We start from the raw sequence: 72,089 nt of genomic DNA on the forward strand, positions 1-72,089 counted from the left end.
CTATCCTCAAGCATGATTACCTAAGTCAAATATTGAAATATTTTAAAATAGAAAACATTTATGCTGCTATTTCAATATTTACTTTGATGAATAGCATTTGTTTAGAAGAGTAAATTTCAAGCAACTAGTGTAGTGTAGTAGTGGAGGTTTCCGATAAAATATTCTGTGACTAAAAGATTATGTGGTAGGGCAGTGAAGTTAATGAATTTGGCTGGGTCGAGAGGCGTAAATATATTGAGGAAATATACTGACCACTGAATGATGACATGGAGTTTTATTGCGTGTTCATTAAAATTATACAATTAGAAAATTTATTATAATAATATAATAAACATAATTTTGACTTTATAGGAATTATTTTGGAAACATATTCTGCCTCTTTTTTTTCCTACCTATTCTAATAGCCTTGAGAGACTATTTCAGCTTCTCCTTGACATGTAGGTGAGCTCACGGGGCTCTAACCGGGAGTGTTGCTAGCACTGGCCCTAGCAAGAGCAGTGCTTTGCAGAATCTACCACCGGATAGGAAACGCGATCTACTGAGAAGATCCGGCGATAAACTCAGTGGGCTGTGTCTATGGGTTAATTTACTCGTCGAGATCTTCGTCGCAAGCGACGGGTTCGGCGTGAATGGTGGCCGGTGCTTGTGGTACCTAAAATCACCGTTAATGGATCGGGAGGATCCGTAATGACGTATTGTGCCTCTACTATTATATTAGAAACAGTCTTCCGTTTTATTTGGTATTAGTATCAACAATTCGATGCTTTTAATTGAACTTCAGTTAAGTTTGACCCATTCAAATAGCTGAAGAAGTTTTTCGTTATGACATTTTTTCCAAATTTTAATCTTTAAATGACTCCTGTAGAGTTGCAAAAATGTCGCTTAAACCAAATAACCTTTCACTGCTCGATATAATACTTATTTTATATACAGACTAACTGACCTGGCATACTTCGTAGTGCCTCAATCGATAAATAAAAGACCTAAACTTTTGTATAAAATAAACTTACAACAAACTTACAAAAAGGAATCCGTCCGACGAGGGGGACATTAAAGGAAAAAAAATTGTTACTTTTATTTAATTCCGAGCATTTTCATATTTATCTACCTTTTAAACCTTCTCTGGACTTTCACAAATAATTCAAGACCAAAATTAGCCAAATCGGTCCAGCCGGATATTGTATAATTTGTCACAACTAGAACGTTTCAACCGCTTATTTGTTAGTCAGCAGTTGACAAAAGATTTTCCAATTAATGACTACAGACTATATTTGCTTACAGGTATATTGGTTAGTAAAATCGTCTTCAAATGACTTTCAACACTAATTCAGGTCAACTCGATCGGCCGACTATTCACCGCGCAACCCTTCTATAATTTTTCCATCATCTCCACTTTGTGTTCCCCACAATTTATTTGGGCCCTTTGCCTGTATAGAATTTGCGATCCATAAATTTTAAAAGCTTATTTGCGAATTCGTAAATCACGCAAATGATTTTATGCTTCTGGATATTTCGATTTTCGCCCGAGGCCGTTTGTGATCTTTTGATTTTATAGGTAGCATGGATATACTTTTTTTTGTTACGTTAATGATAACCAGGATTATAGGCACGCAAGCTTCTTGGTTGTTGGGTGCGATGATTCGTTTCTGGATTCGGGACGTCTGAATTATTGTAAGTATACACACTTAGGGGCAGGGTTTTGGGTTTACATTAAAAAAAAATAGTCGCTGACTTTTGGCTTTGCTGTTAAGCATCACTAAAAATACTAGATTAATTCAAATAAATCATTATGCTATTCAAAGCTAAAACACTATGATAGTTAAAAATCTACTACTAAGAAGACGAACTGTTTCGATATATTGACGGACACCGAATTTATATATAATACTAGTTGTACCCGTTCACTACTCTGGGCATTTAAAATTAACATTATTATTTCTCACCCGCACAAAGGTTCTCATCATTAACGCCCCCGCAACTGGTGTAACGAGTCCAACACTCTTATAAATATTAGCCTATCCATTAAGTACATGGATTTCCTGCATGGATACCAAGTTTCAAGTCAATCGGATGCATGGTTCAGTAGTTATAACAGAGCATCTGTAAAAACCACTGTAGATTTATATATTAGTATAGATATCTAATTAAATAACAGTTTTGAAGAGAGCAGCATCCATTTCAAAAACCTTGTAAATATTCATTCTATATTCAGTTGTTTCATTTAATATTAGGATAATACTTGGGGTGACATTTAGGGTAACAGGTATCTCCATCACTTCCTTAACATTTCGAGGATTTGAGCTTAATACTTAGAACTTATGTCTCAAGGTGGGTGGCAGCATTTACTTTGTAGATGTCTATGAGCTTCAGTAACCACTTAACACCAGGTGGGCCGTGAGCTCGTCCACCTATCTAAGCAATAAAACCAATTGTTTTTATATAGTAATGAGTGCTACCCACTGTAATATTATTCGAAGTACCTATTATCTACTACTGTTCTATATGATATGACTGTTAGCAGTTGGGACAATTTCTCTTTAGTGATAGTTCTGAATTGTTTGAACACATCAGAGCTGTGCCCATACCAAGGTATTCACTTTCCATTGTACACGTAGCTTAAAGCTCTCTCGTGTATAATGTAATACTTGTGATCATGTAGACATTAGTAACAACTAATTATTTGTTACGAATATTCAGTATGGTAATTTCGTTGAAATGTACTCACCTACCACCATAATTTCATGCGTCTTATTACTTCGTCCAAAATTAGAATTTCTTAAAAGACCATAAATTTCTTTTGATTTTTTGGCCAGAGCGCAAAAAGCGAAGTTGTGTGAATTGTTTTATTTCGTTAATTTAGTATTTATTCAGGATTAAATGTGTACCTAAATAACATTTGGGTATTAACTGATTAGCATCAAAATGAAACAAAGGCGTAAGCAGTCGGATCAAAGCAATAAAAAAAAACGTAGTTTCCTACGCAAAAGTCCACTGAAAAAGTCTCTTTAAGTAACTACCATTTTCAATTTCATCTATTTCCATTTCATATTTACTTTATTTCATTCCATCGCAGTTCGTATGATTTTTTTTTATATTGCATAGATGGGTGGACGAGCTCACAGCCCACCTGGTGTTTAGTTGTTACTGGAGCCCATGGACATCTACAACGTAAATGCGCCACCCACCTTAAGATATAAGTTCTAAGGTTTCAGTATGGGTACAACGGCTGCCCCACCCTTCAAACCGAAACGCATTACTGCTTCACGGCAGAAATAGGCAGGGTCGTACCTACCTGTGCGGACTCACAAGAGGTCCTACTATCAGTAACTAGTTTACATCCCATTTGATTATAGTCACATATTACTGAACCTCATCTCAATTCTTCTCATATTCATAACACAGATTTTGTAAGCATTTCATTAATTTAATATTTTTATAAACTCAACATTGGTAACAATGGCGTTACAAGAAGACAGTTGCCAACTTAAAAAACAGCAAGAATAAATGTTGATTCTGTGTTTTTTTTGGGTAGAATGACAAAAAACATGAAAAAATAAAACATCATTGCTTAGAATTTTCAAAACTTTTTATTACATTATTTTGGCAGAGGGAAGCGCGGACTTCCCTTAACTAAAACTATAATTACATTTTTTTTTAATACTTTTTGGTACTTACACATTGATCATGAAAATCACATATTACATTTTATAAAATTTACATACATTCGTAATTTATTTTTCACTATTGAAGGTTCTAGCACCAAGATCGTCATACGTATTTACAAAAAAAAAAGAAGGAAAACCAACTGTGGGTGTCTTCCTCTTTTCCTGAAGGCGATAAGAATTGTCAACATTGCAATAATGAAGGATTACATTAACTACAAAATTTGTACGCGAGATTACTAGTTTTTGAAAGCCGATTGTTTTTTACCCAAAGTCAATATCTCTGGTCTTGTAAATAACATGACGTTTGATTAATAATAAATCACTATCACAATTTATAAGATTAAAATACATTATTTTTGTTTTTGTTTCGTATGGTGCAATAAAATAATTTGACACAGCAAATGTTTCAGGAAAAACAACGCATAGACCGGCAATTTTTTTTTTTTTTTTATTGCCTTTGTAGGCAGACGAGCATACGGCTCACCTGATGGTGAGTGGTTACCGTCGCCCATGGACTTCAGCAATGCCAGGGGCAGAGCCAAGCCGCTGCCTACCGCTTAATACTCTCCACAAGCATCGTTTGAAGAAGGACATGTCATAGCGCTCGGGAAACACCGTGGAGGGGAGCTCATTCCATAGCCGGGTGGTACGTGGCAAAAAAGATCTCTGGAAACGCACTGTGGATGACCGCAGTGGCTCCAGATAGTATCGATATAAATATAGTATAAATATATAGTATAAATCGATAAAATGATCTTAAATTAAACGACTTACGAGGTAAGTTTTATTATTACAAATACAACATTATATTGTTAACGTTAACATTACAATTTTTTTTTTTAAATATTTTGTACACATTCGCTATTTACATTTATTGCACAATTATTACTATGGAATGCATTAAAAGTACGTAATTATGTAAATAAAACAAGACGAAAGTACATCTAAAACATTAAAATATCATAACAGTATCTTTATACATGATCCTACTGCAAGAGAGGGAATTCAAAATTTTACATTAAGTCTAGCCAGACTAAAACTTTATCTGATCATTAAAGTAATTCATTGATGGGATTAGTTGACATGCGTGAAGTACGTTGATAAGATGAAAAAATAAATTTACTGTTTCAACTAAGAATACCTATTTACATATGTAAATTTCGAAACCATAACGATATATGGCATAGAAATTGAAGACATTATTTAGGACTATATTAATTTATTTTAATCGAAGCTATATTAAATATGATCACAAATGCACTGAAGATATCACTCTACATCAAATATGTTTTTAACTCGACCAGATCACGAAGGACTCAGGGGCATCCTCAAGCTTTGTCTTCGGGAGACATGAGACTCGTAGTGAATGTTTCTTTTCGTTCTAGAAAAGAAAGCAGAGTTGCAGCCGGGAAGAGAACAGCGGTGCAACGACTGGGAGTGCACCGTCTCACAATGCTGCTTCAACGAAGACAGATCCTTGAAGTTATCTCTACAACCGCGGCAAGGATACGTTCCGTCTTTACTCAACTGAGGCGCTTCATCTTCAACGCAGTAGTTCAATCTGCGACTCAGAGACGAGGAGTAGCTTTGACAGTTAAAAGCATTCAAGCTCGGAGGTAAGAATCCTAGAGGCACCGGAGGGAAGCTCGGGAACATACCGAACGGCGAAAAGAGAAATGGGTGATGGGTAAGGACATCACGATTGTTAAAATACTCAGGCAGTTGCATAGGCGGGTAGGGATTGCAAAATTGTATTTGATTTATTTGCATTTTGTACTTCTCGGTCTCCTTTGCTTTGTAGTAGACTTGTGATTCTACGAACGGCACAGCCCGTTCTTCTTCTTTGAAAGACGCAATCAGCTCCATTTGATCTCGGATTTTGTCAAGAAGCTTGGAACTGTCGTCCGTCACTCTGAAATCGTCTGAAGACAATTTCCTGTGTAATGTTACGTTTCCGCTGTGCTGATCCCGACCTTTTCTCGAGGAGTATGCCGCTCTGCAACCGTCGAAGCTACATTTATACCTGAGCTTCAAATGAGAGGTCTGGTAGTGTGTTTTTAAGACGTACGCATTCTGAAATAGCCTTCCGCAGGCGGTACATTTCTTTGGATTGTCGTTGTCAAATGGGATATCGGTTATGCTCACAAAGAAACCATCGTCGAAATGTCCGTAAATTTGACCTTGTGCTTCTTCGGAAGGACAATCGTAACTGGAGACTGAGGACGATGGGGATCGATCAGAGAAGTCGATTGAATCGTTTGTTGTCAGATTACAAGGTCCTAATGCATTAATGTCATTTTTTTTCGGGATTTCCGGAAATTCGCCTTTAGACAGGCTCTCCAGTCTCTTCAGAGAATTTTCTGAAGAATAATGTTCGTTAGTTGGAGTGCTACTTTTTATTGTCTCAGGCCTTTCAATCTGTTCTTCTTTAACTCGAAGATTTTGAACATTATACGTCATGTCGGCGGGTTCTTCTTCGACGATTGTAGGCTCCTGTTTAATATGTGTTTTATTGGTTATAGAAGTCTCAGCTTCCTCGGTTCTTCTTTCGTAATGGTGAGGTTCTTTTTTTATCCTTTTCAAATCCAAAACTTTTTCTCCTTCGCTCGGCACTCGATTTTGAGCCAGGTAATCATTTTCTCCGGCGTTGTTTTGTAAGCGTAATGGGTTTAAATTTTTGCGTTTTCGCTTTAGAACTTCGGAATGGCTATCGTCTTTCTTGAAATCCGTACTTTCATTATTGTCACTGTTACTGCGTTGGTCGCAATCTGTTTCAGAATCTTCCATACAGTAGGATTTATTCAAATTGGAATAATATCCATTCATGTCGACATGGTCACTCTCTTCATCGTCATCATCACCAGCAACGACCACGATTCCGTCGTCTTCATCAGATTCGCCTTGGCCTTCCTGGTCTTTGTTCTCGATAGAGTTCATATCACGTCTGACTGTGTGTGATTGGTCAAAGTGTGAGAACCCAACATTCATACTGTTCTTATAGTCCATGGGAATATTTGATGCAAACTGTCTTAGGCCCTGTGGTGGGTTTAAAAGTGTGTATGAACCAAACGGATTCATATGGTTCATCACAGGTGGGACATTCAAACCAGCTGCGTGAGGTGAAATGAGTACGGAATGAGTTTGTGCGCTTCTGCCGTCGTGAGGAGAAATTTTTCGTCGCAAATGCGGAGAATGCAGTTTTGGATTTGGATTAGCACTGTGTCGATTTCTGGATCTCCTAGAGCTGAACATCATACTGCAACCTTCTACTGTGCATTTATGCATTTCTCTGAGATGCACGGCAGAAAAATGTATTTTCAACGCTCCCTTGTCGCAGAATGTTTTTAAGCATACGTTGCATTGAACTCTCTTCTTACCTGTCGCGGGATTTATGAAGTGGGTTCCTAAATTTAAAGGCATTTGTGTTGCGCCCCATTGGCGTTTCGGTGGACCTAGTAGCACGTTTCTCGGATTCTGATTGCTTTCAACATAGGTGGTGTCTTTGCTTAAATTAAGTACACTCTCCTCTTCGGTTCTTGTGTCGTCAGGTTTGGATTGGCTAAAGCTGTTTACAGATTTATCTGGTATCTCCACTGGTTTCGTTGAAATTTGAGGTAAAAGGGCTTGTAGTGAAGCGAGTCCCATAGGATTTTGGCTTAGGGCAGCTACCATAGCTGCCGGGTGACTGAATGCGGAAGGCATCGCCATAGGGGGACAAGGTAAATTCGCTTGTAGCGGAAAGTTGAAAAATTGACTTCTCATCAAATCTATTGCTCTGTCAGTAGCATTGACATCGTTCAGTTTTCTTGCTTCCTTTTCATTATCTGCCTTTTTACGAAAATCGTATGGTTGCATATTTTGTAAATGATTTAAAGGAGATGTGTTCATCTGACTAGAACTGGAAACTGGACTTGATGATGTGGATAGTTGAACGCTATGGCTGGGAGATACTTCTGCTGAAGATACTTTTTGAGCAGGAGACCGACTTTCGCGAGGAGATGTCCTATTTGGTGCAGGAGATATTCTTTCCTTTTTCACATTTACCGTGTCCTCGAGCGTCGTTCTCCGCGATTCTCTTTCTTGAATGCTTTTGAGGTACTTGTAATGGTGATTCACCTCCATCATGTGTTGTAAATACTTCAGAGAATCATCATTGCAAAGGTCCCTTCCTTGCTGTTCCATCAGCCTTCTGAATTCTGCTTCGAGCTTCAACTGTTCGCTGGGATCAGCGTATTCTGGCTTTCGATCCCTTATTTTGTCGTGAGCTTCGTTCGGGGTTGATGCCAGGCCATTCTTCTTGTAGATTGGTAAGAGCGATGTTTTGTGAAGCGCTCTTGCCTCTTGAAGCTTGAGAATTTGCTGTAGAGCCATGCTGTGTTCTGGACCGTGTCCACTCCATCTTTCCGCACTGGTCGATTGCGTTTCCTGTAACAAAAGAAAAGCACTCTTAAAAAAAGTTGTTTTTTTAATTATTAACTACTAACGGTTTTAACTTATACTTCAAGCCCTGGATAAGCTGTAAAAACATATTTATTTGTTGTTTGCAGTCATAGGTATACTGTAAAACACTTATCTCGTTGGCAAATATTTGATTTTTAATTGAACGTAAGTATTAAAATAATATTAGTCATGCTTGTTACGAGTTATTTGCCTTTTCAATGGACACTTAAAGTAATTATTTACGCGTATTTCCACAGCGATTACATCTCTATGGCTGGTTGAACCCATACTTATTTATTGGATGATCGATGTACCAAAGAATGAAGGGGACTGTATTTTAAAATCACAAATGAAATTCCTAATCCCGACATTATACGGTCTAGAATATAACCCTAACCACCGGTTTCATAAATACCTCTTCAAAATAACTATCGGGGCAACACAAAACCACACCTTGCGTTTTCAAAGGCTAATATCAAATTAATTCCAAGAACAGAGAGCAATTGGGTAAAATTGTGTAAAATGACGGTTTCGAGTCGACTCGAGAATAGAAAAGTGGTTCTGTGTCGCGTGTTTGAAACGATTTAATCCGAAAACTAAATTACTATTCATTTGGTAAGCATTCGGGGCGGGCGAGCTGTGTCAAAGTTAAACTCCGGTTAATTCGACCACTCCTCGACCGTCACGTAATATTCCTACCATTACGAAGAGCACGACGGAGACGTGACACGAAAGAATCGGAAATTAAACGTTTTGAAATGTACAATTAATGTATCTAATACCGTTTGTGATGGAAGTTCAGTGGCTGGTGTGTAATTTGTTATCATTCCGCCGCGGGGCAGAAGTCGCTAGAAAGTCATGGCTGAATGTTATGTTGCGTCGCACGGCTTTAAATCTAGATATATTTACAGTTTCGTTTAAACTTAGTACAAAATTAAGTAAATTTATTGAACTAACCCACCCTTAGCCTATGTTTGATCGTTAGATTGATTTGTAGCTTATAGAAAAAAAAAACAATACAAGTCATTGTTATACGACTTGTAATACTGGTGGTAAGACCTCTTGAGAGTCCCGGGTACCGCCACCCTGCCTATTTCTGCGGTAAAGCAGTGATGCGTTTCGGTTTGAAGAGTGGGGCAGCCGTTGTAACTATACTGAGATTTTAGAACTTATATCTCAATGTGGGTGGCGCATTTATGTTGTAGGTGTCTGTGAGCTCTAGTAACCACTTAACACCAGGTGGACTGTGAGCTTGTCGACTCATATAAGCAATAAAAACAATTAAAAAATTAAATTTGCTATTTCGTGAAACCCGGCTCAATAAGTGAGGCGACAAACTCAATATACGCTATCAAAACAGTTTGTCACTCGATTATAGCGTGTAAGCGACGGGGTTGCCATATCATTTCTATTTCTGGGGAAAATTAAATTGTCGTTTGCCGACCGCCGCGTCAGGGGCAATTTTACTTTAAACACGTCAATTATAAAAAAAAAGGAATTTTAACATTTCTAACGAAACAAAATGGATAAACACAGGGATGATAAAGTGTCGTTTAACCAAAATATACGTCTGGGACACGAGATTGTTGAGAAATTATTACGAAACGTTTTAAATGTAATTTTGTTGAGTATGAGATAATGTTTTATGAGGTTGAATTAGGATTATTTATTTGAAATCTGGTGTCTTTGTTTTTTTTTAATATAATGACTGTTGTAATATGATTATATTTCATTTCTAGTAAATAAGATACCATTGCGTGTAATCAAAATTAATTCTTTGTTTGTCTTTGTTGCAAAGATGTGTTTAGCTTATACTAGCAAATACCAAATAATTACAATCTTGCGATCTAATCTTTCAGACCAAATACATAATTACTTTAAAGTAGATATAAGCAGAACGGTTGTTCCAGCCTGTGCCCTAATGCCCCACCATTTTGATTACCTTTTACTTTAATGTAACTTGTTTTCATTTATCACTAATAGCCTTGTACAACACAACTCATACAATAACCATAAAGAGGCCAAAATACATATTTTAACATGATCCCAGAACATGAGCGCACATTTACGCCTTAATTTTGCCGAAATTGTGGGAAAAATTCAATTTTGTCGAAAATTATTTCTCATTACAGACAGAGGCACGGCGCTGTGGCTGGCACAACCTGCAATTACTCCATCACATCAGTACACCATAGGTAATTTTTTGGGGTTAGTAAAATAAATCATTTTCGTGGTCACCGTGAGTAAGTACATGCGAGCGTTAAAGTGTTTTATTGCTTCAATTAATTTGTTTTTATTTTATTTAATTTACATTAATTTTTTTCCTAGGCTTATGATGGCCATAACAATTCCGGTAACTAAGCATAAAGAATTCGAATAATGGTTCCGCAGAAAGTAAAATTAAACACGTTCGCTAGCTTTCATATTTCAAACGTTAAGCTGCGGTGAAACCGCATAACTGTCACTAAATACTGAAGAAAATCAATTACGCTGGCTCAAGAATACATTTCTTTAAATTTAAGTGATGTTTTTTTTTTAGTCACGTCCAATCAATGTTTTCTTACGACTGTGGGAATTTCGCATGTAATTGTCATCGGTTAGCAAAAAAAAGTCGCAAAAACAAGTCGCGACGTCGCGGGTCAGCGACCTCTATATCTCCGCATGTACACTTTTGCTTCGTTACAATAAAGACCGTTTTCGTGTAACACACGAGAAAAAGTTGGTGAACAAGTCCCACGCCTACTGACTGGACCAAACGGACATATTTCATGCTGTTTTGTCCGAAAAAAACATCAAAATGAGTTGTAATTAGACCGGCTAAGGTCGAGTATTGTGTAGCAGTTTAATTATTTTAAAAAAATGTTGCATTTTGCATTTATCGTTTTTCTCCGACGTGCCATACTGTCCGGGGCATGATACATGGAGCAAACTGGTTTGTACAGTCAGTCGTACAAGTGTTACAGCTTATAAATTAACTTTTTTTTTTTGACATTTTTTTAATAATTTAGTTAGGTAAGTACTGCAATCAGTATTTTTTGTATAGTTATATTTGAACAAACAACTATTCATTAAGATAAACAATAAAACTGCAAACCGACAAAGATTATAGGTAATAAATTATGTAGCAAAAAAGAGTTGTGATGTCAAGTGATTTATGAGTTTTTTCATAAATTATGTCCAGATGTACAAGCCTGTAATTGAACCTCATTGTTAGCGTAGATACGGAGCTCTAGGGCTGCTGTTAGGCAGACAAGGAAACCAAAACTTAAAAATAGAACAATGGTAAAGTGAACAATAGAATTTATTATACGTCAGAGGCGGTGCACCCTACTAATAAAGTCTTCAAATTTTGGTTGCTTTTACGCTTGGCAGAATTTTTAATCAAGACTTTTATAACTAACACCTACATACATATTTGCTTCGTATTCATAAATTAAGTTGACATTTACTATAGAAAATATTTGGAATACATTATGATAGTATCATTACATATTTCGTAATAGAAAAATGAATAAAATGTGATGTTTTTATCGTTTTAAAATTTTAAATTTTCGCCTAAATGTTTCTAGAATGAAACAAAATGAAAATCATTGAGCGAAAAAACGGATGATAGCAAAATAAGTACTAAGTTGAAGGCTTCGTGGCCTAAAGGATAAGTCGTCCGGTGCATTCGTATCTAGCGATGCACCGGTGTACGAATCCCGCAGGCGGGTACCAATTTTTGTAATGCAATACGTACCTACTTAACAAATGTTCACCATTGACTTCCACAGTGAAGGAATAATCGTGCAATAAAAATCAAACACACAAAATTGTAATTTGCGTAATTACTACTAGTAGTATGTCTTGTGAGAGCCGTCTAAAGTGTAAAATTTGGAAAAATATTATACCAAAAAAACTTCTTCACCTATAATTAAATGAAGAAGTTAAGTAAGAACTTAATTAAATGGAGTAAAACTAATTGAACTGGTGGTAGGATCTCTTGCGACTCCGCACGGGTAGGTACAACTACCCTGCCTATTTCTGCCGTGAAGCAGTAATGCGTTTCGGTTTGAAGGGTGAAGCAGCCGTTGTAACTATACTGAGACCTTAGAACTTATATCTCAAGGTGGGTGGCGCATTTACGTTGTAAATGTCTATAGGCTCCAGTAACCACTTAACATCAGGTGGGCTGTGAGCTCGTCCACCCATATAAGCAATAAAAAAAGTTCAATTAAAAACATTGAACTGTTGATGATAATACCAAATGAAATGAACCTTTAATTACAAAGATAAATGTCACGTATTAAGCATAATTTCGCTTAACCCAAATAAACTTTCACCCCTCGATATGTTATATTATACATAAGGGTAACAAAAGTAAATTTTCCAAAAAAAAAAAAAAACAATCAAAAGGATCACTGCGTGATTTTAATTTAAATGAATATAACTGAACATTTTTGTACGCGAGCGTCCGAATTACTACAGTATCATCAATGTATCAAAGTTGGAAACGTCTCACCTTAATAATAACCGGCCTAGGTTGATTCCTATGTGTTATTAGTGCTTATTATCGAACGTAAACTAAGTGCGCTTAATTATACTGATTATTAATTGTGTCACAATGTAACAAGTAAATAGCCAACTTCAAAAATTAAAAGGTGTTCTCAATTCGTCTTTAACTACCTGGCTATTGCCTGTGGTTAGTTAAAATATCATTGCGGTTTTGTTACTATTCCAATATACTAACAATGAAGAGAATTTTTTTATCTGTTTTTTTTTTTTTTTTTATTGCTTATATGGGTGGACGAACTCACAGCCCACCTGGTGTTAAGTGGTTACTGGAGCCCATGGACATCTACAACGTAAATGCGCCACCCACCTTGAGATATAAGTTCTAAGATCTCAGTGTAGTTACAACGGCTGCCCCACCCTTCAAGCCGAAACGCATTACTGCTTCACGGCAGAAATAGGCAGGGTGGTGGTACCTACCCGCGCGGACCCACAAGAAGTCCTACCACCAGTAAACAAGTTTCTTTGAACAAATGATACGAGAATTGAAATCCTTAAAGTTTGACAAGTTTGTTCCAGGATTTAGATCGGTGTTACTATATTCACAAACTCAATCAGCGAATTTCGTTAATTAATAAATGAGTACCTGAGTGAATTAAAAACATTTGATGCCACTTCTAAAGCATCGCTCATCAATCAAGCGAACAAACATAACTTGCATTTGGATATTAATAATAAAAAAAACAATACGACATACACAAACACGAGGAATACGTACAATGTCGATGTCAAATAAAGCGTTTGTCAATATTTGTCATTTGGTTAACAATGGCGGCTCGTGTGGGTGGCCAGTGTAATGTCTATTAATTCAATTACCATCCAGATACATGAATCATTGTTCTGGAGAAAGCGCTTATTTGTGCCGGGGTTCGAGATTTGATGTGCTCCCGGACTCTATCCCGGTCTATTTGATGGTCGCGTCAACAGTGACATTAGCGAAAATTGACTCTTAGGCGATTCACACACTGCTCCGCGCTCCGTCGCCTGGCGCGGAGTGGCAGATTTTAATATTGTATGCAAGTACATCGATTAGTATAGAAAGCACGCCAGGTCCAACATCTGCTAGCGGGACGTGCTCCCGTGGTGCGTTTTCGGTGTGTTGGTCGACGGTGCATTCCCGATCACCGTCCCGGTCAGCGAATAACTCATAGACACAGCCCACTGAGTTTCTCGCCGAATATTCTCAGTGGGTCGCGTTTCCGATCCGGTGGTAGATTCTGCGAAGCACTGCTCTTGCTCGGGCCAGTGTTAGTAACACTCCCTTTTGAGCCCCGTGAGCTCACCTAAATTTTAGGGCGAAGCTGAAATAGCCTCTCAAGGCTATCAACATAGGTCGAAAAAAAAAGCGGAGCAGTGTGTGAATCGCCTTAGCTTATGAAAATGAAATAAGCTCATGTCACAGCTCTAAAAGACTAAGGGGTGAACTTAAATAAGGACAGAAAACTTACTGAAGCTCTTGTATCCGTGATTAGAAGATGACACAAACATTTCCTATTTGCAAATTTCATCTACCTGTAACTCAACGCTATATAGTATCTACTGTATCTAAGAGAACTTGATTATTAAAGATAAACGCTATATAGTATCTATTGTATCTAAGAGAACTTGATTATTAAAGATAAACGCTATATAGTATCTACTGTATCTAAGAGAACTTGATTATTAAAGATAAACGCTATATAGTATCTACTGTATCTAAGAGAACTTGATTATTAAAGATAAACGCTATATAGTATCTACTGTATCTAAGAGAACTTGATTATTAAAGATAAACGCTATATAGTATCTATTGTATCTAAGAGAACTTGATTATTAAAGATAAACGCTATATAGTATCTAGTGTATCTAAGAGAACTTGATTATTAAAGATAAACGCTATATAGTATCTACTGTATCTAAGAGAACTTGATTGTTAAGGATAAATGATATGAAATAAAATAGAATTCCCGTAGAATTTTATATGTTTGAGCACATACACTTTGATAACGTAGCGAACGGATGCATAGTTTAAATTTTAGAATCATCTAAGTACATATGTGTAAAAATAGAATTTCGTAATTACGAAAATAAATTATTAAAGAACCGTGCAAAAAATTTAAATTTTAAAAACTGTTTATATAATATATCTTTATACATATATCCGAAACTAATCGGCTTCGAATGTCAATTAAACAAAAACAAAAGAAAAACCCGTATTTTCATCAAACTCATCAATACATGTAGATAGATTGCGGTCCGTCTATATTTTGACGATCTTACCAAATTAGACGCTAAGCTAAAACAGGTTACGAAAATACTATTACGGGGAGACCTTTCGAGATTCGAAGTCCGGTAATGATATAGCGTGGACAGTCGCAGCTTAAGTTAATCTTGCTGTAATCTGGCTTACGGCGCGTTATAGGTATTAAATCATAATTGGATGAGGAACAGGTCAAGTGACGACCGGAGCTTTAGACGCGTTCCTTATGACGTCAAAGAGGTTTTCGGTTGACACGTTAACTGGATATAAATTGGATTAACGATACCGGAGTTGAAATTGAATACAAATTTGTCACTTATGTTAGAGAACTGATTAGTTTAGGCATTAATCGATAGGAGGTTGTTTATATTGGGTTTTTATTTATTGGGGCCAAATTGACAGAGTGAATTAAACGAGAATAATTACACTTACTTTGAATTTTTGTATAGATACTTAGGTTTTTTTTTATTGCTTAGATTGGTGGACGAGCTCACAGCCCACCTAGTGTTAAGTGGTTACTGGAGCCCATAGACATCTACAACGTAAACGAAACGCAATACTGCTTCACGGCAGAAATAGGCAGGGTGGTGGTACCTACCCGCGCGGTCTCACAAGAGGTCCTACCGCCAGTAAATGGTAGGTGAAATGCTTTTTAAAATGCCCTTAAAGAATCGCTTTAAACTATGAAGGTTTGAACGAACCTCATTATTCTTATCTTCCCACCAACGCTTAACGAACTGAGTTAGCTTGTTCAAATGATTGTCACTGTCACACATCTCGGACGGTTCACACATCGCGTTATTGGTTATCTAACACAAACATTTCTAAGTACGTTCAGAGATCGACACGAAACGGTCACGCAATAATCCGGAGTCTTCGTTGATCACGATAATATACACTGGCGTTCCAACGAACTGTCGTGCACCGAAATGCTGTTCGCAAATGTACTAAATCAGATTTTCAGATGACAAACTTTATATGCAAAAAGGTAGCCCTTATTGGGAGGGATGATAAAAGGCCCTAACAAGGAATCTACCTGCGCGTTGAAACAATAGAAGAATAGTTTCGAACAATCATTTTGAAGGACATTGTTTTCTCTACCGCCTGCTCATTGGTTGTCATTGTTTATGACTTTTATTTTAATTTAAAATGTGGGCGGCGCATCATGGATAATTATCTCAAGCAAAAAAGTTAATTTTGGAATGATATCAACCAAATAAATATTTTTTAATATATTAAATTATTTTTAAAATAATTCTTAAATATATTTCGTTGAAAATAATTAAACAGAAGTTAATTTTAACATTCTTCAAAGTCAATGGTATGTAAAGTCTGCAATAATTTGTGGATGGTTAATTTATAAAAGTTTATAGTGGAGCCAAATACAAGTTGTTACAAGCAGACGGGTTACATCAGGTGGGCCGTATGCCAGTCTGCCTACAAAGGCAATAAAAAAAAATAAAAAAAAAAGAATAAGGCCCACCTGATCGCAATATAGTCACCGTGATGGGAATGCTACTAAGTGGCTGCATAAACTGCATATTGCTGCGTACCCTCCTCAGACCTCGTTCTAAGATAGGCTAGGTAAGTTATATATCGTCAAAAACTATAATATTTGATACCCTATTTCCTTTTTCAACTATTTTATTGAAACAGCCACATACATAAACATATTTTACTTTTTATTTGTCTACTTAATCGTTAGCAGCCTAAGTAGCTATTCCAACTTTGCGCCAGATCCCTAGGTGAGTTCATAGGCTCAACCTAAAATAATTGCTAACACTGACCCTAGCAAAAGCAGTGCTTCGCAGAATCTACTACCGGATCGGAATCGCAACCCACAGAGAAGGTCCGGCGCGAGATTCAGTGAGTACCTATATTCACAACGTATGTTGAGTAAAAAGGCCCTCCGAATACCACTTCGAGCATCCCACTCCCTAATAGGCGCGCAAACACCTCCGCCGTTAGCCCCATCACTCTCTTTGGCCAGCCCATACCGTGGGCCTCGCAGGTCAAATACCTAGGCGTCACCCTCGACAGAGGGATGACATTCCGTCCCCATATTAAAACGGTACGCGACCGTGCCGCCTTCATATTAGGACGTCTCTACCCTATGCTTTGCAAGCGAAGCAAACTGTCCCTCCGTAATAAGGTAACTCTCTACAAAACTTGCATACGTCCCATTATGACGTATGCAAGCGTAGTGTTCGCTCACGCAGCCCGCACAAACTTGAAGCCCCTTCAGGTTATTCAATCCCGATTCTGCAGGATAGCCGTCGGAGCACCATGGTTCCTGAGGAACGTGGATCTCCACGATGACCTGGAGCTCGACTCTGTCAGTAAGTATCTACAGTCGGCATCATTGCGCCATTTCGAGAAGGCGGCACGACATGAGAACCCTCTTGTCGTGGCCGCTGGAAACTACATACCCGATCCTGTAGACCGAATGGTAAACAGTCGACGTCGCCCAAAGCACGTCATTACGGATCCTCCCGATCCATTAACGGTGCTTTTACGCACCACAAGCACCGGTCACCGTCCTCGTCGAACCCGTCGCTGGCGACGAAGGGCTCGACGAGCGAATTAACCCCTAGACACAGCCCACTGAGTTTCTCGCCGGATCTTCTCAATGGGTCGCGTTTCCGATCCGGTGGTAGATTCTGCGAAGCACTGCTCTTGCTAGGGTCAGAGTTAGCAACTCTCCGGTTTGAGCCCCGTGAGCTCACCTACACACGTTAGGGTGAAGCTGAAATAGCCTCTCAAGGCTATCAGCATAGGTAGGAAAAAGAAAGTAAAAAGTATGAGTACCTAATGAAATGGTAATTTTTTTTAAATACATACCTAATATTGTACAAGTTTTTGAACTAAAATTTTTGCAATGAATTTTGCAATTTATAGGATTTATGTTTCGAAGCGTTTGATGTTAGATTCTATATTCTTATTCATAGTGAATCAGTGGTTTTTAACATAACCTATATTTTGTTTGAATAGTAAAATCTATTTCTAGTTACCGTCCATTGGGTGACTACTATGTATGAGTGATCACGTATTAAGATATAACACATGTTTGTATGTTTGTTTTATACACGCTTTCATAGTTTCAAGGTATTTGATGTTAGGGATAATTTTTTTTCAGTTGTTAGTTAATAGTTTGTTATAAGATAAATACAACATAAATCAGAAAATTGATGTAGTGTGTTCCACGAAAACTATAGAATAGGAAAGAACTTGAATATTAAAAATAGGAAATCTAAAAGAAAAATTGCGAACACAAACTGCTCACCAAATGTTTGACCAAAATGAATAGGCTCATATATATGTCATTCATTGACGAGCCAACACGGAAATGAATGCACTGTATATTATTAAAACAATGACAGCGTTCGCGGAAAGTGAAGCGTCTGCGAGATAAAAGGAGCCGCCGCCTTTGAAAAACGCCGAGAATGAGACAAATTAATAATAGACAAATACGTATTGCAACCGAACACATAATAGAGAGCAGCCCACCTCACTGATAACATTGTTTTCAAGGAAGCTGTTATTTTTGCAAAACTTAAAAAATCTTTTAGCGTGCTTTTTGTAATTTCACAATAGAGATGTGAATGTTTTGTTGAGTATGTAGGTAAAGGGTAGCTTTGTTTGCTGTCTCGGAAATTCGTGTAGGTGTTTATTGTGTGAAATTAGCTTAAAACTTGTATATTATTGAAACATTATTTCGTTAAATAATTCCAATTGTATCTGTAGTTATTGAAGTTAACCACACAATTACAGGGAAAAAATTAATTGAAAAAAGAAAAAGATTCTGCATAAAAAATACACTCTTTTACAAAACGACACTCTTAGATGAAATATGTATCTATTGAAATAAAAACAAATTAATTACAGTTTAAACTATATGGAATAAAAGGAATCAATAAAATGGCAGTGTGAAATGTTGGTTTATTTATCATATTCGAAGCCACACACTGAATCGATGAATACGAATAGCCACTATGAATATAAACATGGAGAGGAGACAGAAAGGGAGGAAGTAAATTACATATTTATTTATTTATTTATTTATGTGTTTAATTGAGTATCGCTTCAAACTAGTCTGTGAAGCTACTGAGAGAGATAGAATGCTTAGAGAATAATTGTATACCAAAACAATTTACATTAATAATTGGGTAGATTTAGGGTAGCACCACTCTTGCTAGAACAGATTCTAGGAAATTCTCTGAGGTCGAATGCCGTAAACTCGCCCCAAAGTTAAATCTACTAGCAGATAGTTTGGTTATAAAAACTGATAGTTAGTCAATAAGAGATCACATCGCTAAGAACGATATCTTCTAGAAAAAGGTACAGCGCGTAAATTGTGCTATGTCTAACACTATTCTAATGGGTCAATCAAAACATTTATTTATGAATAAACATGCAATTCGTTTTGTTTTATTTGTAGAGCTAGCTTTTGCCCGCGACTCCGTCCGCGTGGAATAGTTACTTTGGCATAACGTTAAATTTTATCCCCCACTTCATTTACGTAGAAAGTGAATATATTTTTGAATTATAGAATGTTAAGGAGCTATTTAAACCCCTATTTTGAAAAAAAAATTATTGGTGGCTCCACTTACCGTGTCCGACGATACCGTGATGTTATATAGCCTATAGCCTTCATCAATAAATGAAAGAATTTTTCAAATCGGACCTGAGATTAGCGCGTTCAAACAAACAAACAAACAAACTCTTCAGCTTTATAATATTAGTATAGACAGTTCCGCCTCCGGCTCCGCTCGGGTCCTTAATAAAAATTTCAACGATATTTGACGTTGTTTTATTTTTTTTAAACAAAAGAACATTTATTGCGGCTTAACTATAATACTCAGATATATGCTGTCGCGACACTTTTTGTAAATTATAATGTGTTCTACAAAGTCGTAGTACATTATTTTATTCTATAATCAATATTTTTCGCAGGGCACTGGATGTAAAGAATATTTTAGGTATTTTTTTTACACTTTGGGTTACATTATTGGAGTTTTAGTTATGATCCCTAATTTTTTATCAAAATAGATTATGTCACTCGGGAATAGTGTAGCTTCCAAACAGTGAAAGAATTTTTCAAATCGGTTCAGTAGTTTCGGAACCTATTCAATATAAACAAACATACAAATCTTTCCTCTTTAGAATATTAGTATAGAATAGATATACCACAGAACCAGTCGAACAGAACATCTACATCGACTAAAACGTATAATTATTGTGCAAAATAGCAAAATGTTGTGCCGTGGTCGAGCCAAGCACTAGCGGGCGCTATCTGATGCGCCATGATATAGTACGCGATGCGTTAACCGATACAGCGGGCTACATTTTGAATTATTAAAGCTAGTGTAGTTTTCGTTTGGAACATGAATAACGCTTTCGCGGTCGTAATCTCGTTTTGTAGCCTTTGTTTAACCCATAGACACAGCCCACTCAGTTTCTCGTCGGATCTTCTCAGTGGGTCGCGATTCCGATCCGGTGGTAGATTCTGCGAAGCACTGCTCTTGCTAGGGTCAGTGTTAGAAACACTCCAGTTTGAGCCCCATGAGCTCACCTACACACGTTAGGGCCAAGCTGAAATAGCCTCTCAAGGCTATCAGCATAGGTAAGAAAACGAAAGCCTTTGTAATTGGTCATTCAATAGTGAAATGTCCTAATTTTAACTTCTAATTCGTATTCAAAGTCATTGACGTGCGCTGAATATTTTTTTTTATTTTTTTTTGTATTGCCGTTGTAGGCACACGAGCATAAGGCACACCTAATGGAAAGTAGTTACCGTCGCTATTGGATGTCAGCAATGCCAGGGGCAGAGAAAAGCCGCCGTCTACCATTGAGTACTCTCCGCAAGCCTCGTTTGAAGAAGGACATGTCATAGCGCTCGGGAAACACCGTGGAGGGGAGCTCATTCCAAAGCCGGATGGTACGCGGCAGAAAAGATCTTTGGAAACGCACTGGCCGTATCGTGCCCGTTTTTGCCGCAAAGCAGTTGACTCCGGATTGAAGGAAAGAGGTTTGTTTAGTATAAAAATATTGAGATAAATTGCGAGTCAATTTTGTACTCGGAAAATGGTTTACGCTTTTTTTTTGTAGTTGTATTGGACAAGTGTCGGTTTTTTGTTTACTTCCTAGACAAAGTTTATTCAGAATTTTTTCACCTAAACTCAGGTTTTAGCTACTTACAAGAATAGTTAACAAGTTCACATTAGATTGGTGGTGGGATCGTATACCGATCTAGCGCCAACAAAACTCCCTATTTATCCTGCGAGAAAATTATGTAAAGGACTTCAAGTGTTCTTTACACAGAATTTACACGGCTCAGGTAATATTCAGTGCATATACTCATACATACAGTCATATACAGTAAAAGTTCCTTATTCGCGCTTTCTTCATTCGCGTTTTCATTATTCGCGATCATAAAAAATGCGAGCCAATTTCTATATTGGCGGATCTAATCGGTACATCGATACATACATACACATTGTTAAAAAGGATTTCAATGTGTAGGTATCCATCGAATAGGTATCCTTTCTACAAGCGTTGTCTAACTAATAAAAGACTAATAAAAGAATACTATAGAACTTAATACAACTATGCCAAAGTATATGGTCAAAAACTTCAATTAAATTATTTTCTTTTGTATACCTACATCTTTTTTTTGTCGCCTAGGAACATATCTCCTATTAATCAATAAAAATTACCATTCCATATTCGCGGTATATTGACACAACATATAACCAGAGAATAAAAAGCTTTTACTGTATGTCATACATAAAACAAACAGATAACATTCTTATTTTATCCATTACGTAAACACAACTTAATATTACGCATAAGCAAAATAATAAATAAATCTCTTGTGTGTTCTAATTCTGAATGCGGAATCGGCGGCCATATTAGAATCGTTCACAAGACTTAGAAACGAATAGAAAAAAAGCGGGAAGATATGTTATTAATATCTGTCAATCAATCATCATTTTTGTATTGTCAGCTTAACATAATGATTGGAACATATTGCTGTTTGTCTGTAAGCAGGTATTCACGTGTTTTTCCCTAAAGAATCAATGGTTACTGTTCAAAGTTTTAAATTGTGTTTTTTTTTTCGTTCTAATGCAAACGTTGCTATTCCCAGAACGCGTATCTCCCTCCATGTTGCGGAGAAATACTAATCTAACATGATTATATTTGATTTTGGCATGCTGTAAACATTATTTAAACTACTTATAACATCTATAAGCCGATTAAATAGTAAAAGTGGTTTTAGTTTAGTCGAATATAATTATATAGAGCAGAGGTGTTATTTGGATTATATTTAAAAAAATATAAAGTTGTCGCGTCAGTGTTGTATTGAGGCGCCACGTGGAAGGAGGTAGTTCACACGGAACAAGACTTAATGCTGTATTAGTGAGAATCCACTATCTTTTGTGAGATGATATTGACTTCGAATACAGACGCGTGTATCGCTCGGCCGGCACTAAGCCCGACAATTAGAAATGACGTCATTAATCGCGTTATCAACATTGCTTTAGACGGCAAACGAGATGACGGCCCAACTTGAGTTAAGCGGTTACCGGAGATCTTACTTTTTTTATTGCTTAGATAGGTGGACGAGTTCACAGCTCATCTAGTGTTAAGTGGTTACTGGAGCCTATAGACATCTACAACGTAAATACGCCACCCACCTTGAGATATAAGTTAGCAAATTGAGATATAAGCAATAGTCTCAAATATAGTTACAACGGATGCCCCAACCTTCAAACCGAAACGCATTACTGCTTCACGGCAGTAATAGGCAGGGTGGTGGTACCTACCCGTGCAGACTCACAAGAGGTCCTACCACCAGTAATTACGCAAATTATACTTTTGCGGGTTTGATTTTTATTACACGATGTTATTATTCCTTCACCGTGGAAGTCAATCGTGAACGTTTGTCAAGTACGTATTTCATTAGAATAATTGGTACCCGCCTGCGGGATTCGAACATCGGTGCATCGCTCAACACGAATGCACCGGACGTCTTATCCTTTAGGCCACGACGACTTCACATCTACCTACGCCTACATAAAGGATGACGAAAAACAACCAAAATATTCTATATCAACTCCTGCCCAGTTAAATGCTTTGTTATTTAACCATTAGAACAATTTATGTTTCACTGTGGGTAATAAATAAAACAATTAATTCTATAGTTATATGTATAAGCCACTACGTTATATTTGATGCGAATTGTGTCCTTTGCAACTCTGCCCAGAAAGTTTGGAGTTTAAAACAAAACAAAACAATGTTATCAGTACAGCGGTGTTTGAAATCACGGTATCCATTAATTACGCCCATAAATTCGATATGAAGGAATGCCTTAAATAACTACTTTAGTAGACTTTGATATTATCACGAACAGCTGTCTCTATTTAGATCAGTATTATTTTCCTATTAAAAACCTTAAAGAACATAATAATTCAGCTATTTCTTCTGTTTTCGATAGGGCAATAGATTTCTTACGATTAAAACTATCAAAATTCAAAGAAACGCTAAATATACAATCATAAAACATCACTTTTTGTGTTCAAGAACTGATTTGCGGAAAAATATAACAGATGGCGCTAGTAGTGCCTACTAGCGTACTTAAAAATCTTAGAAAACTGAAATATTTTATTCTAAATTTATTAATGAAGATACTAAATATCATTATGGTCTAGCTTTGAAATAATAGTCACGATTTCCGATTTTCAATTTATCAGATTAAAATAGTGATAAACTAAGTTGATTAAATGTTTAATTAAGAATTTCTAAAAGCCGTCGTTTGACTTCTGTTAAAAAAAGGACGAAAATTAATTAAATCTTCACAATTCAAAACCTTAATTAATGAACAAAAAAGCGTTAAAAATAGAAAATTATATCTAAAATTTATATTAAAAAGAAATGTATTAAAATACACAAATTCACTCGTCTCGTTTTTCAAACCTTAATTGCTTTTAATTTTGGACATTACTGCGAGACGCGTTGCTTACATTTTATTATTCGTAAGACGAGCTCACGCTCTAAGAAGTATTAGGTGGCGTGGTTAAGGACATCACTACGAAAATATAGCTACCTATCCCGATATATTCGATTGAATGACCAATGGTTTGCTCAAGTTGAATTGTTTTCGAGATATTTACGTGACCACTTTCAAATTCTTCCAGAATGTCATTGACCTTTAAGTCTCTTTTAGTAATAAATAGATTGACAAGAGCCTTAGATGAGTAAGTATTTGTAATATTATCTTTTAAAACATTCTGTTTTATGAAGTTAATGATCAAAGAACAGCTTATTGTTCGTCATAGCGTTTTATTTTGAATCACGCTGCTTCTAGTAACTAATGTCGCCATCTTTATTTGAAATACCATGGATCCTACTTCTATAGAATATTCACTATAGAGCTGTTAGATACGAGAGGTTATCTCAAGAACGCCTGTCGAATCCAAATCCAGTTGTGGTCTAATTTTCATTTTCATTACAGACCTGTACGTTATATACGAAGCTCACGAAAAGTACGCCTTCGCGGCTGACGTGAAAGCTTTTAGCCTTGAACTTCAAGTATCGATTACGGAGTTGTAAAAGTAAGTAAACAGAGTTATCGATAAGAAGAATCGAAAGATGCGACAATTTAAAGCGTTATGTAACCTAAGTAGTTTGAATATTCTTTTGCTTTTGCTCACGGCTTACTTGGTGCTTAATGGTCACTGAACCTCTTTAGAGACACTGTCAGGGTCAATTGTACAAAGTATAATACAGCAGCAGTACCTTCCGGTATGAAGGAACACATTAAACTTGATCATAGACAATATCAGTCGACAGCTTCTTCTCAGTGGGTCGCGATTCCGACCCGGTGGTAGATTCTGAGAAGCACTGCTCTTGCTAGGGCTATTGTTAGCAAATTCTCTCAGGTTGAGCCCATGAGCTCACCTCCCCATCTGGGCGTGGCTGAAATAGCCTCTTAGGCTACCAGCGAATAAGTGGGGAAAAACAAACTTGTCATATAATTGTGATTAACTTGATTAACTTAAAAATTATTATTTTTAAATTTCCAGAAATTAGTTGAAGCATCGTAATATTTCTAACTAGTACATTTCGAGGAAGGCATTTTTGTGTCAACACCGAAATTGATACCTATATTTAGATCAATAAAACTGATATTCCAAGAGTCACTCAAGCCTGTACCGCTCCACGTTGACCTTGAACTCCAACAATTTAATTATAAGGTAACTTTGATGTGTGTGTTTTACGAAGAACAGGTAGGTCTGGTGTTTTTTGCACAGCAATTACTATAATTATGATTCGAATACACACTTACATGCAAAAATGCTGAATTTAAATTGCAATTAGATTTCAAGCGCGTCCAAGTTTAATTTTAATGATTAACGGTTAACTAATGTTTGTACGTACGTATAATAATAGAATCCAAAAAAATTGTGGGTAATATTAGTCTTTATTTGCAAACGCATACGGCTTAAGGCATGTTAAAGTAAAGAAGACAAGATCTAAAGAGTGAATGTATAGTTTCTTCAAACAAAGATTCTGGCGGGAAACGAATCTAGCATCGCTAACAATTAGACCAACAGTAAACTTATAATTGTATCTAAATATATTAACAATGTGTAAATTTTATATATAGAGATTATAAAATGTATGTACGGCGTTGTGTGTTATGTCTATGTAGTTATGTTTGTGTACTGTGTTTGTATATGTATATAATATTATCATTATTTCCCTTATTTTTCAAGAATTTTTTTTATAGCTTAGATGGGTGGACGAGCTCACAGCCCATCTGGTGTTAAGTGGTTACTGGAGACCTTAGACATCCACATCGGTAAATGCGCCACCCACCTTGAGATATAAGTTCTAAGGTCTCAAGTATAGTTACAACCCTTCAAACCGAAGCGCATTACTGCTTCACGGCAGAAATAGTCAGGATGGTGGTACCCACCCGCGCGGACTCACGAGAGGTCCTACCACCAGTAAAAAATTAATTGGAATTAATCTATCACAGGACTCTCTATACCACATTCAATTGGCTGGTAGAGAATGTCATAGACATTCAGTCCGCCATTATACTTTTGTGCATGAAGCTAAATAAATAATGTTGAAATACATTATAAATAGTTACGGAACTCTTTGAAGACAAATCCTGCATTCACACTGCAATCAGACGCTTGACTGCGCTGTTCCGTTAATCAATAGCCTATCGAATAATCAGCGCTGTAAGTATCAAAATCGCTTAAATAGTTTCTAAAGCTTTTCGACGTTGGATTTGAAGCGTTGCACCAACATCGGAGAGTCAATCAGGCTAATGGACGTTTCGCTCAAACTGTGTATTTCGCTGATGGGCCACGATTTATTTCAATAATCCACAACGAACCATAATGGTCGCATAGTTGCCTCTAGCATGCTTGATCTTTTTTTTTATTTTTATGAATGAATGAAAGATTACTGGTGGTCCGGAGGCCTTTCCAGTTTCACCAGGACAGGTGGGTGAGCAAAGGCTCAGCCAGGAGGGGTGAGATTTGCTAACAGCCGTGTGAGCGCCTCCGAAGGAGACCTAACAACTCAAGAGCAGCTGCTTCGCGAATGAATATACTACCGGATCGGAATCGCGACCCGCTGACAAGGTCCGGCGAGAAACTCAGCGGGCTGATGCATGGGTTAGGTTGCACGTCGACCTCTTTGTCGAGCTCGACGAGTACGGTTACCGGGGCTCCTCAGCCCGCTCCTAGTGCTAGAGCTGAAGGTATCTAATGCAAGAGTTATTGTATCTGATGGATCTGTAAGGACGTGTCTAGGGCGACGACGGTGACTTGCTTTTGCGTGATTAGGATTTGATGTCAAAATCACATGGCTTCGTACTGACAGTCTCAATGTGTGTTAGTTTTTTTTATTACCCTTGTAGGCAGACGAGCATACGGCCCTCCTGATGGTAAGTAGTTACCGTCGCCCATGGACTTCAGCAATCAGGAGCAGAGCCAAACCGCTGCCTACCGTTAAGTACCCTCCACAAGCCTCGTACGAAGAAGGATATGTCATAGCGCTCAGGAAACACCGTGGAGGGAAGCTCATTCCAAAACCGGGTGGTACGTGGCAAAAAAGATCTCTGGAAGCGCACTGTGGTCTTTGAACGTACTGGTATAGTAAGGTTGATATGCGACTTAAAGACATTATCAGGCCGTTGCCCATTTTTGTCGGAAAATTTTTAGGTTGGGTTGCAAACCAACCACACCATGTAGCACGATCTTTATTAACTATAATAAAGATTCACGGCACTTAGAACTTTATATTGTAGTAAAATATGAAAAGGTTATTTAGAGATTTCTTAAAAGTTTCATTAATGTTCATAGGCAAATATGAAAGCTACATTATTAATAGGTGTATTACTTTTCGTGACTATATTTAATAGCAATCAATTTATAACATTGAAATCGATTTTGTTTATATTTATATTGCTAGCGAATGTGCTTCTTATATTATTAAAGTTTTCAACAATACAATGGTCAAAATTGACAAAACATCCAATCGATTTCTAGGCTAAGCGGTTACCATAACTTGAATAAAATCGCTATCGATCATTAAGATGGTCTTAAGTTAAAGTTATTCGTATGTCTGCGAGCAGGTTGTCAGCTAAAGCTTCAGTAAGTCTGATGCTCGCGGCAGTCGGTGGCAAGAATTCCAAAGAATGACTTTAAAAGCGCCGCTATTAACATCGCTGACATTCCACAATATATTCTAAACAGTTTTCTGTGAATTACACTGTTTGTTATGGCTTAGACGGCTGAAAGAGTTTCAAGCAGTAAACATAAACATCACTAGCGTTGTTACCGCTATTTATCTTGAGGTTTGAGTTCGAAATTCCAAATGTATTGTAAAATTGCTATGTTCCTTTTCAAAATGAAACGCATGGCAGGTTCGCGGCAGATATAGTCAGGATTGTGGTACGCGTCCGGGGCTCACAATAAGCGCTCTACCGCTATATAAGCTCTTTTATATATTTAATAAGTCTTGTTTAATGTAAAACGATTTAATAAATAAATCTTCTTCTTTTTCTCCACCTTATCCCACTAGGTGGGGTCGGCACAGCTATTTTTTCTCTTCCATTCTCTTCTATCAGCCGTCATCTCAACACTCACTCCTCTCTCTCTCATATCGTCATTCACACACTCCATCCATGTCTTCTTCGGTCGACCTCTTCCCCCTCTACCTTGCACTACCATTTCCATACATCTCCTATTTAATAAATAAATAAATGTCAAATATTAAATTTTATTTAACCAATATTTACGATAATAATAAACTAATATTTAAAACGAACTTGAAATTGTAGCCCAAATGTACCTACCTAATCTAGTGGAAAGGATGTCATTCTAGTTCAAAAACTTTAGCAAGCTTAAAATGTTGCTTAAAATGGAATCCGCTGGATTATGATTTATGGTCAGTTTTAGAGAGTACGGCTTGCTCTAAACGCCATGATAATTTGGAGTCCCTAAAGCAATCCGTACGATTGGCAGTGAAAATTTTCCCATGGAAAGAGTATGTGCTTCTATTGATAACTGGCCTCAACGTTTAAAGGACTGTATTGCAGCCAATGGAGACCACTTCGAATAAGATTTTTATACTTTAAATTGTTTTATATTTATGTATTAAACTAATATACTGTAAAAGTAATAAATGTTATTTGCAATAGATTTTTTTATATTTTTTATTGTAACAGTATTTATGGCTAGACTAAGTATGTGTACATAGGTAGGTACACGGGTTGATGAAACGGATAGAATGAGACACCATCTTCAAATAATAATAAAAATTTAAGAACATATTTAGAAAACGCAAAAGAGGTTGACAAAATGTAGATATGTATGTACCTAATGACTGTCTTATTTGTTGTAAACTAATTGGCAATGAGATATATAATTAAATTTTATTCAAACGTGTAATATATTAATGGTTTTTATTTATTTACTATTAATTTTAGACCAAGCGAAATATTAGGCCTCATCTCAACGTAGACCGCGTTCACCGCGGTTTCGCTTTTTCATGCATCTTGTGTAATATTTAGTAGATACAAATATGTCATTATCATAACATACTCAATTCAACCATAACTGCTATATGCTACAAATATATTAACAGCCGTAACCCTTATATACAGCCCACTGAGTTTCTCGCCGGTTCTTCCCAGTGGGTCGTGTTTCCGATCCGGTGGTAGATTCAAGCACTGCTCTTACTAGGGCCAGTGTTAGCGGATTGAGCCCCGAGAGCTCACCTACACGCTAGAGTAACGCTGATGTAGCCTCTCAAGGCTATCAGCATAGGTAGGAAAAGAAACAGTCATAATTTAAAATTCCTTTTGTTTCGCGGTTAGAAGCAGAAGAGTCTACGGCTTACAATGAGCAATCACCGTCACTCATGGACCTCAGCTATACCAGAACTACATCCAAGCCACTACTGCTCTTAGATAGTTTACGATTAGTTTTTTACAATACTAGAAAAAATCCATTAACTATTCTTAACATTAACTATTCTTCATTTTCTGAATGTAAATTTATTTTCTTATTATAAAAAAAAGAACATAATATTCCTAAATAACCTAAAGGTACATGTTATTATCCACAACACGCTTCGTCAGATTACAGAAATAGAGTTATCAGCAACATGCTTCGTCAAAAATTCTATTCTTCATTAGTTTTATTAATTGAGAAAATAGGTAAATACTCTTAGGAAAAATACTTGGTAATGACGTTTCGGTAAAGGAGTGGGAAAATTTACAATTATCTAATTACCAACTGTCACGGCTTGTCATCTTCTGTTTAATAAGTTCAGATAATAATTCACTGAAAGGAACAGCTGAAGCCGTCTTCATATATAAAAAAGTTAGGGAAAGAGCTTCCTGTACTACATAATATAAAGCCTGGAAGCTTTTCGGAACGAAAGCATTTTAAAGACTAGAAGACCCACTAAGGTAATTTAAATAATGTACTATGTAAAAATATCAATGTTATTCAGTTATGCATGTTGCATTACTCATTTCTATTCTCTTCTCGATTTCTCTATTTCTATTCTCTTCTATATACTCATTTCTAGCTAAATACAAAATTTAGAATTTAAATCGGCACTGAATTGCCAGCGAACACATTCACACATTATACAATGAATAGTTAACTCGTTCGATAATTTCGTCACCAAAACGTCGTACTTATGTAAATTAATGAAACGAAATTAATTAAATCATTATCGGACAGCTTTCGCAACACATAATTCTTTTGTACGTGTAATTAAATTACATCTCAATTGGCCACTTAGACGCCCACACCTCTCTCGGCTAACAATGAATTGTATAGCCAATTGCAGTTTCATAATCGATCCAACAATTAATTCAAACGATTGTTTGGTTTATTTTTAAATAAAAAAAACTATTTTTGAATCCGAAATAAACATTTCAATGTTTTTTTGCTAAGTAAAGAAATCGCGACAAGTTAGGACACTATTGTTTTCATGTTATCAGCGGGGCAGGTGTTGTATTAAGCTTTTCCTTTCAACAGAGGGCTCCGAGCAAAGCACGCCGACGTGCCGCTTCTAATTTTAGCAGTCACGTTCCTATTGTTTGTTTTATTATGTTCCGGGACGCCCGTGTAACTGTCGATAGAGCTGCATAAATTTGGCGAACTGACCTGAATCATGAGTGCGGCTCGTTTCTTCCCCACAAACAAACATCAAACGACACACCCGGTCACTTCACAGTGCATTTCACATCGGATCCACTCTGTGCATGCGAGTGCGTACGTAACACAAATATATTCGTGTGATTATACCTCGATATACAAGCTGCGGCGCTAACACGACCGTCTAACAGTCTGTGAGACCGGACACTGGGCTTCAGGCGCCGCAGAGCGGGATGAAAGATACGCGGGGGACATGCATGCTGAAGGATGCCAAAGGAACCGGCCAGATGCGACAGGACTCCGGAGAAAAGAGACGACTACACTGCGTGACATTTGAAAAGAGTGTCTTTACACCACCTTTCGTGCTGCCTTACCGAACTAACCACTAGCTCCGCGCCGTAAAGCTCAATATCGTAGCGTGGCGTAGAAGTTACGCCTTTGTCGCACCGAGTTTCAAATGTCCTCTAATGTGTCGCACAATCCGGAGCGTCGTTCTTAAAACACAGTCGGATAGAGGCTAGAATTGTGTGTTATTCTTTTGTCGGTTGTGTCGTCTGGCGGCGGGAATCGGTGTCGCGCTGTGTCGCAGAAGCGCGCTGTGCGAGCAAGACGGAAGTATGTGGGCTGTGGGGTGGGAGGAAGACGGGGAGGTGTCACCACGAGCGCTTTTTAGGGACTTTAAGCCGGATAAACGCAAACAGAGGTAGCTGCGGATTTTATGACTTGGCGGTTTTGCGTGGGCAGATGTGACCTTTCAGTGAGGAGATGAGCTACTGAAATGTGAAATACGGTAAGTTTAGATAGAGATATAACAATTACCTATGAACTGTGCACGTGCATAAGACGTTAAACAATCACGTAACTAATCGAATATTGCTTTGGTAAACAAAACAAAAAAAACTGCATATATTTTTTTTAAATACAAATAGGATTCCCATTATACCGATGTCAACAAAAACTCAGAAGTCATAGTAGCCCAGTCGTCTCGTTGACTGACAAAAAGTGACTTCCCGACAAAGGTCCGTTCGTATTCGGTACAATGCAGTAGCGCCGCCGTAACAATTACCGTACAATAGAAATGTGACAGTTCGGTTTGTCATCCCAAAGGCCACAGGAATGGCGTTAGTGACGTGCCAGTGGCCCCAGACGGATTATGTGCCGGTCCTATTCGTCGCGTGTAGCCCACCCACAAACAATGACGGGTAGGTACACACAATGACATTGTATAGCAATCATTACGGTGCATCAAGAAATTTACGGTATTTTAATTTTTGAAACAAGATTATTTTGGATCTTTTTTTTGAATTTTTTTTTATCGCTTGGATTGGTGGACGAGCTCACAGTCCACCTAGTGTTAAGTGGTTATCGGAGCCCATAGATATCTACAACCGCCACCCACCTTGAGATATTGGTTCTAAGGTCTCAGTAAAGTTGCAACGGTTTCCCTACCTGTCAAACCGAAACGCATTACTGCTTCACGACAGAAATAACAAGGTGGTGTTACCTACCCGTGCGGACTCACAAGAGGACCTACCATCAGTAATCTTTGAATGTATTTATATTGTGTTTCCAATTGTATATTTGATTTGTTGGCGGATTTTTCAGGATAAGTCTCTTCTTAATTCTTCCTCAACCCTGAACTTCCTTCTAAAGCTACTTCCGCCTTGCAAGTCCACACTAAAGTCTTTAACTCTAATCTTAAAATGGTAGAGCGTATTCTTAGCAAATATATTTGTATCAATGCTGCGAAGCGTCGACTTTATTCACTCATTAATTATGATAATTTCCATATTTTGTCTCAAGGTTATTTATTTTGTCTCAACGTTATTTACATTATTTGCCTGCAGACCGCCAACAACTTGACATCAGGTAAGATATGATCTCTTATGCCGGCAAAAAAAGAGGTTATTAGTATTTTTATTACACCAAATGGCGAGATAATTTCTAGGCTCTACTTAAACAGTCATGAGACCGAAGTCTCAATTGCTTTGCGGCTGCCTCATCTCTCAAACTGTCGTCAGGTTTGAGCCCCGTGAGCTCACCTACTAAATAAGGTTACGCTGAAATAGCCTCTCAAGGTACTCAGTTAGGTAGGGAAAAAAAAACTGAAGCCTACCAGATCGTGGACGGCCATCTTTTATCGTCAGTATTTACGAAATCATATTCGACGTTCATCACGTTATAAATAGCAAATTAGAATGACATCAAAATTGAATACACGAACATTGACTTATCGTCGTGTAGCTTGAATAACATTAGCATAACATTAAATGAACAGTTATAATACCAGTTCGAAATATAATTCAACAATTTAAACAAATATAATGTTAGGAACGAGGATCCGGTTGTTGATACTGGCGATTCAAACAATCAGCGTGCAATCGGCAATAAAAATATATTATGTAAAAAAAAAATCGTGTGATCATTTTGAGTTTACGGCGATTTTTAATTTTAATAGACAATAGAGCAATAGCTTAGCGATAATTTCAAACATATCCGTCACCGGTATCTTCGGATTTATAAAACAAATTACCAGATTTCAATCGCGTTTCAAACAAGGGTGATTTGATAACGCTCGATTTTAAAAATTCAACAAATTTTTTGGGGCTTACTATAAAAAAAACAACGCCGCTTTTTAGCTTCTATTACATTACTTATCTCTGTGTAATGTTGTTTTAATAGCGACTAAAGTTCTTGAGGCATAAACAAGTGCTTTATGTTAAGGAGACTGCACACAGACGAGAAATCGCGGCGTGAAAATTAATGCGACTCGCGTTATTTATTTCGTTCGTGTTGTAATTTTAATAGACTTTAATTATATTGAACGACGAATACAACGTTATTGATTTGAAACTAATAACCTTCAAAGTTACGATTAAGATTTCCTTGGAGTAATTTTTTAAATCACTACATAGTATAAAACAGAGTCGCTTTGTCTAATGCTTAAATTTTAAAACTACCCAACGGATGTTGATGCGGTTTTTTTTAGTAGATAGAGTGATAGAAGAGAAAGGTTTATATGTATAATAACATTCATTAAATAGTAGAGAAATACTGTTATTTTGAGGATTCTAATGTGATGTCGTAAATAATCAATAATAAAATTTGATGTTTCCGAAGCGAAGCGAGGGCGGTTCGCTAGTACTGAATAAATGATTACAAAACTAGAATATAATATTTTTTTATTCCGTCTTCCATTTTTACGAGTCGGTGTTTAAGATGACCTTTATGGCTTAGTTTCGCGTTTATTATCATCGTTGTTTCCGATAATTCGAATACTTTACATTATTCGTGATCATAGACGACTGTCGTTGTCCAAAAGTAGTGAATATATAATGATTAATTATATAATTTATTTGTTTATGATACAAACGAGATTTCTTTTTGTCGCGATAAACGCGCAAAAAAAACATTTCTCGGGTTTTTCTTGACGAATCACTTTCCTTCTATTGTATATTGTCAATGAAATTACACAATGCCACTAATAAAATCATGACCTCTAAAACAAAAAATCATCAACATCGCGTTTATTTTAAAGAGCGTTAAATTAAACGCGGCGTCTTTGCGGCCTCGTGAAAACTGACCTCCACGCGTTCATAGTACTTTATAACGATGATTACCATTGTTCGGAGGGTTTTGAGTGATGTCTGCTAATGGCGGTAGATTATCGGGTGTCATTTATTTAAATTCATTTAAACTATCGTTTTGTGAAATCTAATTTGGGGCCACTTGATTGAGAAATGTTACTGGAAACTTAACGAATTTGTAATGTATGTGTATGTGCCTTTATGTGGGATTCAGTATTTGCTTCAAAATGAGTTAAAATATTGTTTAAAGGGGGATTTTTTTGGGTTAGCAGTCGCAAGCGTGTCGCTTTGTAATCTTAATTCATTTATTACATACATGAAATTTTATAGGTGTTATAGAGATACCTACTACTTATTGAATTGCTTCAAGCGTATATTGACGTGTCTATATCATGTTTGTAAAGCTGGAAATGTGTTCAAGATTGCTCACCATCATTTACGATAGATAAAATAAATAAAAATGTACTATATTGCTGACGACTCATCTGATATTAAGTTACGGAGCCCATATACAGATTGTATGTTGCTTCCTACCGCGAGTCATGAGGTCAGTCTCATGTTATTGCATAACGGTTGTTCAAACTGAAACGCGTGGCTGCTTTGCGCCAAAAATAAGCGGGATGGTCGTACTTACCCGCGTGGGGTCACAACGCCTCACCATTTATTATACAAAATCATAGTTGCACTGATGCGGCCAAAGTCCCTAATTCTCATTTCTGTAATGTCAACACGCCAATAAAAATAAAAAAAAATAAAAAAATTTTTTTATTGAAACGAAACAATACAAATATACAACGTATCCACGCCGTCATCTGTTGCCGGCGACCAGCAAATTAGTTTCACGATACCCCCAGATCAAGCGATAGAACGACACGCAATAAAACGCACAACAATTCCCTTCGACAGAACGAAAAAAAAAAAAAAACTCGTCACCTGTCGTGTCATTTGGTTCCAATAAACGAGCCGCCAAAGAAAACAATGTATTAGAAAGAAAAAAACGTAACATAGATAACTTAGACTTCATCGGGGCTCCCCAGATTTTGTAAAATAATTTTGATCCTTATGCCTCCTAGAATAGCAACAAAACTCCTTTGGGTGGCACTGTTTTTTTTTTGTTTCGGGACATTTTTTTTCTTTGTAATCGTTTTGACTGACGAAAATTTACGACCTGGACGCTCTCAGCGAAATTAAATTGCGGACCGACTTCATTAGCCGATGTTTTCGTAACAATAGCTCCGGTTTGTTGTATCATATTAGGAATATTACTATTGATTGTCTTGAATTTCAATTGTTCTTTACATTCACACTTCATATCGGTAACAAAACAATTATGATAAAAATATTTAAAATTAAAGGTCATATTTTCGATACCAATGAGGAGGAAGCTTAAAACAAGTAAACTTTTTTCAGTAGTGGCATTGCTTAATTAATCACGGGCAGATAATTAATTAGGATTTACATCAGATCTAGTTTTCAGACCAGTAATGAAAAAAAAAATTACTGGTTAAAATAAATTAAATTGAATTAATCTGGATTAAATTAAAATTCATTCACAAGATATTTTGTCATCATGAATTCGTTGGTCATAAAACATAGAAAATGTAATAAATGAAAAACGATTTTAGTTTCAACTATATTCAACCTTGTACGTGCGTAAGCTTCATATTTTTATTAAATAATGTAGGTATACCTACATAGTGTAAAAAAGACACTCGTTCAAGTCTCCACAGAAGCTGTCATCGAGTTTTTTTTTTTTATGGAATTTTATGGCCTGGTAACTGAGACCTTTAGGTCAAGTCTTGTTTTAATTTTTATGAAAAATGATATTATGGAGTGAAATGAAATGAAGATGATTAATTTGGGACATTAATCAACTAGGATGAAATGGGTTGAGATGATATGGGATGAAATAAAATCTCAGTAAAATGGTGGTTATTTACTGAGATTTTTTCAGTGGACTTGTTGGAGGATCTCGAGAAATTATGTCCAACGGCTTTGTTTCATTTTCCCACATTTGTGCACTTTCACAGATATTAAACAGTTAATAAACCACCGTTATAAAATTTTAAACCTGAAGAAACACTAACTAGACAAAATAAAACAAATCATACAACTTCACTCCTCGCGTTCCCGCCAAAAAGTTCCGAGAAAATAAAGAAATCGAAATAGTATGATACAAGAATTAGATATATACTCATTTGTTTATATCAATTTATAATAGCTAGTATTTATAGCAACTAATCAAATGCCTATTCTTTTCACAATACACTCGAAGGTCTCAGAACCATATCACGAGTTACTATTATCTCTGAAAGCTTTTAACTTAATTAATTGCTATTAAGCGGATCGCTATTAAATTGATACGTCACAGTACAATGCAATTGTTTTATCTTTGTACTCAATTGATGTTTCGGTAACGCGAGGCCGAGATGAATTCGAAACGTGTTGAGTAATCTATGAGATAAAGATTTTTTGGGGGTAACGAAGGACGTCTATTCTCGATTAGTATTGTTTCAAATCATTTTCATACAACAATCTATATATTAATACGTGAAGCAAAAACTTTGTATCCCTGTTTTACGAAAATTGCGCGGACGAAGGAGTATGAAATTTCCCACACTTATATAGAATATAGAGGAGGAGTGCAGAATGTTAATATTATTTTAATTATGCATAAAAAATACATTAAATCAATAGAAAAAAATATTACACACACTACCGTGTATTTGACATACACGCAGGTATATTATTTGTTTATTGTCAAACTTTTCTTATTGCATATAGTCTGTGGGCAAATAGAGAATAGAGTAATATTGTTTGTCTTTATTAATGTTTGTCTAAAGTGTAGTCTTGGCGAAATCTGTGATTACAAAAGTATAATAGTCTGACAATAGAATCATAATAGTGTACAAACTTACAACAACGTAAGTTAGTATTACGTCTATGCGCGGAACGCAATGGACTACATCCAACGCAATCAACTCACACGCTATTGGACTTCGCTATGCATTGCGAGTTTTTTAGACAGTTAATTAAATTTTGATATTTTTTCAGTGTACCTACACACTCAATTCGACTTTTAGCGACTTGAAAGAAACTAGAGTAGAGAGAGAGTGTGAGAACAATATGAAAATTATTATTCGTGATCAAAACTCTTGCATCCGCTACAACAGTCCGTTAATGCAATTCGTGGGACTGAATTTTCTCTATGAAATTTTATCTATCACCGCGGACTTCCGTGTCGTGACTTCATTAAATCCCGACCCATGATTTAAAGGCCAAATATTGCAGTTTCAAATCACTACGCCAGCCACTCCCAATATTGATGATCAAAAATCGTGTATTATAAAACAGTGTTTTTATTGTCTATTCTATAGAGGAAACTGTAGACAAATTTCCGGTAATATCTATGAATTTAAAATTGTCTATATTTAGTTGAATCGTTCTTAATTATTAAATTGCTAATTAAGTGTTAGCTTTTAAAACTGTAGGTATGAGTTTTATTTTTATTGCGTGTAAGCTTGAACGAACTCACGACCCACCGCGTGGTAAGTGGTTACCCGAGTCGACTGATTTAATAACGTAAATTCCGTCACTTTGAGGTCCTCCCGTCCGTAGACTTGAGGTCCTCCTTAATTGTATAGCAATAGTAGGCAGACCTCATGTAGCGGTCAAAGTAAAAAAAATGTTAACCAACAAAATATGGTAGGCAGCGGCTTGGCTTTGCCCCTGGCATTGCTCAAGTCCATGGACGACGGTAACCACTCGCCATTAGGTGGGCCACATGCTCGTCTGCTTACACGGGCAATAAAAATAAATAAATACATAAATTAATACCCTAATTCTGATAAACAGTACAAAGTTAGGAACCATTGTCGCCGCACGTCACCCGAATGGATAATTAAATGTCTCTATATCACTGCTCCCTTGTAGTATTAATGTCGTTGCATTATTGTAAATTATAGGACGTCCAATTGGTCGGTGTCGTGACAAAAGGACATAAATACAACGAGAGCTGTGTTTATGGACAGCAGCGTCGGCGAAGAGACACGCAGGCCTGCCTCAGTTGGGCTTCGCGAATGTATTTATACATGTTTAGATCCAGCGTTTAACTCGCGAGATTAATATGTGAAGCGTTTGTATGTTCATCATGATTTAGTTGAGATTTATTGTCATTCCATTCTTAAGCGGACGTTTTTAGAAAACAATTGAGACTTCTATCTCATCTCTTGAAGTGTGCTAGCGGTATATTCATTACGATTTCACTGTCTATAAGGTAAGCTCTTTGAAATCATTTGGATAAAATGGATGTTTTAACACGACCTCTATCGTGTTTGTCTTTTTCAAAATCAATGGAATTAAAAACAAAAGTTTGTATGTTTGCTATTTGTTCATAAGACATTAATTCGATTGTAATTATTATTGAGCGCTTCAGGGAACTGTATGTGTTCTGTATTAGAGCCATCAACGAACGACATGTAACGCGCGGGTAGTTTGAAAAAACCGATACTGACTACGTTTTACTTGTACCTACTTACTATGATATCGCACAGACACAACCCACAGATTTTTTTATTCCTACCTTTTGTTGATAACCTCGAGCAAATATGCTTCACCGAATGTGCAGACGATCTCATGGGGGTTCATGAAGACTTCACTAACAATAGTCCTAACATGAGCGGTACTTGGGTGAATCTACTACCGGATCGGAACCCACTGAGTTTCTCGCCGAATCTTCTCAGTGTGTCTCGATTCGGATACGGTTATTATTTTTTATTGTTTAGATGGGTGGACGAGCTTACAGCCCACCTGGTGTTAAGTGGTTACGGATCCCATAGACATCTACAACATAAATGCGCCACCCACCTTGAGATATAAGTTCTAATGTCTCAAATACGGCTGCCCCACCTTTCAAACCGAAACGCATTAATGCTTCACTCCCCAAATAGGCAGGGCAGTGGTACCTACTCGGGTGGACTCACAAGACGTCCTACCACCATTAATTACGCAAACTATAATTTTTGTACATTTAATTACTATTACACTATGTTATTCGTTTATCGTGTAAGTTGTTAGAGAATATTTGTTATGTACGTATTTCATTACAATAATCGGTACCTACCTGCGAGATTCGAACACTGACACAGTCGCGTCACTTAATCTGATATCAAGGCACTAAGTATATTTTCCTTTAGACCACGACGACCATACATAGAAACGTCGCCTTAACTAGAAAATGTTAAGTGAAGTCACATTCGCCTGTTTACTCATATATGTGTATCTTTTTTAAATCAGAATTTCCTTAATAGCAATCTGAACTCAATGCTAGTCCAAATGCTATGAAATCGCTAAACAGACACCACGCAATGTAAAGAACTCAAAAATTAAAAAAAAAGCAAGAGCAGAATCAATAAACATATTTAAATTGATGTCAACTATTCACACGGGATTGTTTCAGAGATACAAAGGAGGCAATTTAAATCGAACACAATAATACACGTATCGTGTTCATGCGAGCTCCTCTGTCACCATCGAGGATGCAGCAGCGGGGGGTAACGACCAGCTGATGAATGGAGTCCACGGGGACGAGCGCCTTTGATCTGGCGCCTCGAATAGAATCCCATTAAAGACTGTTATAAGTTACGACACACATCGATTTATATTGTTCTCAAAACTAAAGCGTATTAGCGGTGCTTTGTTGGCGCGAAATACGTCTTTCAGTGCAGTTAATTAGTTTCAACTGGGAAAATTGAAATTCGGTTTTTTGTTTTTATCTCTCTTCAGTCGGAGTTGTTTTAGTGGTTTAGGTATTTTGAAGGTAGGTTATGATAGAATCGCTCTCTGTACTGTAAATATCCCGATCCACTATCGGTGCTTTTAAGCATTCCAAGCACCGCTCTTGTCCAATGAAGAGTGAAGATGTGCAGATCAACCCAAGACTCAACCAGCTGAGTTTCTCACAGGATCTCCTCAGCAGCTTGCGATACCGATCCCGTGGTATATTCAGCAAAGCGCTACTCTTGTTAAGGCAGCCGTTAACCAACTCAAGCTTCCGCCACCAGTCAAGATAAAGCCTGACTGAATGAATTAATGAATTGCCTCTCCAAGTTATATTTGTCGTTTTGAAATATTAAGTGGTTTACCCATTAGCTCACAGCTTACCTGATGTTGAGCTATTTGTGGAGACAAAGGCTCACAGGCTATGTGATACAATGGTGTCTGCTTGTTAGACTTCTTACCACTAGGACTTGAGATAGAAACATGCAAGCTCCCGGGAATCATCGTCTCTTCCCATTGAATCCTGGTTAACAGCCGATAATTGCCTTCAAGTTCATTTGACCTAATTTGTTAGTGATCTTCGAGAACTGCAGATGAATAAATAAATTAAAATTGACATTCAATGAACGCGGTGTACCCTTTTTTTTGCACTGAAAACAAATACAACTGAATTTTTTGGTCATTTCGAAATCATTCTGGACTCTCGAATCTACTGATAAAAATTGAAATCTGTTTATTAACTTTGAAATAAAAACAAATATAATTTGTTATTATAATTATTTGGTTCTGCTAATATCCAAAACGTCTCTACAGATTTCGATGCAACTTTCACTGTCATACTGATGTTACGTAGAATAACTTTGCTACTTTTGTTTGAGAAAAAAATTAGGGTTCCATGAATAAAAATAAAATTGTGTATAAAGCCGATGCAAATAAGTAAGTATTCTTAATATCAGACACAGCAATAGCTTGCGTCGCCTGGTTCAGTTACTCATTAAGCGTGACTCTAGTGCTAAAGCGGTGTCAGTTCTCGCTCATCAGTGTAGATCAAATATATATTATTGCTTAGATGGGTGGACGAGCTCACAGCCCACCTGGTGTTAAGTGGTTACCGGAGCCCATACACTGCCATAACGTAAACGGGCCACCCATCTTGAGATATAATTTCTAAGGTCTCAAGTATAGTTACAACGGCTGCCCCACCCTTCAAACTGCTTCACGGCAGAAATAGGCAGGGTGGTGGTACCTACCCGCGCGGACTCACAAGAGGTCTTACCACTACCACCTATACAGTGAGTCGCGATTCCGACCCGGTGGTAGATTCTGCGAGCCACTGCTCTTGCTAGGGCTAGTGTTAGCAAATTCTCTCAGGTTGAATCCGTGAGCTCACGTACCCGTCCGGGCGTATTTAGAATAACCCCTTAAACTACCAGCGAACAGGGAGCACAATATAGATATATTTTTCAGCAAAGTCACGTTTTTCGTTTATTTTTATTACCATCGAGATTTAGTTGTATTTATGTTGTGTTGGAACGAGCCGATGTATCGCATACATCCGTTGTTGGCAATATTTTGTGGCAACAATATTATTATATGAAATTAAACAGAGATGCCCGGGCGCGCCAATATCAAACAGATACCCAATGTCGACACATACCGTGTTGGTTTTGTGAACAAACGGACGTACCGTTTGCAAAAACGAGAAGTTTTAAAAAATATAATATTTTTTACTAAACGTTTCCGTGACATTAGAAAACTGAAATGAATTGTTACTGGTTATGGGATTTGTTGAGTTTGTTTTGTCTATTCTTAACTAACTATCAGCAATCTTCTGTCCACTCATGTTCACAAAAATAGCGAATTCAAAAAAATAAAATTCGTAGAAAGAATCCGCCAAACAAAAGCATTTCTAATTACACTCTGAAACAATAATGACTATATTTTTTCGATTTTTATTCCATTGCACGAGATTCATCCAGCTGCAAGTTTACCCAATTGTTTTTGGCTCTTCATAGAAGAGTATCATAGTACTATATAATGTAACATTACTATGTCATGTAACACGTATATGAAGCCTAGTATGATGGCAGCAATAGTACCTCTACATAAGTTTTTGAGATTTTTTTATATTACACGCCGCAGAAAACCATTTTCGAGTTATGTTAGTAAATAAATGACGTAAACGATTTCAGATTCTTACAATTTAAATATGTGAATCTAAATGTACTCGGAGCATTTATGTGTGATGTCGATATTATTATACATACATATATAGCAGGCTTCTATTGCGAAATTCGTTACACTGACCACGATATTTATTATAACATTGCTAATGAAACGTCGCTGCGAGTAATTCGAATGCGCATCGTAATTTTGAAGTGAGTCGGTCGGTCTTGTGCTGCGCACGGTACCGCCCGCGGGGTACTTCGGCCGCTTTATCCCTTGTTTTTGTACGTGCGCCTTTTTATACTCCCGACACGCCACAAAAGAACGGCGACTTTTGTTCCCTTGTCTCGCTTGTTAATGATTTTTACGAATTATTAATTGTGCCCTGATAAAAACGATTGAAAAATGTTGATCGCCGCGCTGCTCGTGCGTTCGACATGAGATATTGTCTCTCGCTCGACATTGGGACGGCGTTACATATTCAGATGCTCTGTTGCTAGGATTGATTGAATTTCGTTTTGTATTAATATCGGATGCGCTTTGTTATGATGATCGAAATTTATTAAGGCTTATGAAGTATGAGTGGTTTCGTATAGACGATATTCCGTAATAATTCATTTCGTAAATCGAAGTGATCCCGAATATTGTTTCATAGATTAGATTTTTACTGGTGGTAGGACGTCTTGTGAGTCCGCGCGGGTAGGTACCTACCAATGCGTTTCGGTTGAAGGGTAGAGCAGCCGTTGTAACTATACTTGAGACCTTAGAACTTATATCTCAAGTTGGGTGACGCATTTACGTTGTAGATGTCTATGGGCTCCGGTAACCACTTAGCACTGGTGGGCTGTGAGCTCGTCCACGCATCTAGGCAATAAAAAAATAAAAAAAATAGATTTAAATTAAGCGAGTAATATATTAGAGGGCTTATCAGATGTCTTGTGAGTGCGGTCATTCAGAGGTCGTTTTCGAAGATAAAGTTAATAATACTATCCGAACATAATACTTCCGGAGTAACTGCAACGTAGTTACGTTCTTGAAGCGAAGTTTAAAGAACTATCCGGCTATGGAATGAGCCCCCTCCACGGTGTTTCCCGAGCGCTATGACATGTCCTTCTTCAAGCGAGGCTTGTGTAGAGTATTAAGCAGTAGGCAGCGGCTTGGCTCTGCTCCTGGCATTGCTGAAGTCCATGGGCGACGGTAACCACTTACCATCAATCAGGTGGGCCGTACGCACGTCTGCCTACAAAGCAAAAAAAAAAATATTATATATTTTTTTAGTCTTTCCTTTTTATATCACTATGTCATATAATTACATCCGACGAATCAAATATATATTTTACAATTTTCGTGCCTACTTAGTTTCTCTCCAGATCTTCTCAGGGATCGCGATTCCGATTCGGTAGTAGATATTCCAAAGCACTGCTCTGGTAAGGCTTTTAGCAAATTCTCTCTGGTTGAGCCCGCGAGCTCAACTCGTCCGTAAGAAACTGGAATTGCCTCTTAGGCTACTAGGCCACTGAGTTTCTCGCCGGATCTTCTCAGTGGGTCGCGTTTCCGATCCGGTGGTGGATTCTGCGAAGCACTGCTCTTGTTAGGGCAGTGTTAGCAACACTCCGGTTTGTCCCCGTGAGCTCACCTACACGTCAAGGAGAAGCTGAATAGCCTCTCAAGGCTATCAGCATAGGTAGGGAAAAAAGTCTACCAGCCAATAGGTAGAAAAAAAAATAAAAATTTTCGTGGTCGTGGACGACTGAAATAATTACCTAATGACTATTATAACCGTAAAAGTAGCTTTAATTGCGTCCAGGACTCGCGAAAGCCGAGTAGTGCATCTTTTGTAACAATCGCTCAGATTTGTTATTGCTCTAGTCCAAAAGCGTTTCGTTATCTCGGCGTATCTTCCGGGACGCCTTCCAAATAACCAGGTTCGAAAATGGCACAGTCGCCGTCGGACGATTAATCAAAATTCCACGTCGCCCAAACTTAATTATTAGACACGGGTGTTATTTAATTTATTTATGTGCCGGGCACGCTATGGGACGTTCCGGGATGTATCAGATGATGGTGCCCGCCCTCTATTACGTCGGGGACGGGTCATCGTCTATATCAGTACAGATATGAATCGAGGTCCAGCTCGGGTTTGACCCTCGGCGATACTCGATGGATTTTCGTGCTGATAACTTAGTAGGTACTTGATTTTCTTTTGTTGTTGTTACTTTGCTTTCGTTTAGTTATGTTTTTTGACTTGATTATGTTATAGAGGTAATGTTACCAATTTAAAAAAAAAAATATTGAAATTGTTGACGCATAACAATCTTATACCTTTACACGAGCAATTCTTGTAATATATATATATAATCTGAATCTCGGAAACGGCTCGAACGACTTTCATAAAATTTAGTATACAGGAGATTTCGGGGGCGATAAATAATCGATCTAGCTACGATTTATTTCAGAAAATGTTGTTTTATTCGTGTTTTCAATAATCAACTTGTCGATAATCAACTTTATGACTCTTCCGACATCTATTGGCGAATAATAATACAATTTTCTTAATTGAGGGAAATTAACCGCTTCAAGACACAATAAGATGGCGTTATCAAAAAAAAATCATCATCTGTGTAGGTATTAAAACACGAATAAAATGTGATATTTTTATATTTAATTTTAAGGGAAATGTTTATTTAAATTTTCTCTCAATGAGAGTGTTCGATTTTGGAGTTTACATTTTGAAATCTCCCGCCAACTTGCCCGGTACCCGCGCAATCAAAACTGAGCGCGACACTAGCGCTACGTGTTGCCGAAGTTTGTGCAACATAAGAAACAGGAGTCGTGAAATCTTTGAGCAGTTGGCGGTAAGTCCATTCCGATTTGAGCAACCGACGCGCGTGGACGTGCTCATTTTTTGTCGGAAGTGACTACCGGTGATAATAGATCATTGTTCGTGGCACATCTGTGGCCCAAGTGTTTCTCGGAATTTGTACCTGCGCCTAATTGCAAGGCATTGCCGCCCGGGAACTGTGCAGTAGTTCTATTCACTCTAATTCTATTCTACTTGTTCTATTCACTAAAATTTCTAAAATTCCTAGAATCGCTTCGGCCAATTTAGTGTTACCGACGCAGGGGCCTCGCCGCAAGGCGAGCGCGTGTTTAAGTCCCGGGGCCGCCCCCCCCGGGCGAAAATCACGTAAAGATGGAGGAAAAACTTTTCATCGACTTCATTCGGGAAAAATATCCGTCAATCGCGCCCGAATTCGAAGCCTATAGGGCCTCATTTGGTAATTATTCTCCCCCCGCATCTCTCGCCGCCGTCGCCAAACATGCCTCGCAGGCATGCCTCGCGTGCCCCGCCGCCGGTCCGTGTTCAAGCGCACGTACGCACGCCGCCGCCGTAGCGTCTAACGCCCCGCCCCCGCTACCCCCGCGCCCGCGTCAATCACGTCAGTTTCGTCCGTCGCGACCTCAATAGCGTCTAGTTCAGGCTCCGATACCGAATCGGAGATGGACTTCGAGTCCGCGACTAGCCCTCAACCCGGAACCTCGGATGGGTTCCAAACTGTAACGCGCGGTAAAAAGCGTACTCGCGTCGTGGAGTCCCGGAGCTCCATGACGAAGCAAACCAAGTCCGCGACCGCCTCCCGACCGCAGGTAGTCGTAACGCCAGAGTCGGACTCCGCCCGCCGCGTAATCCCACCGCCGCGCCCAAAAACCGCGCCCGCGCCTAAAACAGTTGTCCCGCCCCCGCTGATACTCCAGGAGAAGTCAGCGTGGAATCGCGTATCCCAGGCCCTTCAGGCCAACAAAATTAATTATACCCATGCGCGTAACGTCGCGCATGGGATTCAGATTAAGGTCGCAACGCCGGGCGACCATAGGGCCCTCTCTGCTTACCTCCGAAAGGAGAACATAGGTTATCACACCTATGCTCTTCAGGAGGACCGCGAACTCCGCGTAGTGATACGTGGAGTCCCCAAGGAACTCGACATAGACTACGTAAAGGAGGATCTGATCGGTCAGTCCCTCCCAATAATTAGTGTGCACCGGATGCACAGCGGACGCGGCAGACAGCCGTACAATATGATTCTCGTCGCGCTAGAATCAACCCCGGAGGCAAAGAAAAGAATCTCATGTCTCAAAACGATATGCGGCCTCTCCGGGGTCACCATCGAAGCCCCCCATAAACGTGGTACTCCCGGGCAGTGCCACAGGTGCCAGCTCTATGGCCACTCAGCGCGTAATTGCCACGCGCGCCCCCGCTGCGTGAAATGCCTCGGCGATCACGCAACCACAGAATGTTCGCGTGTTAGGGAAACCGCGACGGAACCCCCAAGCTGTGTCCTATGCCTTAAGCAAGGGCACCCGGCAAACTACCGCGGATGTCCTAGGGCTCCGCGTAAACGCCGAACCACCCAGCCCCCCGAACCGTCGACCCAAAGACTTCGGCGCCTTCAGTGCCGAAACCAGCCTTCGTACCGGCTGCGGTTCCCACCGTCTCGGCGTGGAAAAAACCGCTGCCGTATACGAAGGAGGGAACACAAAACGTACCCCAGCTCCCGCCTGCGACACGTCACGCGCCTCAGCCCCTGCTCGCACCTCGCCCCGCGCCCGCGTACCGCCCCCCGCAACCCTCAGTCGTCAACGACTTCGCGCTCGTGCGCGACTTCGTCACCGCGGTAAACTTTGACCGTCTGCGATCGTTCGCAGATGCTATCCGTAGGTCGGTAACCCCCGAACAGCGGCTCGCGGCCGCTTTCGATCACATGGACGTCTACGAGTCCGTGTCTCGCACGTTATAAAATTCTTTACCGGTAATCAATGGCGCAAAAAGGTAGAGAAAAACCGTATTCCCTTACGTTAGCATTCTACAATGCTAACGGACTCGCGCGGCAACGCGATCAAATTTTCGAATTCCTCCGCGATAATCTTGTAGATTTTGTTAGTGCAGGAGACCTGTCTGAAGCCCTCGCGTCGTGACCCGAAAGTCGCGAATTACGTCATGGTTAGGAATGACAGACTCACCGCCTCCAAAGGCGGGACTGCCATTTACTATAGGCGGGCCTGCACGTTCCTCTCGATACTCCCTCGCTCTTACATATCGAGGCGTCAGTGTGCCGTATCTCGCTGACGGGACACCAGCCGATCGTCATCGCATCCGTTTATCTCCCCCCGGACAAGCCCCTCCTGAGCAGTGACATCGAGTCACTGTTTGGCATGGGAGACTCCGTCATCCTGGCAGGCGATTTAAATTGCCACCACACTAGGTGGAACTGCCATCGTACGAACGTTAACGGTAGGCGTCTCGACGCGTTTATAGACGACCTCACTTTTGAAGTAGTCGGTCCCCCAACTCCAACATGTTATCCGTATAACATCGCGCTCCGTCCGAGCACTATAGACCTGGCATTGCTTAGGAACGTAACTCTGCGCTTACGTTCCATCGAAGCACTGTCAGAGCTCGACTCAGACCACCGACCTGTCTTATGCAGCTCGGTCGCCCTCACAACCCAGTCACTGTTACGAGGACCATGGTGGATTGGAATAAGCTGGGCACGTGCCTAGCCGAAGCCGCTCCGCCAATCCTCCCTTACGGCCCGGATTCGAATCTATCCCCCGAGGACACCGTCGAATCCATAAACATCATTACCGATCACATCTCTTCCGCGATCATTAGATCTTCAAAAGAAGTCGATGTGGAGGACAGCTTCCACCGCATCAGACTGTCCTCCGAACTTAGGAATCTCTTAAGAGTTAGGAACGCGGCAATCCGGGCCTACGATCGTCTTCCCACGCATTCAAACCGGATTCGGATGCGTCGTCTACAACGCGAAGTCCACTCCCGCTTAAGCGACGCGCGTAACGATAATTGGCATAGTTATTTAGAACAACTCGCGCCCTCCCACCAAGCATACTGGCGACTAGCTAGGACTCTCAAATCCGAAACTACCGCTACTATGCCTCCCCTCGTACGCCCTTCAGGCCAACCACCGGCATTCGATGACGATGACAAGGCTGAGCTGCTGGCCGATGCACTGCAAGAGCAGTGCACCACCAGCACTCAACACGCGGACCCCGAACACACCGAGTTAGTCGACAGGGAGGTCGAGCGCAGAGCTTCCCTGCCGCCCTCGGACGCGTTACCCCCCATTACCACTGACGAAGTTAGAGACGCGATCCACAACCTCCAACCTAGGAAGGCACCCGGCTCCGACGGCATCCGCAACCGCGCGCTAAAACTCTTGCCAGTCCAACTGATAGCAATGTTGGCTACAATTTTAAATGCCGCTATGACGCACTGCATCTTTCCCGCGGTGTGGAAAGAAGCGGACGTTATCGGTATACATAAGCCGGGCAAACCGACAAACGAAACTTCTAGTTACCGTCCGATTAGTCTCCTCCCGACGATAGGAAAAATTTACGAACGGCTCCTTAGGAAACGCCTCTGGGATTTTGTTACCGCGAACAAAATTCTCATAGACGAACAGTTCGGATTCCGCTCTAAACACTCGTGCGTACAACAAGTGCACCGCCTCACGGAGCACATCCTGATAGGACTAAATAGGCGTAAACAAATCCCGACCGGCGCCCTCTTCTTCGACATCGCGAAGGCGTTCGACAAAGTCTGGCACAACGGTTTAATTTACAAACTGTACAACATGGGAGTGCCAGACAGACTCGTGCTCATCATACGAGACTTCTTGTCGAACCGTTTCTTTCGATATCGAGTAGAGGGAACTCGTTCTCGTCCCCGTCAACTGACTGCCGGAGTCCCGCAAGGCTCCGCGCTCTCCCCGTTATTATTTAGTTTGTATATCAATGATATACCCCGGTCTCCGGAGACCCATCTAGCGCTCTTCGCCGATGACACGGCTATCTACTACTCGTGTAGGAAGATGTCGCTGCTTCATCGGCGACTCCAGATCGCAGTAGCCACCATGGGACAGTGGTTCCGGAAGTGGCGCATCGACATCAACCCCACGAAAAGCACAGCGGTGCTCTTCAAAAGGGGTCGCCCTCCGAATACCACTTCGAGCATCCCACTCCCTAATAGGCGCGCAAACACCTCCGCCGTTAGCCCCGTCACTCTCTTTGGCCAGCCCATACCGTGGGCCTCGCAGGTCAAATATCTAGGCGTCACCCTCGACAGAGGGATGACATTCCGTCCCCATATTAAAACGGTACGCGACCGTGCCGCCTTCATATTAGGACGTCTCTACCCTATGCTTTGCAAGCGAAGCAAACTGTCCCTCCGTAATAAGGTAACTCTCTACAAAACTTGCATACGCCCCGTTATGACGTATGCAAGCGTAGTGTTCGCTCACGCAGCCCGCACCAACTTGAAGCCCCTTCAGGTTATTCAATCCCGATTCTGCAGGATAGCCGTCGGAGCACCATGGTTCCTGAGGAACGTGGATCTCCACGATGACCTGGAGCTGACTCTGTCAGTAAGTATCTACAGTCGGCATCGCTGCGCCATTTTGAGAAGGCGGCACGACATGAGAACCCTCTCATCGTAGCCGCTGGAAATTACATACCCGACCCAGTAGACCGAATGGTAAACCGTCGACGTCGCCCAAAGCACGTCATTACGGATCCTCCTGATCCATTAACGGTGCTCTTAGGCACCACAAGCACCGGTCACCGTCCTCGTCGAACCCGTCGCTTGCGACGAAGGGCTCGACGAGCGAACTAACCCATAGACACAGCCCACTGAGTTCTCGCCGGATCTTCTCAGTGGGTCGCGTTTCCGATCCGGTGGTAGATTCTGCGAAGCACTGCTCTTGCTAGGGTCAGTGTTAGCAACTCTCCGGTTGAGCCCCGCGAGCTCACCTACAAACGTTAGGGTGAAGCTGAAATAGCCTCTCAAGGCTATCAGCATAGGTAGGAAAAAAAAAAAGGCGGTAAGTCCGTAATTCTTTAAATCTTTAAAATATCATAAAACTGAGCTATCGTACATTTATGATCATTCGACCGGATTTTACCTGTTACGAAATCAAATACCAGTGATTCAGTATAACAAAGACATAATTATTGTAAAAACAATTCCTACAAAAACTTTTATTCGTAAGTAGGTAGTTGTGTGTTTTTGTGAAAAACATAACTTCTGTGTTTTGTGTTTTACAATAAAGAAATTTATACAGTGATTCATAATATACATCGGCGTTCAGGTATTTAGTATTATTTTCGTTACAATATTAAACTTTATTTCAAATTTGTTGCGAACTTTATACTACTTAAACATATCTGACGCCTTGCCGCCATTACTGCAGAAATTAAATTTCAATAAAATAACCATAAAATATTTTTATTGATAATTCTTATTGTTTTTGTTAAATCTTAGAATCTTTAATTTTGTCGTATTAAATATTAACTGTAGTTTTCTTCGAATATTAATTAATTAATTATTAATATTGTTTTGTGTTACAATTTTACTTGGTAGAAACTTTCTTTTAATATTTGTTGTTTGATTATTCGTATTTTATAATATTCTACTAATTCTTAAATTGTGTTTTAAACAAATTAATTTGTAAATTCATAAGTACCTACCTAAATAAAATTGTAAGATGGCGAAAGCAACATCTGGAAAAAAAGTAATTTCCGATGACGATGTCGATCAGTTGTTGCAACCACATCAGACAACCAAGGAGATGGCATTTATGCGTTTACAATCGTTGTACGAGATGTCACGAGTAGTTAGAAGTAATACTGATATGCAGCCACAATTTCGCGCCCGTTTTAGAGATATTGTCGCTTTGAGAACTGCATATGAAAGTGCTATGAGTGAAATGATTTGTGTCCAAAAACGTTATAATGCGTCGTATGTACCGTCATACGACCAAATCAAAGCATTTGATGAGATGTATTACTCTGTTTGTGATATCGCGGATAGTCTAAATTTATCAGGTAGTGATAATACTAGATGTGATTTCGGTTCCGGTAAAACTGTAAAACCTCGATTACCGAAATTAGAAATTTTCCACTTTGACGGAAAGTTAGAAAATTGGCCCACATTTAGAGACACTTTTACTAGTTTAGTACATTCTAATACTGATATAGTTGATATTGAAAAATTTTATTACTTATTGTCGGCTGTGAGTGGCCCAGCACTCACTATCGTAAAATCAATGCCGATAACAGCAACAAATTATTCCATTGTATGGAATTCTTAGTTACACGTTTTGAAAACAAGAGGGCGCTAGCGACTTCATATTTAGATAAAGTTTTAGTTTCAAACCATTACAATATGAGTCAGTAGACGGCCTAAATGCCTTTTTACAAGCGTGTCAAGATAGCGTCAAAGCATTAAAATCATTAACATACCAGATTTATCAAGTTTTGTTTTGTTTTATGTAGCTTTGCGTAATTGGATTCAACTACTAGGCGCGCATTTGAAAACAAAATGTACCGGGTGATCTTCCGACATTTGAGGGTCTTATCGCTTTCGTGGAAACCAGGTCCGTATCCTGGAGATGTCGGAAAGTAAATCGGTCTAACCAAAGCATAGACAATGCAAAACCTATATACGCAAAGGGTTACCAGAATACCAGTCGTTTTGATAAAAAGCTTAATAATTCAAATACCAGGGTAGGTGCGCCTAGACATCTTTGGCTCAGCCGCAACTGCGGCTACTAAGAATCTTCAGAACGAACAAAACTCGAATGAAACTTTAAATAAAAAAAAAAATGTTATTATTGCGGCAAGCCTCATTCAATATATCGGTGCTTCGAATATAGTGATCTCACTCCTGAACAACGGCTTCAAAAAATAAAACAGTTGAAGCTATGTGAAAATTGTTTGCGTGATGATCATATATTAAAGAGTTGTCCATCTAGGGTACGTTGTACAGTTTGCAAAAATATGCACCATCACACACTTCACATCGATGCTGGCGCTGGTGCCAATTCAGGAAATAATGCCAGCTCGGTGGCTCTTACCGTTTCTACAACTTCGACAGTCTTGCTCGGAACCGCAATTATACACGTCGCAGATTGTTGGGGCATTTATCAACCCGTACGTGCTATAATTGACAGTGGTGCCATGACGGGCTACATAACTCAAGACTGTGCATTAAGGTTAGGACTAGGGCGGAGAAAGTGTGATTTCGATTCCATTGGTCTAGGTGCCAAGCCTATTGCAGATCTGGGGCTAACTACCTGTACTGTAAAACCGCGTCAGTGCAACAGCCCCATATTAACTACGATGCAGTCATAGTTGCGAAAATAGCCGGAAATCTACCAACTATGTCTATCTCAGATGATGTGATCCGTAAATTTCAAAATCTTTCACTTGCTGATCCAACTTTTGGTACATCGGGTCCCATCGACATGTTATTGGCCGGTGATCTATTTCCTCAAATTTATGATGGAGAAAAGATCATGCCACAAGATAAGAACATGCCGGTGGCATTGCATTCCATTTTCGGCTACGTCATCGCAGGTCAAATCGATTTCGGTCATAGAACTGTAGACACGGAAAATCATATAAAAAAATAATACAAAATCATTTGTGGCCTTTCTGTGAACTTGGAGCAAGAAACGCAGTCTTCTCGGAGAAGAAAGCATTCTTCAACGAACCACACATCCAGATAATATATCAGTAGGGACATTGTCTGATCGCGATCATAACCGTGATAAGAAAAGTAGATATTTCGTAAACTACCCTTTGCAACCTTTTTATAAACTTTGTGTTTCATATGGAGCAGAAGAACATAAATACATTAATATAGAAAAGAAGTTGGAACGCCATCCGAATTTAAAATTTATTCGTGAGTACGAAAGTCTTGTGGATGCAAGAGCCACGTAGGCGCGGTACAAAACGTGGATTCGATATTTATCATCCCGCATCTTTGTATTTTGTGGCTTTCTATACAACAAACAAATTGGAGGCGTGTTTAACGCATCATGCAAAACAATACATGAGTGGTTTAACGGCCTCCATTGGCTTAATGACTTCCAGTCAGAGGGTCCAGTTAAACCTATAACTCTAAGCCTAAACGAAAAACTTTAAGTACTGTACTTGTCTCAACAGAAGTCATAGAAGCATATTCACTGTTGGACCTCACTAACAGATACTCTAGTTTTAGTAAGCTTGTGAGTATAATCGCGCGGTCTTACTTGTTCATCCACAACTATAGAGTCTTTCAATTAGAACGTAGATCGCTGTTTGTGGATGACAGCAGAAAGGCTCACGATATTATTATTAAAATCGTACAAAGTCATTTATTTGTGGACGACATTATGGCCTTACAAAAAGGTCAGAGATGTTCTCAGAGTTTGCGGAAACTAATTACTTCATGGATTCAAACTGTTTCCTCAGGGTGGGGGGTAAATTGTCTAATTCTAGTCTTTCACCTGATAGGAAACATTCTTTACATTTACTCAAAAATTCAATTTTTACAAACATTTTAATAGATTATTGTCATAAATTTTATTTATATGTTGGTCCTCGCACTTTGCAAGGAATTACAACAAGTCAATGTCTCATGATTATTTCAGATAATGCCAATTTTGTGTCGGCTACGAAACATTCAGCAGATGTTACGCGTTTTTTCGAGTCTTACTTAGAAAGCTTATCAAGAGAACTTGTAGCGCGTAATATTCGTTGGAGCCATAACCCTCCTAGTGGTGATCGTTTCGGTGGTTTCTATGAGTCTGCAATAAAATTTGCTAAATTATATTTGAAACGGATTGTAGGAGACAAATCATTTCCATTCAAAGAGCTCCGAACGCCTTTTGCTTGGGTTAAAGCAGTTCTCAATTGTAGACCGCTATGTCCACTGTTTGATGATCCAGAGGAGTTCCAAGTGCTGACGCCGGCACATGTTGTGATCGGGGGGAATTGTTCGCTGTACCGGTATTCGATATCAGTGAGCATCGTTTTTTGCCTCGCGCGGTGGAAAATTTACAACTCTTTTCACAACTTTTTGGAAATGGTGGGCCAAGATTACCTCCACACATTTCAGCAGCGACAAAAGTGGTTCAAAAGCTGTCAGTTCTCATTAAATCACACGCACCACACCACCTTTACAGTGGGATCTAGCGAGTCACTGTATTTAAGCCAGGCGTGGATGGTGTCGTGCGAGTGGTTAAAATTCGTATAAAAATAACGAAACCGCGTCCTGTCGTTAAGCTTTGTCCGCTCCCAATAGCGACGGACATAGAGTTAGCATTAAACATAAAATTAGCTCATAATAAGATTACATAAAGGTAGGCCTTTGTGTGATCTCTCTTTTAGTTATAAGTCAAGTTTATTGTTTAAATACTTAGATTTAATACTTAAAATAATTTTAATATAAATACAGTCCACTGTGAAACTGAATCAACAAAACATTGTTATTGGTATCGTAATGGGAAATCCGGGCGGATTTCGGTGGGGGAATGTTCGATTTTGGGTTTACATTTTGAAATCTCCCGCCAACTTGCCCGGTACCCGCGCAATCAAAACTGAGCGCGACACTAGCGCTACGTGTTGCCGCAGTTTGTGCAACATAAGAAACAGGAGTCGTGAAATCTTTGAGCAGTTGGCGGTAAGTCCGTAATTCTTTAAATCTTTAAAATATCATAAAACTGAGCTATCGTACAGAGAGTATATATGATGCTAATGTATAATAGAGTTTATATTATCGTATCAACGTTTTGAATTGCACAATATAATCCTGATTGCATATCTGTTTGATAATTTACCATCAAACTTACTTATTAAACGTTCAGAATAAAACGGAGGTGAGCTTCGGTTAATGAATGTATGATTATTAAAAGCGATTTTTTGCCTACTTCTCTGCTAGAAGCCTCAAGGGACTATTCTGGCTTCACCATGACTGATAGGCGAAGTCACGCGGCACAGGAAAAGTCAAGATACTTTCTAAGTAGTGTTTAATCGTTTTTTTTTGTAACGAAGTTCCTTATGGGTCGATGCGGAGGGGTACCCTAACCGGGAAAAAACGTCCGTAACGTAAGATTTTTATTATTTTGTGTAGTCTTAGTATGATGGCTAAACAGTGTCTAATGTATAGTCTACGTGCTGACGGTTATTATTATTATTCATATAAATAGCTGTTCCTTTGTATATTAATATTATATATTTTTTTTTAAATCATTGTGAATAGAATAAAGTTGATAACTTTGTAAAGTAGTTTTTATTTATTTTTATCAATAAAAAATCATAATATAAAATGTATACCCGAATAATTATTTTCTTTATATTCGATATTTCTTTCTATTCGATAGAGCTTAAAATTAATATTTTTATAATAAGGAACTACGTTCCTATCCGGTGTCCCACGACACCACACTTTATTTATTAGGCATACTATACACATCACAAGCTCAAAAGATACATAAAAAATACAAGTAAAAAGAAACAAAATCTGGCTTGCAACATAAGCTATGTGTGCGTGACTAAGCAAGACAAAGTGCTGAATTTGTACACAATGGTCCTTACAACTATAAGACAAAACAACACGATAACGAAAACTAATCTAACTTATAATGTAAGGAAATAATTTCATTTACAATATACATTAAACAATTACACTATTTAATCTACAATTAGCATGGAAGATCCTTGAATATTTTCTAAGCGTTACTAACCTACAACTAAAATGTCCACTGTTGGAGTTAGGTTATAGGTGCAACACAATCGGGTAATTGAATTATAATAATATGATCTTTTGTTTTTGTAAATTAACAATGCAAACACATTGGTTTGATTGACCTTACGAGCACTAAATTTAGTGTTTAGTGAAATCTGTGATACATAATAATTAAAAAAAAAACACGTGGAACTGCCGCGGTAAAGCTATTTTCGCATAGCATTTTTTATCAACTTATGGAATTATAATTAGATAATATTAAAACTATAATAAAATAAGACCACGCTATATTTATAAACATTAACAAAAGCAAAACATTAACTGTCCCTCTCCACTGGCGCTAGACAGCGCGAGAGAGAGATGGGCAGAATTTTCATGATGCGCATGCAGTGCGACGTCACGCCGCGCGCTTATTCGCAAACACTACACCAGCGCAACGTGTCAATGTGTTGAACGCGAGCTATATGGTAGACGGAGTGGGAGGTGTTAGGTTTTATTATCGTTACGGAATTTCTTGATTCGGACGCCGCGCTCAAAGCCCGCAATCGGCTATGCAATAGCTTAAAAAAATCACCATATTATCTTTACTTTTTAATACATTTTAAGCACTGCCCTTGCCGGGTGCATTAAATTAATATGAATGATATTATAAAGTACAAAGGTTCAAGGCAGATGGCGCTTGCGTACCTACATAATGCACGAGGTGAGATCCCATCGAATATATCGTATCTCTCACAATCATCTATAATATTGAACGCTGCGCAGATTATAAATTAGAACAGAGAATCGTTTTTATTGGCACCTGATTAAGAATTTCTGTTTTCGAAATAAAGCAAGAATTATCCGTTTTAAGTAACTTTTTTATTGTTTTTAAGATATTTAAACAATTATAAACACAAAATCAACCCGATTTGTGTTTAATCAATTCTTCTACGTTAAATCGAGTCGCGTTAACACTAAAAAAAAAAAGGTGAACACGATTTCAAAACTGATAATTTTAAATTTGTATTAAAACTACTGGTGGTAGGACCTCTTGTGAGTCCCCGCGGGTAAGTACCACCGCCCTGCCTATTTCTGCCGTGAAGCAGTAATGCGTTTCGGTTTGAAGGGTGGGGCAGCCGTTGTAACTATAATGAGATCTTAGAACTTATATCTCAAGGTGGGTGGCGCATTTACGTTGTAGATGTCCATGGGCTCCAGTAACCACTTAACAGCAGGTAGGCTGTGAGCTCGTCCACCCATCTAAGCAATAAAAGAAAAAGAAAAAAAGAACAGTTCGTAATATGTAAAAACATAGATCTATAAAGGCAAAGATTCGATTTTTCTCGGGTATCGCAATACAGGATACAGTAAAAATGTATCTTGCGGTTTGTTTAAGCTCAGCGTAGTCTGTGGTCGCGAGAGGACGCCGGCCGCGGCGGGCCGGACTCCGCATCAACCATTTTAATTATCTACGGGACACCATTAACAATAAATCTTTTGTTCTCACACACGCACAGACACAGGACAACCGAATTGTATATACGTATATTGTTTATGTGTGAACGATTTTAATTTTTTGGTATTAATTACCGATGTAACTGCTAATAAGGTCTCAGTATAGTTACAACCGGTACCTACCCCGCCCTTCAAACCGAAAAGCATTACTGCTATACGGCAGAAATAGGCAGGGCGGTGGTACCTACCCGTGCGAATATAGAATGTAACTATACTGAGACCTTAGAACTTATATCTCAAGGTGGGTGGTCGGTATTCACAGAGGGATGCTTATAGTCTAAGCAGGCCACATTACGTCAACTGCACCGTGCACCCATCTGCGCAGTGAAATGCGTTTTTTTTAAATGCCCGAGCAGGCAGACGAGCATACGGCCCACCTGATGGTAAGCGGTTACCGTCGGCCCATGGACTTCAGCAATGCCTACCGCTTAATACTCTCCAAGCCTCGTTTGAAGAAGGACATGTCATAGCGCCACGGGAAACACCGTAGAGGGAGCTCATTCCAAAATCGGATGGTACGTGGCAAAAATGATCTCTGGAAACGCTTATATTTAAAAAAAAAACCACATAGATAGTGTCCGTCACTTTCAAAGGATATGTCACTGTCATAATGACGTTTAATTTCACGATAACCGTTCGCTGTCACATTCGACCTAAAATCACAAGAGCCGACCTGTCATCCGATTGCATGTTCCGCTGGCTTATCACATCACGTTCGCGAATAATGATAGATGATAGCGCTACATATTTATAATTGGCGGAAGATGTGATTACGTTGCGAGAAATGTTGGTGTGGATCTAGACCAAACAAACAAAAAAAAAACGTGGCTGTACAAAAAGTGTTCTTTTGCATTAATGTCAGTGAAGACAAAAAAGTTAAGACGTCTTACTTTGACTAGAGGTCCCCCAGTAGTCGAAATTCGACTATAATAGCTGGAATGTAAGTTGTATACTATTATGATTGTATTAATACTTTTATAATCACAAATTACGCCAAAAAAATATTAATAAAGACAAACAGTCTTAATTTTAATTAATCTCAATTTGACCACAGACGTCAAGAACAAAAGTTTGACAATAATAGTATGCATGCGTGTGTGCGTCAAATACATGGTATGTAGTGTGTGTAATGTTTTCTTTATTGATTTAATGTATGTTTATGCATTATTAAAAAAAAAAAATTAGCATTGTGCACTTCTTCTCTATATTCTCTATACGGGTGGTAAATTTCATACTCCTCCGTCCGCACAATTTTCGTAAAAAGGGATACAAAGTTTTTGCTTCACGTATAATATATAGATTATGTGTATGCAATACTTTATGATTTATATTATTTGAAATCAGGTTTATCATATAGAGATTTTTATTTGAATTCAATAAACCGTCTTATGCATTTTTCTTTGGCCAACTGGCCAACTGACCTTTCGTCGAACTGTTTAGTATATCAAATGTTAATGGCGTATATCAGAGTCCACAATGACATTTTTTTTCACATTTTCAATGAACATGACACCCTATCTGTCATTTGTTTTAAATATATATAGACTCCGTAATTCTAGAACTATTTCGATAAATGTTTAGATTGGACGGCGGTGATTCTGTGAAGTTTGCTAGCGTTTGGTTCAAAGTCAAATCAGAGGTCGGCCAGCAAAGCGGTCCGGGTTCAACTAGTATCAGATAAACACGATAGCGACACTTTCGTATACCGCACTGTGCTAATGAGCAATACAGCGATACAAACGCATCTCCAACTTTATTGTGTACCCCAACAGCGCCACAATTATATCTGTTATACTATTGTTGAACATGGAAATCTCTCGCATTGCCGAAACATACCACAGCACTGTAGTCGAGCCCTCGATCTCGTTGAAGAATAGAAACCTTTGGGCCTTTGGACCTCAGCAATAACCGGGAATATTCACTAGGGACTCATTTCGTACTGTAAACATAAAATAATACCTATAATATTTTTTAGTAATTAATCCCAAGATTCTAGTGCATGCTACAGAGCAAATATCTAAATACGATAAGCTAAATCCATGATTAATCGGTAAAATAATAGCCTAATCGTACACTTTAGATTATAAATTTATTATTATTTGAAACACAAAGAGATAGATTATATTTACACAGATATCTTAAGGAATCTTACTTCAGAATGGCGGTATCTTTAATCCATACAAGTACATGACAACGAACAATAGAAAAGGTGTATGTATATGTGTATATAATGCTAGTAAGTTCGAGTTCCAATACGGTGGTAGGTACAGAAATATAATACATCCTAAATTTTACAAAGGACGTGTAATTGGATTACCCGACCATTTAATATCCTTTCTAATGTCTTTACTGGAAAACGCAACCGTGCAATGTTTCTAAGCCAGCCAAAAATCACTTGTATTTGTTGGTGCTATAGTGCCATTATCGTATAACAAAAACTTTGTACTTGTGACGTACAAAAGGGATCGTTCTCGGTAAAATCGTGCGACAAAAAATATCACCGGCTCGAAAAGATGTCATATTAAGAAACATGTCAATCATATTTTTATGATGTATTCAATAAAGGCAGTTGTTCACTTGCGTAAATTTTTTTGTTCAATATTTTACGCTCAGTTTGAGTGGGTCGGGTTTTGTCAATGGTTTAGGGGTCCGTATCGAATTTTCGACATGATTATAAATTTCGAATTTTATAAAAATAAACATACCACAATGTGTTTAGAAAAATAAACTAACAAGAATCCGAGATTTAGGCACTTTAAAGTATTTGTGTTCGGAAACAACGACTGATTGGGACAATGAATAGGGATTTAATATATTAATTTAAATAAAAGTAAAAACGATATTCTTTTATTGTTATTACGAAATAGCGTTTACTCGGGATTAGCTCTTTAAATGGCGCTTAGTAATGGGCTTAGTTAATTAAATGGAATTGATATTATAAAATTATATTAGTAACGCTGTTACATTTCTAGTAATATCAACGGCCAAGCCACTGTCAACCGCTGAGAATTCTCTTTAAGCCCGATTTGAAGTGATCATCTCAATCAAGGAACGAGTTTCCAAACGCCTCCCTCTTACAATATGAATTTAATGAATGGTCAGAAATTAAACATTCATCATCATCATCATCATCAGCCTTTATCTGCCCACTGCTGGACATAGGCCTTCCCCAATGCCTTCCACATAATGCGGTCCTCCGCCTTCCGCATCCAACGACTTCCCGCCGTGCGCACTAAGTCGTCAGTCCACCTGTTTGGAGGACTGATTAATTAAACATTAAACATGAAAAATTCTGAGTATCTATTTTGAGAAATATTTAAATTTGTAAAATTTGATTTTAGAATTCGGTTATACGGAACCAATGTTTCGCTTACCCAATAAAATTTATAAAATTTTTTTTTTCCGTATTTGAGAAGTTTTTAAAATTCGCCGGATTATTTTTGTATTTATAATTATTCTTTTATATTGACTGTACAAGGGTGCTTGTACAATCGTCGAGAGTTCATTTCCTGCTATCGGCGATATTGTACAAAACACAACAATGCGCATTAATAAAAGGTAAAGTTATAGAAACATTTATGTACATAATTTTACGCACTTACGTATTTTCAATAGTGATTTTGGGTTTTGGTTCTGAAGTGACTCAATAATTACTATAATGATTTACATTTATGTTTTATGATGCCAACACGATTCGACGTCAGATCTCAAGACGGGTAGCGACACCGATGTTGTGATATATTTAATTTACAAGTTTATTTATTAATCATTTTCTTCTTTTAAATAGAAATTAGCTTTTTTATTACCTAGATGTGTGGACGAGCTCACAGCCCACCTGTGTTAAGTGGTAACTGGAACCCATAGACAATCTACAACGTAAATGCGCCACACACCTTGAGATATAAGTTCTAAGGTCTCAGTATAGTTACAACGGCTGCCCACCCTTCAAGCCGAAACGCATTACTGCTTCACGGCAGAAATAGGCGGGGCGGTGGTACCTACCCGCGCGGACGTTTGAGTTTTAATACACGATGTTATTCCTTCACCGTGGAAGTCAATCGTGAACAATTGATAAGTACGTATTTCTTTAGTAAAATTGGTACCCGCCTGCGGGGTTCGAACACCATTGCATCGCTATATACGAATGCACCGGACGTCTATCCTTTTTTTTTAATTATTGAAAGATTACTGGTGGCCCGTAGGCCTTTCCAGTTTCACCAGGACAAGTGGGTGAGCTAAGGCTCAGCCGGGAGGGGTGGGATTTGCTAACAGCTACCGAGCGCCTCCGAAGGAGACCTAACAGCTCAAGAGTAGCTGCTTCGCGAATGAATCTACTACCGGATCGGAATCGCGACCCGCTGAGAAGATTCGGCGAGAAACTCAGCGAGCTGATTCATGGGTTAGGTTGCACGGCGAGCTCTTTGTCGAGTTCGACGAGTACGGTTACCGAGGTCTCTAAGCCTGCTCCTAGTCTTAGAGCTGAAGGCGTCTAATGCAAAGGTTATTGGATCTGATGGATCCGTAAGGACGTGCCTAGGGCGTCGACGGTGACGTTTTATCCTTTAGGCCACGACGACTACACGAGCTGGGGATATTGTGCTTGTAATAATAAATTTGCTTGGGTGATTCTGACGGCTTGCCGATACGCTGCGGTTTGGTTCTGCTCCTGGCATTGCTGACGTCCATGGGCGACGGTAACCACTCACTATCGGGTGGGCCGTATACTCGTCTGCCTACAAGGGCAATAAAAAAAATGTAGGTCTGTAATTTGTGGAAATATCTCGCGAGTCGCTGATCCTAAATGCGCAACTGTCGCCTTTTGGCCTTTTGTTTTTTTTTAAAGAAAAACGAACTCAACGGACGTAATATGATAGACCTTTACGGTCAATGAACACGTGCGCGACTTTTACCCACTAATGAATTTTTTTTAAGAAACATATTTAATTTTTGTACCAAGGAGGAATCTTCGCGCCGTTGCCTAACCGAATGACCTCATTGTCCGCCACGTCAAGCGTTATGACTCGCAACGCATTGTCTTGTAATTACCGCGGGTTTCACGAAATTCGGCACTCATAATGACCAGTTCAATTTGACCCGCGATACAGGTTGTTGCTTTCTCTATAATTTAATTAGACCAGTTCTGCGTTGTTTGGCTTTTTTTTTAGTACTGCTGTCTATTATACAATAAGTAGCTAATATTGATAGGCGAGTATGTAGCCCAAATGTAATATCTCTGGTTGTTACTTACATTGGTAACAGGTCGTTGATTCTAAGTACTTGTACTTCAAACATAGCACATATTCAACCCCCAACCATGCAACGGTATCAAAACACTAGCAACTTATTGTGTTATAAATGTACAAAATTTCATTCATGAAGCAGTTTTAACATAGGCAATTTAATTTCATTGTAGAACTTTGAGAAAAAATTTGAATGGATAATTCAATTTGAATGCATTTCAATAAAATTATAAGTTTCAACACAATTCGTAGGTACTCCTGATCAAACGGACTTCTTTCGAAAGATCACTAATGAAAGCTCTCGATCTTCTGGCGGTCACGAGTAATTAGCGCTTTACGGAATCGCGCCGAGTGCCGATAATACATTGCGCTTTTTGTTCTCGTGCTCGGCGCGGTGGCGGAACAAAAGGACCCTTGTTGTTGGGGAAATTCAATCTTACGTGACATTCACCGCTGTCGTTGGGGAGGTCGGGCTGTAACTGAAAAGGTACGTATGTAACGGTTTGTTCGATTTATGATTAGGTTACGCTGTACCTATTTTTTTTTTATCTTACTTATGCTGATAGCCTTGAGAGGCTATTTCAGCTTCGCCCCAACATGTAGCTGAGCTCGCGGGGTTCAAACCGGAGTGGTGCTCACACTGGCCCTAGCAGAGCAGTGCTTCCCAGAATCTACCACCGGATCGGAAACGCGACCCACTGAGAAGATCCGGCTAGAAACGTTGTGGGCTGTGTCTATGGGCTAATTCGCTTGTCGAGCCCTTCGTCGCACGAGGACAGTGACCGGTGCTTGTGGTACCTAAAAGCACCAATGTACCTACATACCTCTTCCAATTATCAAAAACACAGTCACAATACGAATGCGATCATCGCTCTCAAGACGACTGGCTAATATTTTTTAGGTTATTATTTGGCTATTATTATTTGATCTGACTTTTATTCGGTTGGTAGCAAAATACACATTATGACTTGTTAGGACAACCTGAGGATATCCTAAAAACTCTATCAAAATCGGTCCAGCCGTTTCGGAGTCCATAAGGAAGATGCGCATGTCGATCTTAATTAAGATAATTGGAACTACCTTTTTTTTTACATAATGTCAATAGCAAAACAGATGAAACAATTTAAAACTCATTATGAATATAAGCCTTGATGCGTCAGTGATTATGGTCGAATTTCGATTGTCAGCCCGAAGACTAGTTATAAATAAATTTGTTTAAGTCTTGGTGTCATCTGTGCCTTGTCTCCTCTCGGCACAGTGGCTCGTTGTGCGCGACAGTAGAGCACTGTGCGCTAATCACTTTCACGTGGGGCTGTCGCTTCGTGGCCCGCGGTCTGCACTTCCTCAACTTATCTGATCGTTGCATTATCAGGAAATGCATGATGTCATATTTTATCAGAGAGCACTTTGAGCTTTTTGAAGTTATACTTTTTAGGCGCGTTATGAAATATTGATGAGAGTGAAATTTTACGATGCGCGCGCACCGTAACACAAAATTGACAGAATGAAGTTGCCCACTAAATCGCTCATTACAATACGACTGACGTAACTTGGCGAGTCTGAATATAGCCGCAGATGAACTTTCGCCCATGTACACTCGAAAAAAAAAGTGTTATTAGCATTCAATTTTTAGTAATATAAATAACAAAATTATTATTTAAAATAATTCATACTAAATATTGTTAAATTATGAACGTTAAAATTATTATTAATTATTTTAATATATAAAAAAATAAAAATAAAATAAAGTATAACTTCTTACGCGCGTACATAAGTACACGCACCCTTTGTTTTATTGCCCGTGTAGGCAGTCGAGGATACGACCTACCTGATGGTGATTGTGTGAGAGACGTTAGCAATGATCAGACAAGCCGCAGCCGCCTTTGAGTACTCTCCACAAACCTCGTTTGAGGAAAGAAATGTCATAGCGTTTGGGAACACCGTGGATAGGAGTTCATTCCGATGCCGGATGGTACGTGGCAGAAAACATCTCTGAAAATGCATTTATCTTTATTTTCATGGTGATTCACCTGGCGATCTTTTGACGTTCAACAAGTATGTACTTTCATTTATGTTGAATAAAACTTTTTTGATTTGATTTGATAAGTGGTTCTAAAAACCAAATTTAGTTTACATAACTTTTTTTTTATTGCTTAGATTGGTGGACGACCTCACAGCCCACCTGGTGTTAAGTGGTTACTAGAACTCATGGACATCTGCAACGTAAATGTGCCACCCACCTTAAGTTCTAAGATCTCAGTATAGCTACAGATCCTATGATCTTGTGTAAATTTTAATGTGAATGACGTACACCTTGATACATGAGATCGAATTTTCTATTATATTCTGTGATGGTAGAAGAAGAAATAAGTACCACTCATGCGGGCTTCTAATAAACCAAAATAATATATATTTATTTATCTCTTTTATAACTTTGAGTTTCTCAAAACATCTTAAGCCAATTTTAACGTAAGGCCATGTTTTATTCCAATTTTGTAGTTTCAGTTAGAATATGCGGAAGTAATCTTGAACGTAATTGACATGTATGTTAATAACCATGACAAGAACTAATTAGGTTAGAACTAGAACAAGGTAAGGTCTACAGGGAGAAGTGCTCTGAGGAATTGTTTGAGCTGATCCCTTCATCTCCTTTTTATCATCGCACCTCCCGCCATCGGAGTAGAGTTCATCCATATTATCTGGAACCGCTGCGTTCATTGACAGTGCGTTTCCAGAGGACTTTTTTGCCACGTACCATCCGGCTATGGAATGAGCTCCCCTCCACGGTGTTTCCCGAGCGCTATGACATGTTCTTCTTCAAAAGAGGCTTGTGGAGAGTATTAAGCGGTAAGCAGCGGCTTGGCCCTGCCCCTGCCATTGTTGAAGTCCATGGGCGACGGTAACCACTCACCATCAGGTGGGCCGTATGCTCGTCTGCCTACAAGTACAATAAAAAAAGAACAGAACAGAGAGTCGCTCAAAAATATGTTTAATGTATGTAGTTTTGGAGAAACTAAGCTTTTAGAGACTACTCTGATACTAATCACGTAGCGAATTCGAGCACTACGTTCAACTACAATTTTGCTTCGAACCTGGGACTGTGTTCATTAAATGCACTGCGAGCGTAATGAGCTAATAGTGAGTTGTGCGTCTCAATAATTTCGTGTCATGTAACCATGAGTCGGGACCAGAAAGCGCTACCCGTTCCCATCGCATTCCTTAAGGACTACGACAGGGCGTTATTATTCGCATAGAGTATTTTTGTAGAAGGCTTTTTTGGATTTCGTGTAGACTAGATTAGGTGTTCGCAAACACAAATGCCTCTCATACAATATTTTGTTTTCTAAATTCTGATCTTTATGAAGTATGTCAATATCTTATTTGCACGGAATTAAAATCTTTTGTATAGCTTAAGGACATTAATAAATTGTTAGTTTTAGCAATCATAATAAAAAAACAGACGCCATTAGGTATTTATTATGTTCTAACGAATGTGAATGGAATTTTCGAAGTTGAATCCTTTAGCTACTGCTATTATTATTAAAGGAGGTGTTTGTTTGTGTAAATGCAAAAGATCTGTACAAATCTATTACACATAGAATATATTTGATTTACTTGGTGGAGCAGTAGTCCGTGCCCCTGACTGTTGCGCTTAGTACCCATAATAGAAGAAATCCAAATTTGGGGCCGGACGACCGTGCAAGACATGTTCCAAGTTATAGAAACAACATATATTACAACTATCATATATATAATATAACTATAACTATATCACATATATTATACATTACATATGATATATATTTATTGCACACGTTCAGAAACATGTACTCTAAACATTCAGGGCAAGGTGATGTAAAATTGCGGATCTTTTCTGACACATATTACCCGGATTTGGAATGAACTCGCCTCGACGCCGTTTCTCAAGCGCTACATGTCCTTCTTAAAACTTGGCTACTCAGCGGTATACAGCGACTTGGTTGTACCCCTGGCATTGCTGACGACCATGAGCGACGCTAGCAACTTACCAGGCGAAGCACAGACCTACAAAAACTGTTACCAACTTAATTTCCATGTTGCTTACACATCCATGAACATAAATTAATAGTGGTGGTTGGACCTCTTGTGAATCCGCGCGGGTAGCTACCACCACCCTGCCTATTTTTGCCGTGAAGCAGTAATGCGTTTCGGTTTGAAGGGTGGGGCAGCCGTTGTAACTATACTTGAAACCTTAGAACTTGTATCTCAAGGTGGGTGGCGCATTTGCGTGATGTCTATGGGCTCCAGTAACCACTTAACACCAGGTGGGCTGTGAGCTCGTCCACCCATCTAAGCAATAAAAAAAAAAGATAATATCCAACTTTATTCTTCCGTAATAACGCCTAAAGTCGAGTCTACGTTGTCTCATTGCCGACTCCACGAGCCGAGCGAACATGGAGGCGCGCCGAGCACGTAAATAAAAGTAGACAAAGGGAGTAATCTGCGCAAAAAGAACATAGGGAAGGATAAAAGTAGCTGTCAGACTCCGGTCACGACATTACGTGCTATATGACGTACATACGGACCGGTATGTCGGCGTTATTAGTCGTATGTGGCACGTGGGAACGGTGCGCGACTCGAGTCTAATTATTCGGTGACGGACTTCAGTCCAGTGTGCTTAGTGCGAGCTTTTTAACGTGCTCCATAGCGTAAAAATTAACTCGAATTTGTATGCAGTTGGAACAGCGCCCCTGGCGGCAAACGTAGGCAAACGTTTTTTAATTTTATTTATTTATTAGAATTTTTTTATAATTTATTAGCTAATTATTAGTTGGGTAGAAGAGCTTACAGCCTACCTGGTACTAAGCGGCTACTGGAGCCCATATACATCTACGACATATATGCGCCACCCACTTTGAGATATAAGTAAGTCCTAAGATCTCAGTATAGTTTCAAACTCCATGAAATTTTGAGTTAACTTTTACGCTATCGAGAACGTTAAAAAACTCGCACTAAGTTCACTGTAGTTAGGGAGATGAACTTATACATCACCCCGTGTAAAATGACTATCTCTAAATTTACTGCGGCAGGGGATGTAAGCAGGCATGGGTAGATACTCTGGCCATCACTGCCTTGAAACAGCTATGCCTTTCGGTTTGAAGGGTGGGGCAGCGACTGTACTGTAAAAGCTAAGACTTAGAACTCATGTTTCAAGGTGAGTGGTGACATTAATTTTGTTGATGCCCACGGGCTCCAGTAACCACTTAGCGATCAAATGATGATATCGAAGTAACGCAACCTGTACCTTAGTCTTCGAACCGGAAATCTCCTCCAGAAATAGTCAAAATGTTAGAACCTTTTTTTTATTGCCCTTGTAGGCAGACGAGCATACCTGATAGTGAGTGGTTACCGTCGCCCATGGACTTCAGCAATACCAGGGGCAGAGCCAAGCCGCTGCCTACATACTCATGGATACTCACAATTAGCTATTCGAGATGAATATATGTACATTCGTGTCTGATTAATCCTGAACAAACATTATAATTTTAAAATGAAATCAAAGAATTGTTCATCGTTAATTTTCTTCTTTGTATTTGAACGCGCATAAAACAATTACCCTTAATATTATGGCAGCATTCTTACGTAACGTCCGATCGAGTTTAATCTACGCTTGAAAGTGAATTACTAGTGAAATGTAAAATAAAATCTCGCACGTTTTACAGCTGCCGTGGTACTGCGTGAGATAAGCAGATTATTGGACGCTTAAGTCGCCAACCGTTCTGTTGTAACTCCAAATATTTATAGCTCTGTGATTTTATTATATTAGGGTACACGTTCACCTGAGCATCGGTGAATTATAATTCTCTTAAATTTCATTTTCGTTGGCAATAGCGGCGATTCCGTATAGCAGTGGCAAGTCTCCCACTTTGAGATAGGTGGTGGTAGGACCACTTGTGAGTCCGCGCGGATAGGTACCACCGCCCTGCCTATTTCTGCTGTGAAGCAGTAATGCGTTTCGGTTTGAAGGGTGGGGCAGCCGTTGTAACTATACTGAGACTTTAGAACTTGTATCTCAAGGTGGGCGGCGCGTCTACGTTGTAGATGTCTATGGGCTCCAGTAACCACTTAACACCAGGTGGGCTGTGAGTTCGTTGACCCATATAAGCAACAACAAAAAAATACACTATTTTAATTATATGCAAAATAATCAAGTTCTCGAAAAATCTTTGAACGTTAAGTTGTCTTGCGTTTGCATGTAGGTATGTAATTCAACATTTTTAAACCAAATTGTGGAATTAATTAATAAATTTATTTATTTCACCTTTCGTTGTTATTAATTTACATCTGAAACTTCGAACAATTCACAATTACCTATAAAGTGTAACGCGAGGTTAAACCGTAAGAGTACTTTGAATTATATCTGCGATTGGCGAAAACCGAAGAAAATATTGAACAGAATTACAATTCATACAATAAAGCCGTTTTAAATCAACCTATTTCTTAAATGACCATTATAATATGTGACACACGTACCGTATCGCTCTACTGATCGTCACACCTTACCGATTTGTCTTTTAACTTTTGTATTTTTATTGTACTTACGACACTTTGTTGGTCCTATCGATTGATAAGTAGATTATCAGCTAAAAGCATCACTCAAACTTAAATGGATTAAGTAACAAGATGTGAACGCATACGAATTGTCTTCGTGAATGCTAATTGTGGAATACTTCCATTATATATTAATGTAAAAGGAGTTTTTCTTTTTTTTTTTACTTAGATATGTGGACGAGCTCACAGGCCACCTAGTGTTAAGTGGTTACAGGAGCCCATAGACATCTACAATGTAAATGCGCTAATCATCTTGAGATATAAGTTCTAAGGTCTCAAGTATTGTTACAACGGCTGCCCCACCTTTCAAACCGAAATGCATTACTGTTTCACGGTAGAAGTAGGCAGGGTGGTGGTACCTACCCGCGCGGACTCACAAGAGGTCCTACCACCAGTAATTACGCAAATTAAAATTTTTGCGGGTTCGATTTTTATTACACGGTGTTATTCCTTCACCGTTGAAGTCAATCGTGAATATTTGTTGAGTACGTATTTCATTTAGAAAAATTGGCACCCGCCTGAGATTCGAACACCGGTGCAGGCTCAACACGAATGCACCGGACGGACGTCTTATCCTTTTAGGCCACGACGACTTCAAATGTGTGTATATGTGTGAGTTCCCTGTATGCTCCAAAGAGGCTGGATTGATTTCGATGAAATTTTCAGGACATCTTAAGAGACTGGCATAGCAGATAATACACTAGTAGGGATCGGTTCAAATCCAAATCAAAGTTCGAACAGCAAAGTATCTCCGGTTCGACTAATTGCCTATGTTTTTTATACACTTCTCTCATATTTACATATTTTTATTGGTGATATGACGTTTTGTGAGTCCGCATAGGTACCACAACCCTGCCCATTTCTGCTGTGAAGCAGATAATGCGTTTCATCTGGGTGGGGCAGCCGTTGTAAGAACTGAGACCGCTGTAAAAACCCAGACTTTAGAATTCATGTTTCCAGGTCGATGGCAACGTTTACGTCGTAGATGTCTATGGGCTCCGGTAACCACTTAAGACTAGAAGGGCCGTGAGCGCGTCCACACAAGTAACAAATAAAATTTGTTTATAATCTTTAAATGTAATCGATTAATTTACAGAATTCATTCGAAGGATTTATGAAATGTTATCTCATAGCATTTTTATAAATCAAATAAGATTTATGAAAATTTAAATAACTACCTAACATTCGAAAATGTAAATATTTTTACAGATGTAATACGATGAAAATAAAACAGTTGTTATTGGACATAGAGTAGGTGTAATAAAATACTTTTCTTTATTTTTTCTGTCCGTAACACTGCTTATATCAGTTCTTATATCAATACCATGCTTGCCACGTAGCAATTCGTTAGAGAAAAAAGGACCCACGATAGATCCCGAGCGCTATGACATACCTTCTTCCAACGAGGTATGAAAAGGGGGGTCTTAAGCGATGGGCAGTAGCGGAGCTGTGTCTCCTATGTTTGCAGATGTCCATGAGCAGTGGTCAGTACTCACTTTCAGATAGGCCATACGCTTCGTCTGCCTATGAAAGAAAAAATAGAAGATCAACGCGAAAACGGAGAGACAAAGAAACAAAGTCAATTATGTTTAGCATTTTGAAATCATATTAGAAGATCACGATTTCAATGAGAATATTTAACGCATGAACTAAAATTAAATTCATTTATTTATTAGTCAATTCTGTGATTAATAATAATTCGTTTAAACGTTGGCCGGTGTTTAAAGGAGTCTCAAATCTCAATCACGAGTGAGGTGAGGTTACATTAACTTGGACGTCAGGTGGATGGGACGGGCCGGTCACGATTCTTTGACCGATGTCTAGCTTCACAACGGCCCGATCGTACAAACAAAATTACACTATGCGAACTCAGTTTTAAAGCTGAAATTTCAATGAAAACTTAAATTGACAATACAAAATTTTGCCAAAGTAATTCTTGGTTTATTACTAGCCGCGTTGGTCGTATTTCAGCCTGCGAATGCCTCGGCGAGACGGGAATGCAGTGCGTTAGTTAATGCTCTACCTACGATCGTAATAAGTAGATGGTGTGTTGAAAAATTATCGGTACCATCGGAGGCGCAATGGACGCGTGACTTTTTGCCCGTTTATTGAGTTTCAATTTGCCGATCTTTCGGTTTCTAGATGTGACATATTTCTTTTTATTTTATTTTACGGTTACCGGAGCCCATAGACATCTACAATATAAATGCCGCCACCTGCCTTGATATATAAGTTCTAAGGTCTCAGTATAGTTACTTATAGTAGTTATAGTCTTTTTTTATCAAGAGTATTTCAATGAACAATGTAAACTAACATACGTCTTGTATTGTTCTAGAATAAGTTACAATGCTATAGACAAGTAGTATAGTTTTGGAGATTTTCAGCGTTCTAGATTACACATATGATAGATCGCAAATATCATTTAATAGATCTACTTTTGTACATATGGGCGCAAACCGCCATTATTGCCAATAATTAACATGATTCATAATTTAATTTATTCTATGTTATTATTGATGTGTTATTAGTAACATGAAACTGTTATTCTACTACAATCAATATTTAGTTGACATTGTTTTGATGTGAAAATTATCCAAACATTTTTAATGTTTATTTTATAGTTTAAAAACACAAATGACTATCAAAATATACTCTCAGTAACTTAAGTATTAATAAGCATAAATATTAATAGTAAATTATGTGATAATTATATTACATAATAATATATGACGGAAAAGGGACGTCCGTAGTGTTTTTAAAAAGTGTGACGTCAGCACCGCTGACGTCGCGGTCATCACTTTCTTGACGAATGACTCATGTTTGGGTTTCCGAAACAAAACTTCACGAGAACTTCACGAAAACTTCGTATATTGCACGAGAAGCATAACAACGTTACAGAGATATCCGTACAGTACAACGGCTCGGACACGAATCAATCAGTGCTAGACAGCACGGCCGTATTTATGGGGCTTCGTACCCGTGAGCGTGTTGACACGTTTTAAACACGTGAGCGTGTTTACACGTTTTTCAAACACGTGAGCGGGTT

General features: G+C 38.7%; 1 protein-coding gene across 1 annotated transcript; it reads right to left on the reverse strand.

Moving 5' to 3' along the window:
• Positions 1 to 3,568: 3,568 nt before the first annotated feature.
• Positions 3,569 to 31,128, reverse strand: LOC114248269 (disco-related basonuclin zinc finger protein). Its single transcript, XM_028181456.2, has 2 exons — positions 30,606 to 31,128; positions 3,569 to 8,090 (listed from the first exon to the last, which is right to left on the reverse strand). Exons 1-2 carry the CDS (start codon positions 30,612 to 30,614, stop codon positions 4,971 to 4,973), a joined length of 3,129 nt encoding a protein of 1,042 aa, XP_028037257.2. The 5' UTR covers positions 30,615 to 31,128; the 3' UTR covers positions 3,569 to 4,970.
• Between the last annotated feature and the right edge of the window lie 40,961 nt (positions 31,129 to 72,089).

Source organism: Bombyx mandarina, chromosome 21 (genome assembly GCF_030267445.1).
Source record: "Bombyx mandarina strain Sakado chromosome 21, ASM3026744v2".
Taxonomy (NCBI): Eukaryota; Metazoa; Arthropoda; class Insecta; order Lepidoptera; family Bombycidae; genus Bombyx; species Bombyx mandarina.